Source organism: Lactuca serriola, chromosome 7 (genome assembly GCF_051521515.1).
Source record: "Lactuca serriola cultivar US96UC23 chromosome 7, Lser_US96UC23_V15, whole genome shotgun sequence".
Classification (NCBI taxonomy): Eukaryota; Viridiplantae; Streptophyta; class Magnoliopsida; order Asterales; family Asteraceae; genus Lactuca; species Lactuca serriola.
Genome location: NC_136414.1, coordinates 202,890,395 through 202,962,483, shown reverse-complemented (window position 1 = coordinate 202,962,483; position 72,089 = coordinate 202,890,395). Strand labels below are relative to the sequence as shown.

The 72,089-nt window shown below is 34.5% G+C and overlaps 2 protein-coding genes and 1 long non-coding RNA gene across 3 annotated transcripts; 1 reads left to right on the top strand and 2 right to left on the bottom strand.

Moving 5' to 3' along the window:
- Window positions 1-38,600: 38,600 nt before the first annotated feature.
- On the bottom strand, window positions 38,601-40,647 carry LOC145062766 (uncharacterized). The gene is made up of 3 exons (XR_013687709.1): window positions 40,254-40,647; window positions 39,781-40,177; window positions 38,601-39,124 (listed from the first exon to the last, which is right to left on the bottom strand). It is a non-coding gene; the product is annotated as an uncharacterized LOC145062766 (long non-coding RNA).
- Window positions 40,648-50,680: 10,033 nt separating this feature from the next.
- On the top strand, window positions 50,681-52,101 carry LOC145062800 (sufE-like protein 1, chloroplastic/mitochondrial). Its single transcript, XM_079010393.1, has one exon. The coding sequence runs from the start codon at window positions 50,791-50,793 to the stop codon at window positions 51,922-51,924; it is 1,134 nt and encodes a 377-aa protein (XP_078866519.1). The 5' UTR covers window positions 50,681-50,790; the 3' UTR covers window positions 51,925-52,101.
- A 9,284-nt stretch (window positions 52,102-61,385) lies between these two features.
- DDI1 (ubiquitin family protein) lies at window positions 61,386-65,080 on the bottom strand. Its single transcript, XM_079009898.1, has 14 exons — window positions 64,906-65,080; window positions 64,752-64,784; window positions 64,455-64,594; window positions 64,274-64,382; window positions 64,085-64,201; window positions 63,256-63,321; window positions 63,086-63,148; window positions 62,947-62,991; window positions 62,717-62,778; window positions 62,396-62,489; window positions 62,157-62,319; window positions 62,011-62,075; window positions 61,851-61,901; window positions 61,386-61,748 (listed from the first exon to the last, which is right to left on the bottom strand). Exons 1-14 carry the CDS (start codon window positions 64,969-64,971, stop codon window positions 61,620-61,622), a joined length of 1,203 nt encoding a protein of 400 aa, XP_078866024.1. The 5' UTR covers window positions 64,972-65,080; the 3' UTR covers window positions 61,386-61,619.
- Between the last annotated feature and the right edge of the window lie 7,009 nt (window positions 65,081-72,089).

Genomic DNA, 72,089 nt, shown 5'->3' with positions numbered 1-72,089 from the left:
TAGAAAGTATTGGTGGTAGTAAGTACATTCTTGTAATAATTGATGATTTTTCACCTTTCACCTGGGTTTTCTTTCTTAAATAGAAATCGGAGGCGACTCCAAAGCTCAAAAACTTTATAAAGCAAGTGGAGCTTCAACTGCAAAAGGTGGTTAGAAATGTCCAAAGTGACAACGGGCTAGAATTCAAAAACCAAGAGTTTGAAGAATTTCTTGCTGAAAAGGGAGTGTCTCAAAACTTCTCTACTCCCTATACTCCACAACAAAATGGTGTAGTTGAATGGTGAAACCGTTTGTTGTGTGAAGCCACCCGAACCATGCTCAGCTTCGCTTTTCTAGCTCTGTACTTCTGGGCTGATGCTATTGCAGCTGCCTGCTATACCCAGAACTGATCCTTCCTTAATAAGCTATTTTCCATCACTCCGTATGAAATTTTAAATAATCACAAGCCTAATGTTAAGTTTTTTCATGTTTTCGGTTCCAGGTGCTTCATTTTTAACTCTAAAGAGAATCGAAACAAGTTTGATGTAAAGGCAGACGAAGGGATTTTTCTTGGTTACTCGCTCACTTCAAAGGTATATAGGGTTTTGAATAAACGCTCAAAGAAATCGAGGAAACCTATTATGTCACATTTGATGATAATTACATGAAGAAACTCACATCAAGCGAAGGACCAATGGAAGAAATCTTTCCCAAAACAGGTCAAGTAACGGTTCCAATATCCAATATGTTTGAAGAGTACATGTTGCTCTTTGATGAACCGGAGAATGCCAATCTCTCTGAAGCGAAAGCACCTGATAATAAGGTTGAAAATTTGAAAAAGATAATCGACGAAGCTGCAAAATCCATGGAAAACGAACCTCAAGGTCAAAGCGAACCTCAAAGCTCAAGCGAACCTACACATAGACGCTCCACTTTCCAGGGGGAGGGCTCATCTACATCAAAGCAATCTAATTTTCCTTTCCAGGGGGAGAACCCCTCTCCAAAAATGAACCATGAAAGTCCAATCAAGAGGGAGAATTCTGAACCAGATGTTGAAAGTGTTTCGTCATTCGAGGGGGAGAATTATAATATAAATGACGAAGATACTCAATCAGTATTTGAAGAAGAAATAAATGTTGAATTAGATCCTGCTTACGATCCGAATTATCCTCCACTTACAAAATGGACTCGAGATCATCCGAAAACTCAAGTAATTGGTGAATCACATGAGGGAGTTCTTACATGCTCTCAACTGAAAGTGAAGAAAACTGATTTATTCTCTCAAGTAGAATTCTGCAATGCAAGACGAGCTAAATGAGTTCGAGCGAAACCGAGTATGGAGACTGATTCCCACACCAAAGGATGCATCTGTGGTTGGTTTAAAATGGGTGTTCCGCAACAAGATGGACAAAGAAGGAAATGTAATACACAACAAAGCAAGGCTAGTGGTAAAGGGATATTGTCAGGAATAAGGGATAGACTATGAAGAAACCTTCGCTCCTGTAGCAAGGTTAGAAACTTAGAATCAGTTCGGATCTTTTTGGCATACGCTGCTCACAAGAATTTCGAAGTTTTTCAAATGGATGTCAAGTGTGCGTTCTTGAATGGAGAACTAGAAGAGACTATGTAAGTTGAGCAACCACCTAGATTTGTGAACGAGAAGTATCCTGATCATTGCTATATTCTGGACAAGGCGGTTTACGGACTGAAGCAATCCCCAAGATCCTGGTATGAAACTCTAACTCGCTTCCTAAAAACGTCTAAATTCAAACAAGGTTCGGTTGACCCAACATTCTTTCGCAAGAAAGTGGGTGAACACCTAATGATCTTCCAAATTTATGTCGATGACATCATCTTCAGCTCTACGAATCCAAGCTTAACAGCTGAATTCCGAACATTGATGGAGACTAAGTTTGAGATGAGCTCAATTGGTCCGATTAACTTTTTTCTTGGATTGAACTTAAGACAGGGACCAGAAGGCATATTCATTAATCAGGAGGCTTACACGAAGACTCTACTGGCAAATTTCAGTATGATGGGAGATTCTAAAGTAAGGGTTCCAATGGCATTCGAAACGAAGCTAACACCATCTCTGGAGAAACCAACTATTGATATAACCCTCTATCGTCAAATGAAAGGGTCTCTAATGTATCTAACATCTAGTAGACCAGATTTTATGTTTTCTGTATGTTATTGTGCCAGGTTCCAAGCTAATCCACGAGAACCTCACATCCAAGCTGTGAAAAATATATTCATGTATTTGAAACGAACCTTGTCTCTCGGCCTTTGGTACCCAGCGAAATCTGGGTTTTTTGTTCAAGCATTCTCAGATGCCGATCTTGGAGGATGCGGTCTAGACCGAAAGAGCACAACTGGCGGGTGTCAATTCCTTGATGGAAAACTCATTAGCTAGCAATCCAAGAAACAAATGTGTGTGTCTCTTTCTACGGCCGAAGTTGAATACATCGCTGCAGTGTCTTGCACTTCACAAGTCATATGGATACAAAGTCAACTTAGAGACTATAGCCTAAACATGAAGAAAATTCCCCTCTATTGTAACTCAGAAAGCGCTATTAGGATATGTCACAACCTAGTGCAACACTCCAAAACGAAACATATAGCACTGAGATACAACTTCATCAAGGATCACGTAGAAGATAGTAACGTTGAAATCCACGTTGTTCGATCCACTAATCAATTAGCTGACATTTTCACGAAAGCCTTAGCAGAAGCAAGTTTCAATAAAATACTCCAAGGATTGGGAATGATGGAAGCTGAATCAGTACCAAAAACCACTTTCGCCTCATTAAAATTAGACAAGTGAAATAGAGCGAACGTTCAGTCTATTTTGGTTCCAGATTTTTTGGGAACCGAAATGAACCGAACGCTCGGTCCATTTCTCTTCATCACTTCTAAGGTGAAATTTCGGTTGTATATTTTGTACATCATGTATATCTTTTCTCAATTAATTTTATGTTTTTCATTTCTTTTCATAAAATCCAAAAATATTTTCTTTTCTGTTTTATTTCTTTTCAGAAAAATTCATAAAATCCAAAAATATTTTCTTTTCTGTTTTTATTTCTTTTCATAAAATTCAGAAAATCCAAAAATATTTTTTTGTGTGCTTAGTTTTATTTTTAACTTCTCTGCACTAAAAGGCTCATAGACAACTTCACATGATGGAGTTGGAGTCGGTATAACTCTCTTTCTTTGCACTAGCTACGTGTCCCTAGAAGCATGTTGCAGTATTTCGTCCAAAGCCTAGAAGACTTCAAGTGAAGCCTTACTGATTCGATATATACAAATCGATTCTTCCTAATCAGGCTGATAAAATCACTTAAGTCACGAGCTACCTTACTCTTCTCACATTGAGTCAAGAGTTATGTGTTTGGTCTTTTCGAATAACAAAGGTACTTTCGGTTCTTTAACCACCTCAACACCTTTCTCCATCATATTTCATTTCATGCTTGTAACCCTTGAGACTCTTAGAATTTACCACTGAGGGTTACAGTTACACAACATTTGCGTTAATGATCTTAGTTTCGTTTCACCACGTGCTATGTGAAACCCAAAATCCAACACCTACAATGAATTGATGGTGAACAATCAAACATTCTAGTTTTCACCCAAGTATTAACAAAACCACTTTAGTGGGAGGTACCAAGAAATCTCTTTTTATTTTTTGTGCGATCTTTATGAAATTGTCTTACACCAAGACTTTTCTACCCAAAAGATCCACTTTATTTTTGTTTTTGAGATTTCTACAATATCACCAAGTCACTGAAAAATGTTAAAACCTACTTGTTTTATAGGCTACATTGGTCTCACAAGTACTTCATCCCACTTTCGGTCTTATATCAAGCTCTGTAGTGTGGTTCAAGCGAAAGCCACCCTAATAGCCTTATACTAAAAAGATGCATTTCAATGCTTCTTAATAAGCATGTGATTGTATTTTAATGGGTAACCACACAAACACTTCTAAGTCTCTCTTGACTTTGAAGGAAGAGATTCGTGCCCGGGATCCATTGTTTCGTGTCTTAATTGACATCACTTATTTCCCACAAATAATTTGTATTATTTCTTTTTCTTTGGCACACTCTTGCACGAAGATCTTTATGATTTTCCACAAGTCTTGATCGTGGTATTAATGGCTATTTCTCAGATATACAGTTCGGTTCAATATGTTGTGCTGGTACATTATGTTGGGAGTGAAGGCTATTTAATATGTATGAAGCGAAAGGGTGAGTCAACATTTCAACGGGAATTTAAACCGTTTCAAAATTAAAGAGAAGGTGAAAGGATAAGGTTGAAAAAGGGCGCGCGAATTCGAAATGGCTACCTAAGATCACGCCGCCTGACACACTATTGGGGGAAACAGTTGTCAAATCGCGCTTTTTCAGACATCGCTTCAGAGGATCGAGCAATCATCACTCCGGATTTTTCTCTCTCATGGAAATCGTATAAAAGGATCTTTCACATCGCTTTTACTTCTTTACCACTTCCAAAATCCGCTTGAGCATTCACTGGCGATCACTCTTCTTATTGTTCATCTTCTTCTACAAGCTTCATCAATGGCAGACTCATCATCCATTCAAGATTAAAGCGCACAGTCGTCGCTACTCACTATAAAGCCCAATCGAAACCTCATCATCGAACTCTCTCCTTTTTAGTACGATCATTACATGCTACAGATGGTTGAATGCCTCAAATATTCACCACCTGTGATCGCTTTAACCAAGGTGGAGTCTGTCCCGATGTCTCTTCTTTCTCAAGTCTATTCAACGACGATATACTATAAAGTCAAGGTTAGGATTTTCTTTGAGATTTTCAATCTGAAGTCTTCGATTTCAAAGGCTAGGTTTTGTTCGTTGCTAGGGATTGTCGTCAACGACTCCATGACGAACTCCGATTCGATCACCACGACTCAGCTTTTCACCATGTTTTATGATATGGGGTACAATGACCTTCTTTCTACTGTGACCAAATTCAAGAAGTCATGTCTTCCTCCATAAAGGAATGGTTTATTTACCCTTCTCTTCAAGGGCTTATCAGAAAGGGTTGCAGGGTCAGATAGGGCAAGCAAGTCATTTATGACCATTCTCAATGGTCTTTACTATGGAATCAACATGGACTATGGGTCTATTCTTTGGATTCAACTGGTACAAAGCCTAAATTCGGCTTCTCGACATTACAAAATTTCATGTGGCAGGTTTTGGACCATTATTACTCAATGGGCAATGGAGAAGTTTCACATTCTGATAATGACAGACTCTTCACTGTCCTCAATTGCCATATTTCACACGACGAAAATCATCGTAGCCGACCCAACCAAGTATTCATTTATTAGTTCAATCCCTGAGTCGATGTATCAATGTGTTTCTTGGGAAAGCAAGGTTACCCAAGAATACAAGAAGATCCCTCCTACGGGACCGAGATAGCTAACCCTTGAAATGTACAGATCGTTGGATGCTGCTGATAAGCCAGCGAAACGAGGGAAGAAGGTTGATCAACGAAAGGGCGAGAAGGAAGGACCATCATCTAAAGTTGCTATACCTAAAAAGCGAAAGTCAGAACAAGAAGCTCCTTCCGCTCCTAAGAAGCGAAAGCTTAAGAAGAAGGCGCACAAGCCAAAGGTTCAGTCTTCAAGTGATTCAGAATATGTTCCCTCTGATCATATACCCGAACAAGAGTCAAGTAATAGTGAAGATTCTCAAGATGAGGGTTCGCTCCGAGGAGCTTCACCTCCACCTTCACCGGCTCATCAGGGTAACCGAACCTCACCTCCTTCCTCTCCTACTCACTCTGTTCCTATCACAATTGCTCCATGCCCTCCTACAATCTCCACTCCAACTCCAACTTCTATACCAATACCAACCCCCTTATTCACCGAAATTACCACCACCACCACAACTCCAACTGAACCTCAAGTTCGTGTCAACGAATCTGATACGGGGGTACCTACTTCAGGAACCGAAACCCCCATTACCTCTAAACTGCTTTCTCCACCTAACTCAAACGAATTTGACACCGTTCTCAGCAGAGCGGATGTTGAGTTTGATTCTTTCTTCTATAGCCCCTATAGAGTTCAGAGCGATGATGATGATGATGCCCCTGTAACGAAATGACATTTAAAGGCTCATAAAGAGAAGCTTGAAAAGTTTCTTTCCTCTTCCTCTTCCACTCCAAGCGAGACTTACTCAGAGACTGCTATCAAAGCTATGTTGGCAACTTTTGTCAAGGAACATGACTCCTCTATTTCTAAAGCTGCCAAAGCCGTTGAAGATTCCACCTACTCTTGCCATAAAGCAACCATCGTTGTTGAAGAATCAAAAAAATATTGCAAGAAAGAGACCGAAAACATCGAAAAACTAATTTCTGATGCTAATGTCTTTCTAGATTCTCTTCAGGCGGCTGCTCGAAACAACGTCGAAACTGTTAATGCCTCTGTTGACAATCCCACCAAATCGCTTCAAGCTGAGAAGAAGCACTTTAAAGAAGCACGCCAAAGCATCAAGTCGGACCACACCAAGCTTCAAACATCGATCCATGCCCGTCTTACCAAACTCCAGGTTGATCTTGCCTTGGAAAACAAAGTCATGGATGATCTCGTCTTAAAAACCACAAAGCTTAAGACTTAGGCCTTGAAGCTCAATCAGGGGAACAAGGAAATTGATGACCTCAAGTTTGAGATATCCGTTATCAAAAGTTGTGTTGGTGATGTGCACTCTCTTCTCTCCAATCTCCTGGAAGCACATGATTTGATTCTTACTCTCACCGTTCGAAGGCACTTGTGTAACACCCAAATTTTCAAATAATTTTTCACAGTTTTAAAACATACTTTCATTCATAAAATAATAATAAACATAGTGTATCCACTGTCATCATAGAAAAACATATGTTATAATCATATAAAACAAAAGCTCCATGAGTGTGTACAGATCATGCCGACACCTTTCCGCGATCATCACTATTACCTGAAACACATACACAAAACTCTGTAAGCATAATTGCTTAGTGAGTTCCCCAAAATACTACATAAACACATATCAGCCACTCAAGGTTGTAACTCTGATGACCCTCTAGTCGAATATCTCTGTGGGACCCTCTTAGTCCCATAACTTTGTGGACCCACTGGTCCTAACTCTGTAAACTCTGAATCATGCATATCACATATCACATAGAATCACAACACATAAACAGCATACAAGATACACTGTCACATAGCTTTGATTACCACTCTAGGTAAAGTATAGTGAGAAGACTCACCTCGGGAATCTCAGTAAAATCTCGATATCAGAATACTGCCCTAGTCTCCGCCTAGTCACAATAATAAATTTCATTAAATAAATGTCTCTTCATATTTTGGATATTCTCTCATGCAAATCCCTGGAAGGGTAAAAGACCATTCCACCCCTCTACAGGCCCGAGGCCCATTTATTGACAAACCCTAAAAGTCAACCCAAAATTCAACTGTCCATTTTGACCAGACTCGTCGAGTGCATACGACGACTCGACGAGTCCCATCATCCACACAGACTCTTCCCTTTCTACGCCTCACTCGACTCACTGAGTCACCCCTCAACTCTCCGGGTCACCACTGGAGTCAGACCCCAGGGCAACCCGGTCCAACTCATCGAGTCTAGATATGGACTCGGCGAGTTTCCTCCAAGTACTTGCTCATACAACCTCCTGAGGTCATATCTGCTTAGCCAAATCATAGATCTAACCCTTAAACACTCAAAAGTCACATAAAGGTGCAACCTTTACGTGCATGCAACCCAAAACAAGCCTCAAATGGAGAAATAACACTAGAAATGGCAACCTAGTCTCCAATTGCTTATTTTCTTGCAAAAAGCTAGAAGGTAATGACTCTAGGGACCTCTCATGGTCCAGATCTGATGTCATAATCCCAAAGAGGACCTCATACTCACTAGATCTTTCATAAAATGAGGGTAAAAACCCTAAAATGAAGAAGTCCAAGAAATATAACACAAAACGGAAAGGATTATACCTCCAAAGATGATATCACGAGATGATTAGCTCAGATCCAGTCCCCTTCACACTCTAGATTTGTGCTCCTATCTTCCTTCAAGCAAAACCACACAAAAGATGAAGAAATAGCCTCCTCTTGCCCTCAAACTCACTATCTCGGCTCTCTAGGGTTTCTCTGGAACAAGGTGGCTGCAAATGAAGGCCATAAAGGTCTTTAAATAGGCTCCCAAACCCGAGGATTAGGGTTTTCCTAATCAGCACCGACTCGGCAAGTCGGGTTCCAACTCGTCGAGTCCGTTCACGAAAATGCGCCAATAGATCATACTCTACTCGACGAGTTGAGGCATCAACTCATCGAGTTCCTCAATAAAACAATAAATAAATAATTAAATTAACATACCCGAATTCAGGATGTTACAACTTGGCTAAGAAGCTGAGACCAGCTCTTGACATGTTGAGCCGTATTGAAGGTGTTCTTATGACATCCCCATTTTCACGGCCAGAAAAGACCGATTTAATTTATGCTTTTAAAATAAAATCAAAGAAATCCTTTGATTTAAAAGAGTTGCGTAATTTGTTCCCAAAACAAAATGTGATAAGAATTTATCAAAGCATTTCTTAAAGAAATGTATTTTTCACTATAAAACCTTAGGATGTCATGTTCGATACAGATCAAAAGCATAAACATAATATTATAAGCCTTACAACATCTATTTACATATACTGGCCTATAATTTAAAATCTCTCGTCATTTCAACCAACTTATGCTCTTGCGCCACTACCTATGATACAAAGAAAACTGAGTGGGTCAGGCTTGGGAGCCTAGTAAGCATATAGGGTTTTCAACCCACAATAAGTAAATTTATAATGTTTAAACATCAAACAACTAACCAAATTTTCCCATCCCATTATCTTCTTTATTTTTAAAGATCTTAATAATCATCTATCCTCCATTCATTCATTCCTAAGGATTCTCCTAAGGTGATTACCCGTTCCCATATTCCTCACTTTACGTCCCTAAAGTATCTATTTATAAGGGACCTAGTCTAAGGATTTTTCAATCGGGGGACAACATTGCTTCGGGTTTCCCTAGCAGTTTATGTCAAATATGGCAACCATCGGAGTGACAACATTGCTTCCCTCTGTAATTTATGTCAAATAGGTACGAAGTACATCGCCACCAGGGTTTAAACAACAGGCACTAGTTCCATAGCTACCAATATTCATCTATACAATACTAAATCCATACTCTCAACATACATCAATAAGGCACTAAATCCATAGCTTCCAACGTACATCTATAAGGCACTAAATCTATAGCTGCTAATATAATCCTTTAGGCGCAGTTGCCAGGATATTTAGATTACAACTATTGAACACTTAAATCAAAATACTTGGTAAACACTCCGTTTGAAAATACTTAATGAACACCTAGCTCAAACAATGTGATAACAATGTATATCTAAATCTTGCAAGACCCCTATTATTATTCACATATATATATATATATATATATATATATATATATATATATATATATATAATATTTCTAAAACAATCTATCCCATCCCATCGATCCCCACATATTGACCCTATACAATGATCTTACGAGATCTAGCCTAAGGAATCGATATGCATAACTAACTGACGAAGCTGCTTCGGAAATTCCCTGACAGCAAACGAGGATCAATAAAGACATCAAATGAGTGGAATGGAATAAGTTTCACCATGAACTTTCGTTTGTAAAAGAAAGAACCACAAGACAATTAAGTCAGGGGTAGTTATCTAGATAACAATGCCTAGCCATGGTCCGAATATTGTGAGGTATTTCACCCCCAGACTCACCCTATCCAACATCGAACTTTTCCTAGCAGTGGTCTGAATATCGTGAGGTATTTTACCCCCCGACTCACATATGAGCAATATAACACCAGACATACCTAGTAGTGGTCTATTACTGACACACTTTATTAGGCAGTCTACGAAGTTCCCTCAATTACTTCGTGAAAGAAAACGCTGGCATATGAAGCTCGTCCGATCACTTCATAAAAGAAACGATGACTCCTAAGCTCTTTCAAAATAAAAATTATGGGGAAATACTAATAGAGTACTCCCGTACGCTCCCATAACCGACACACAATAGTGTCAAAAAGACTTGGTACATGATAGTACTTCTGGCACATTATAGTACCCTGGTATGCATAGGACTCGTACCCGAGAACATAATAATACCCCGACACAAGCAACACCTAAGACACAGGGCTTTGAAAAGGACTTCGTACATAAAATGTACTTTTGTACGTAGGAACACCTAAAACAATAAACATCCCTTTTTAAGTCTTAACCCATCACTAGGCAAACCTACAATGCTTATAATCAATTTTCGATATTATCTTTGTTTAGGCAACGCTAACTAGTGTATACTTAACACGGAGTCTTAAGTAATAATATCATATATACACATCTTAACACATATTGAACCATAATTGATTCGCACGTTATATATCATCAAATATATATCTAACACATATTTCGGGCAATAACAAATATTTCACATTCATAGATATTTAATACTTTAATCAATATTTGTATTAAAATCTTGTCCATGAAAGGGAGTATGCACATGATACCTTATCGGATGAACACATAGTGTGACAACCTGAAATTTATTTCGTCATTTTAACCCCTCCTTCCGTTAATAAGCATCGTCTTATTAAACTGTCAGTTAACCTTTTGGATTGGTTAATTAATTTGGGACTTTTATAATGACTTATTAAGGGTTGAAACAAATTAGAAACACCCTCAATATTCCCTTGAAAAGTTTTAGTTTCAACCAAGTCAAAATACGACCATTTAATCGGGTGCGACCAAAAGCCCCGTTTAACGTCAGTATTGGGTAGATTTCCACTGAGCCACAAGCTCAACCCCTATATAAAGGGGAGTGGACTCCATAGAAACCTTTTCACCCTCTCTCTACACTCTCTCTCTACAACTTGTTTTCGAGCCAAAAACGCCCATTCCGAGCCCCAAACTAGTAAGTAATCTATCCTAACTTGTTGTGTAGCTTAGTTAACATGCAAATTCGTGTTTAAGACATCAAATAGGGGCAAATTCATGTGTTTACAGCCCAAGAACACTCTTGGACCGTGAACACCCATAAGTGGGGTTTTGAAGCCCCAAAACCCCTCTAAACTACCCCTAGGGCTTAGATATGACTTGTGGACTTACACCTTCAAGCTTAGAACACCAAAAACTTGCATTTTGGAGAGTAAACATGAGTTTACATCCCAAGAACACTCTTGGACCGTAAACCCCTCTTCATAGGTCGTGAACACCCTTTAAGGTGTTAGAATTGCCCTTAAACACCTCCTATGGCCTAGGAAAATGTCTAGAATCAACCACAATTGAAGTAGGGGCTTTAAACATTAAAGAAACTATGGACATAGGAGTTTACGGCCGTAAACCCCCCAAGAATTGGTCCATGGGCCGTAAACTCCCCTAAATAGGCCAAATGATGCCCTAACTCCCCTATATGGCTTGGAAAAATGCATAGAAATTTATTCTCTACCATTTAAGACCTTAATACACCATAGGAATGAACCTATAAGAGCTTACGGCTGTAAACTCCTTGTTTAGGGCCATAAACTCCTCAAATGGTCCATTTAGAGCCTTAAACCCCTTCATATGCCTTATATTTGGACCTAGCCTAATTCTATGAGAGATATAAGACCTTGAAGCATCCTAGAACACACCACCCATGAGTTTACAGCTGTAAAATCATGGGGATATGGTCTTAGGGCCGTAAACTCTATAAAGAGTTTACTCTTGAAGAGTAAACTCCCTAACTAGGCCATACACTCCCTTAGATGTTACCCGGGACACCCCTAGCACTTAACCAAAGTGTTTTCCGCACTTTAGGATGCGTATACATGTTTAATTAGTATTATATTTATTAATTGTATGTAAACATATGTCATCAAATGTTAATAGGTCACTAAGTGTGTTCAAGTCTTTACTTGACACCGAGCACCCAACCGGCACTTTCGTTCGATCCACTTACAACAGGTGAGTTCATACCCCTGAATTAACCTTTTAAATGTTTTTACATGCTTTTATGGGGGGGGATACAAGTTAAAACTTGCTAGTTATCATATCAATCATATTTGATTGATAAACCGCATGCACAAGGATTTATTACACTGTTAGCTGCTTTACCAAGTATGATATTATAAATGGTTTTCCAAAACGTTTTTACTTGTTTAAATCTTTTCTCAAATTATCTCTCGTGTTGTATGTTTTATTTCGAAACCAGTTACAGCAGTATTTTAAACAAAGGTTTTCTCTACCTATATTGTTTTATCAAAATTACATTCAAAACTTGTTTATGAAAGGTTTTCAAAGGATTTCCAAAGGTCTTCAAGCTTATTTTACAAAAGGGTAACAAGTCACAATTTTCTTAAGTGTAAAGGTTTTCCAAAGTTTTCGTTAAAGTTTTCATCTATGGTTCTATACTTCTGCTTCGTTAAATACTTATACTTCATTAAACGCTTCTACTTCGTTAAATGCTTCTACGTTGTTAAATGCATGCCTGTACTTGTATAGTTATATAAATAATGTTTAAAGGACTTAAGAAGGCCAGTTCGCCCTATTTCCTTTTCCTCGTTGGGATGTGGTCTGGTGGGTATCGGATATCCATCCGAAGGTCGTTTAAACATTAATTATATATCATGTATACATGTATAGACATAAAGGTTTACATCGGCCAGTTCATGCTCCCTTGGGTAGCAAGGGCATCCTCCCACTCGTCACTCATAGATCAGAGACACTAGTAACTATTATAGGAATAGTTAGGAAGCTCTATTCACTCTTTCTAGTACGAGAATTCCACAGGAGTCAGTTCACACGCAAGTCTATACCATTTCTCCAGTGCCTCTAATAGAAATTCAGAATCCGAGATGCATCTTCAAGACACGGATCTCCCCGTTGTCGAGTTGGTAACCAGATTCTCCTGTAGGGAGAGCAGGCATTGTGTGTATAGATCTATACGGGACTGACACTCCTGCACCCTGACTGCTAGCTACAGTCCACGACCTACCAAGCCAAGGGGTGACAAATGTCACATTTATTCCGACGCTTGCAGGGCGTCAAGTACTCTAGTGTCAATTAGTATGGTTACGAGTATCTCCATGTTTACCTTATAATTTATGGCCTTAAGGTAACGAGAATTAACACTGTATTTCTGAAACAACACTCTTAGGATCACTCTTTGATTTAGACCTTGCTAGCTGTTGTTGGATTGGTGTCTAAGTCCATAACTATTTTGGTATGTACTTGACCCGATGGTGCATGGTCCTTTTGGGTTGCCTTCACCAAAGCAACTTGATAGGATGAATTATGGAGAGAATGGATTAATTATGATTTATTAATATATTATGAGAATAATATATTAAAGGAGAAATCATATTGTTTAATTAATATTAGTCAAGAATTAATAAGAATTAAGTTTGTGACTAAAAGACATTAATTAAACTTAAGGGACTAGAACTGTCAATTGTATGATAGTTGAATATTGAGCTAATGGACTCCATATTAAAGGGGTGGACGAATTCTATGGGGAAACCCATTAGAAATCGTCCTAGGTCCTTAAAGGAAGGAGTCCATGTGTTGCTTAGGGCTTAAGCATCCAAATTAGGGTTTCCTTGTTAGATAACCCTAATAGCCTCACTATTTAAAGATCCCTAGAGCACCAAAAACGTGGGCAAGTAATTCCTTAGGGTTTCCACACGTTTTTAAGAGCCTCCTTCTCTTCTCTTCTTCATCCTCTTGCTCTTGGTGTTTGTGAACTATTAGCGGAGTGACATTTGTGACTCTAAGCTTTCTAAAGTCATTACAAGGAGGATTTGAGATTGTTATTGCTACATAACAATCAAGGTAATATATTAAACCCACTATTATGTTAATATTGATTATCATATGCTAGATCTAAGGTTTAGAGACTTGGATGAATTGCATGTACAATAGAGAATCCAAGCATTAGGGTTTGTATGAGCACATAGGATGTTCTTATGGCTAAAACCCATCAATGGTATCAGAGCCTTGATTGGTTTCTATTGTATTGATGCCTTGTATGTTTGTTCAAGTTTCAAAATCGAAATTTTGGCTTCCTGCCTGATGAACTCAGCGAGTAGGCCTCAACTCGGCGAGTACAGTGTGGTACTCGGCGAGTTCGAGCATCAGATGGAGCTATTTTCGGGTTTTTCTTGCTATTTTACTCATGGATACTTGACTTATCTGATTTAAGTCATTAAAATCCGATTTTATACATATTTATGAGTATATCCTTGATTAAACAAAAGATAATTACCAATTGATTGGATAATAACTTCCTTATATGATAAAGTTTGATTATTTGTATTAATTGGGTAACTTACTTTGCAAGAAATTGAAATTAGGTCAAATATAGATAATGATAAAATAAATTGTTTAATTTATATTATTTGTTATTTGATCCTTGTGTTATGAAAAGTTTCAATTTTTCCCCTTTAGGTTTTATAGTTTAAATTTGAACTCAAAAGTTTTGTTTTGAAATTTAAATAGTTGAAACCCTAATGTTTTGAAAAAGGTTTCAAAACTTGCCCTCAAGTTTTGGAATTTAAATTTTGATTAAAAGGTTTGATTTTGAAATATTTAAATTCTAAACTCTAATGTTTTGAAATGTTTCAAAACTTGCCCTCAAGTTTTGGAATTTAAAAGTTGATTAAAAGTTTAATTTAGGAATGTTAAATTCTAAAACCCTAGTATTGTTTTGAAAAGTTCAAATCACACCCTTATGGTTTTATTATTTAATTAAAGTGTATAATTAAAACAGATTTAGTAAATCCATAAAGTTTTGGTGTACAATTTAATTAAATTAAAAGTATAATTATTAAGTTAGACCACCTACTATTTTAAAAGTGTAAAATACACCCTATACTATATATAACATTAAAAGTCTAACATTATATATATATATATATATATATATATATATATATATATATGTATAAGTAAAAGTCAGTCTTACCGTTAGTAGGCCTCATTCACGAAGCTGGTCTATAAGGGGTGTTTAAGGAAATTGCCTATAAAATGGCGATTGAATGGGTATCCACTCTTACCCACCGCACTCTTGACTAGTGGAGGGTCGTTATCCGAACGGGTAGGATAGGACAGAAACCTTCCATTATAAGTATAATGAAGTATAAAAGTAACTAAATGTTTTCATAAAATTCTCAATCTTAGTTACTTTAGGAAAAAGTGAATTGATGCAATTCCATGAAATTACACTTTGTGCCCTTGCGAAGACATTAGTGGAGCGTGTGTGGTTAACCGGCACACTAAATGGTTCTAAGCAAAGGTAGCAAAGGGTGATTCAATGTTTGTCATAGTTCGGTGGAGCGTGTGTGGTAAACCCGTGTGTGCCCACGTTCTAGGAATGAAATCACACATCGATAGGTTGATAATGTGGGGTGCGTCATTCCCGGATAAGTTGGCTGTGAACTGGGTTCTGCAGTCACTTCCCGAATCATATAATGAGTTCAAAAGAAAGTATTATATGATTGATCATGACGAAAACCTAATTGACCTAACTTACATGCTCATTGCTGCTGAATCAGAAATGATTTGGCAAAGCAATAGAGCATATTTGTTGGGAAAATCAACCAACCATGCTTCCGAGGACGTTCTAGGAGAACCGACCTGCGTTTGCTGCCAAGAGAAAGGGCGTTGGATACAAGTCTGTCCTAAGAGCCTGAAGAGTCCAGAAGATGGGAAAGTCTAAGAGTATGGTTGTGCTTCAGGTAAAATCCACTATCTAACTCCATTAAGTTCCTATTCGTTGATTCTTAATACATGATGTGATAAGATTGCATTTGAATGTTTTGCAGGATCAGTGAAAAGACAGGAAGCTTGATGGAAAAGCAAGATAAATCTAATCACAAAGAAATGGATCTCGATCGCATGGATTTGAAGATTAGATTTTGAGCTTAGGAAGTTATGATAGAGTTGTTAGGAATTTTTCTTTTTGGCTACATAGTTTTTCAGTTGATTTTGCATTGTATTGTAAGGACAAATGTTTTCCGCTGCTTTTATGAATAAAATAAATTTTAGTTTGACTCATTTATTTATTTACTTAATTTCCTTGCAATGAAATCATTATGAAAAATTGATGTTCGTATATTTCTACAATGAGTGGATGTGATTCTTAATTATGATAATTGTGGAAATGTCAAGAATTTACCAAATAGGGAGAGTTTCTCATCGCCCAAGTTTCAATTGGACAGAAACTTGGAATCATGCAACTTGGTTTCACGATGAATGAGAAATTCCATATTTTGAAATTAGACTAATTCGTTGACAAAGTGTCAAGTGAAGGACTAGGAGATCGAGTACACAAAGTTGTGTGTTGATCAAGTCCACCACGATAGTAACAAAGATATTCGTCATGATTTACTAAAGGTTTAGTAAATATGATTATACTTATAAGATTAAGTGTAATTCTGAATAGATTGAAAGAGTTTAAATCAATAGCAGAACGAATAAGAAGAATCAAATAGGCAGAAAGATAAAAGTTTCTCTATTCTAAGAAGAAAGGAGAGTACCCTTTATGTTTTATGATAGGTCTTAATGATTAAGAACCATATCTCAATTGATCCTCTAAATGAATCTTTGTGCAATTGTATGTCTAAGAAAGAGGAATCGGGAATTGAAGAAATGGTTAAATCAAGAAGTCAATCATACTTCGTTCCAAAAACAAGTCTTAGAGTTAAGATTATGACATTGAGTGACAAGTCTCAAGAAGGTTTATAACATTCATCAAGTGTAGAATTTGGAAAAAGGATATTCTTATTTTCGTACATTTGAAATTGGAAACTTGTGATGTCTTGGATAAGAAAAAGACCAACTAGGACCAATTTTATGAAATGTTTTGTCTTGATAAAAACTACACTAACTCTTGAATATTTGTTTGTCAAGAAATGTTCATTGACAAAAGAATCTCATATGTCAAGGAGTCAGTGGGAGTCTTAATGGTCTTGAAAAGTTTCAAGAACTAATGAAGAATAAACCTTATTGATCATCACAAGCACACGAGTTGAGGTTTACAACCTATCGTGTTGACACTATCTTGTTTCTGTGTCGTTCCAATTGAGTTAATTATGCATGTGAGCTCTATGAGTTCTCATTTGAACGCATAAAAGGCAAGCACCTTGATCAATGAAAATTACATTGATAGGAAAGGGTGAACTACTTGACTACTTGGAAGACATGGTGGGCAGCCGTGTTACGATAAGGCAAGAAATCAAGATTGAGAAAGTTCGGTCCATATGAGTTTGAATTTGTCGTAAACTTTGGTTTTGACAAATTCACATGAATAGGAACACATACACCATTAAAATCTAAGTGTCATAAGATTCCTCCTTCATGAAAATGACTGTGAGGAAATACTTTCACTAAAAGAGATTTTAAGAAGATAGTGATTGTGATAATTGGATTCTCGAATTCGATTATGGTTACGATATCCCTTTCCATGATTCGAATTATGAGATTTGGCAATTAGTCTTAATTGTTTAGACACATATATGAGCTATCTTAAGGAAAGGTGTATAAGCTTAGATAAAGGATTATCAAAGCATTAGGTATTAGAAACATGAACTTAATAAATTCAATAAGTATTGTTTTCTGGAAGTTAAGTTGGTTTCTGAATACATGTCAAAGCTAGTGGGAGCATAAGTGTTATGTTTATAATAATCATCATGATAGTGGGAGCATAAATGTTATGATTGTATAATTATTAAGGCAAGTATTGCAAGTTAGCAATATTAATTATAGAAAACAAGAGTCATACTTTGCAAAGTAGTAAGGATGTAAAGTTGTTTTGCTATAATTAAGGGAGAGAATATTATGCTTCATTTCAAAACTAAAGGCTTAGGTTGTGGAATGTTAATATTTTTATTCAAAGATACATAGTGTGTTCTTAAATTTCGATTATGATTACGACATTCCTCTTCATAGTTCGAAATGTTAGAACGTAGCACATAAAATATCATGGCAGAAGATTGATAAAGTATCAAATCTTTATGTAAGACATTATGCATCGTGTCCCATACGCTTCAGGTATAGGATCGATTGTAAATGCTATAATATTTGACCATTCTGAAATTCTCCAAATGTCTAGCGCATTTAGAGGGAAAATGACAAGAATCGGTTTTGACTAAGATAATTAAACAACTATCAAAGGACAATCCAAAGTTCGCCGAGGATTGGTCGCTTGTGAGTAGTTGGAAGTATAGTATTGGATAGACCATATCGACATTATTATGAATAGATAAGATTCTATTAAGAATGAGTTTTCATATGGTAAGTATGGAAAGGTTCCCATATTGGGAGTTAGATATTGAGAATCTATGTCTAGATTAGAAACTTTTATGCAAAAGGATGTTCAAAGGAATGTACCTTGAGTGAGAGACATCACATCTATGGAATTGTCTTGTAACAATCTCCGATAGAGGACTTTGTAATTTCATTGGCAATAGTCCTTGTGACTTTAGTGCAGTGATATTACGAAAGGATCATTGCATAAAATGTTAGAATCTAGCATATTCTATAAGTGGCAAGAATTTGATATTCTTTCACTTGTAGAAAGGATTAGGAGTTGTGAAATGAGTATGATTGGTAATGTGCTCATTTGATCTATTTCACAAAGTAAGAACCATAGGTAAACATTATGTGCATGCTAAGAGCATGGGACAAGTGTGGTAATAATTCAAGTAAGAAGTTGATTACCCGAAACGACAAATAATGAGTAATCAATATGGTGATAAATAAAAGGTGTTTTATTTATACTCAAAGATTTGAGGCCATATGGGATTAGTATTATCCTTGTGTTTCACCTTGAATGTTTTGACTTCCTGAATAATTTAATTGGTTAAGAATAGTCAAATTATTCGAACGAGCCACAGTCGTTCATATGTTGGAAGTAAGTATGAATGAAGACTGTCGTGAATTGGTGTGTGGATTGTCTAAAGAGCATTAGACATAAGCAAATGTTTGCTGCAACGTTCATGAGTGCTTATGAATATGATTTGAGCATTGGATTAAACCCACGCTCACTTGGATCACTTCATGAATTTCATCACGAGTGATTGGTGAGACGATAACATCTTATATTCTTGAAACCGAGATGTGTGAGTTGTATCTTACGAGTCGGTTGCACATTGATAATATGTAAACGCACCAGTAACTTGGTGTTATAAAAGATATTGTTGTGTGTGATTTGGCGAGTGAGTGCAAGCGAGCATTGAGTCAGAGTTTATCCATTCCTTTTATCCAAAGTAGGATAAAAGCGATATTTGTGGGCCCCTCGATAATTTAGTGATGGAACCTAAGCGCTTGGCCAAGCCGGGACTAATTTGATGTGTTCAAATTGTAGTCTGTTGTCAGTCGTCATAAATCTGAATTCGGGAAACAGCACATAGACAGAGAGAATGATTTAGATCCATGTCTCAGTCTATACGATATCTAGAATGGAGGAATATATGATCCCTTATCTAAAGGACACGCGTATATGATAAGATCAGAGTTGACAGCGGCTTTGGAAAGCTACGATTGCAGATCAGGATCTGAAGTCATACGCAGAATAGTTATTGGACTTATCCAAGTGGGAGACTGTTGGATTGGTGTCTTAGTCCATAACTATTTTGGTATGTACTTGACCCGATGGTGCATGGTCCTTTTGGGTTGCCTTCACCAAAGCAACTTGATAGGATGAATTATGGAGAGAAAGGATTAATTATGATTTATTAATATATTATGAGAATAATATATTAAAGGAGAAATCATATTGTTTAATTAATATTAGTCAAGAATTAATAAGAATTAAGTTTGTGACTAAAAGACATTAATTAAACTTAAGGGACTAGAACTGTCAATTGTATGATAGTTGAATATTGAGCTAATGGACTCCATATTAAAGGGGTGGACGAATTCTATGGGGAAACCCATTAGAAATCATCCTAGGTCCTTAAAGGAAGGAGTCCATGTGTTGCTTAGGGCTTAAGCATCCAAATTAAGGTTTCCTTATTAGATAACCCTAATAGCCTCACTATTTAAAGATCCCAAGAGCACCAAAAACGTGGGCAAGTAATTCCTTAGGGTTTCCACACGTTTTTAAGAGCCTCCTTCTCTTCTCTTCTTCATCCTCTTGCTCTTGGTGTTTGTGAACCATTAGATGAGTGACATTTGTGACTCTAAGCTTTCTACAGTCATTATAAGGAGGATTTGAGATTGTTATTGCTACATAACAATCAAGGTAATATCTTAAACCTACTATTATGTCAATATTGATTATCATATGCTAGATCTAGGGTTTAGAGACTTGGATGAATTGCATGTACAATAGAGAAACCTAGATCCAAGCATTAGGGTTTGTATGAGCACATAGGATGTTCTTATGGCTAAAACCCATCAGCTGTATCGTTCATTTGATACTGTCTGGGGTCTGTGTTTCTTTGTTTTAGACCTTGCTAGCCGTATCGTACATTTGATACCGTCTGGGGTCTGTGTTTCCTTTTGTTTGACTGAGCCAGGCGTATCATTCAGTTGATACTCTCCTGGAGTCTACGATTTCTTTGCCTTAGTCAGCAGTATTTTCTGCTGAGGCATATGTTATTTTCCCTTAGTACTTTTACTAGTGATATTCTCCTACTTTCTTTAAAATCAAATACTGTATTTTGGTAATGATAGTATTTCAGGGAAAATTACCCTTTAAAACATAACTATGTCGAGTCTTGGTAGAAGACTTCTTTTATTTAAAAAATATAGGATTTTCTGGAAATGACTCTAATACACCGTTGATTCTAAACTACTACTTTCATAAAGTTATTTTGAATAAAAGGCTTACTTACATAAATGACACTAAATACTTATGAACTCACCAGCATTTATAAAAATGCTGATACTCGCTTTCAAAATAACTTGTATTCTCAGGTCAGCAATAGACAGGTACATCCCAGGAGCTTTTGTGGAGACAGCCTAGTACCAAGTTGCACCTATATTATTACTTGTATTACTTTGATGTCTCTCTATGAAATGTAACTTATGTAAAACTATTACTATTAATGCAATGGTTGTTGTACTTTGATTACTATACTGCATATGTTGTGATACTTGACATGACGTCATCCACCCCAAAACGTTTCCGCCGTTCCGGTTTTGGGGTGTGACACATAGTTCAAAAATACATAATTCGTACTCCCGGATCTAAAATTTACCTCCTTACCTAATCCATATTTTCGGATCGGGTATGACTGATCTATCTTAATAAACAAACAAACAATATGTATATATATATATATATATATATACACACACACACACACACAACACATATTTTATAAAATACTTCATATCTATGTGTAAGATGAAAGTGACTATACACTCACATGATAAGACGATGATCAGACAACACTACGGCTCTTAAAGTAATATCCTTCGATGAAACCAGGATGTTTTCTCAGAAAACCGAACTTCTCGTGGGGCAGAGCTTCGGCTTGAAAAATCTTTCTCTCGGGATCTTTGGGGATTCGGGACTTGCTTCGGGTTTCGGGATGATACCGGGGCTTCGGGCGTACTTTAAGACGGCTAGAGAGGGTATAAGGAGTGAGAGAGTGAAGGAATTAGCAACCTAAATCGGCTGCCCTTCGATTTCTATTTATAGGGCTGAAATCCTGAATTCACATCGTGAACTCGGTCTTGCATAGGTCATGGCGTTCGTCATCAGTCCACTTGCTATGGAATGTGTTCATCACCTGTTCACGTCATGAACACCGTGTTCACGTCGTGAACTCTGACAGTGGTGGTAGTTTGTGCCCTAAACTTCAGAAATTCATATCTCTCGCATACGAGCTCCGTTTTCGACGTTCTTTATATCCACACTTAGGTGAGATTATGCTCTACAACTTTCATTTTGACTCCATTAGCTAATTTTGACTTTAATTTTATTAGATTATTTTTAGTAGGCCGGGACAGGAAAACTCCGTTATTAATTCATAACTCCTTTATCTTACCTCCATTTTTGTCTGTCTTTTTACCATTGAACTACTATCGACGAGATCTTCGATTCTCATTTAGATTGTCTCGGCTAGAAATCTCTCGATCTTATATTCGAACTTTGGGCTGCATATTGCTAAGCTGAAACTTAGAAAAATCATAACTTCCTCATACGAAGTCAGATTTAGACGTTCTTTTTATGCACACTCTCGGTTTAACGTATTTTACGACTTTTGTTTAGATCGCTAAGGCTAAAAATTGATCTATCGTAAATTCACTATCTACGTCATGCAGTGTCGTACCGGATCTGTCGCGAAACTTCGACAGATCATAACTTCTTCGTTATAACTCGGATTTCGGCATTCTTTATATATCTGGAATCCTTGTCACGACCACTACAACTTGTTAAGATTATTTATTCTAAATAATCTTCTATCAAAAATTCATTTTTGATGCTTATCGTCTCTAAATTGACTAGCTCTGATCTACGGGCGTTACAGTTCCAGAGATTGTTGTCCCTCCAAAACAAGGGGGAGAAGCAGGTCAGGGTCAACCACAACAACCTCCAAAACAAATTTTTTCACAACCGAAAGTCACCACTGAACCGAAGGTTAATGAAGCTTCGGGTTCTAGTGTGAAGGACAAAGGCAAAAAGATAATTGGTGATAGTGATGAAGAAGAAACCAAAGAAGATGCTCTCAAAAGAAAGCAAAATGACCGAGAGCGTGATGTAAAGCTTCGCATCGCAAGAGAAGAAGAAGAGAGGCAAAGAAAATGAAAAGAAGCTCGTGACACATTGGAACGTAGAAAAACTCTATTTCATTTGTGGTCGTTGGAGAAACTCTTAAAAGAAGCAATCAAGTCTCCTAGCACTCATTGGCTCGAACCGGTCATCTCGTTTGATCGTGAAAATTCGAAAGACTCTCAGTTCGACATGCCTATCACCTGAAAGGCGTTCATATTTCATTGCTTTGAGCCAATCGTTGCTATCCCCTCTCCTGACCCGAAGGTTGACCGAGAATTAATTGGATACTATCTCGCATTCTCTCAACCACAATACTTGACCTGGAGCGCACAAAAGATCACATCGGTCAAGGTATTGAAACTAACTTCAGTATGGAGTTTTATAAATGTGAAGTTCAAGGTGACCCGACGCTTTGACAGCTCGGTTCAGATGATCTCTCTTGCTGATCTGCCGAACTTAAACCCACATGACTGGATCCTCCTGAACAACATTTTGTTGACTGATCAAGAGCAGTATGAGCCTATCATCAATCACATCAAATGAATGTTGGTGTGTTATATTCTTGAAGTTTCCAAGATGGATCAAGAGATCGCTTCTACCTTAAGGAAGAAGCCTACAATCAAACCAATTGGGAAGGCAGGCGACGTCAACAAGATGTGAATCGGTAAGATCGACGCAAAGTATCACACAATCATGTTCACCAGAGCCGAAGGCCAAAAGTGCTTATTCGCTCTTGATGATAAACACTTGTTCTCCATTACTTGTATGGAGCACATTCTTGACATCATTCACATGTGTAGTCAAAAAGTGAAGCTAATAAGAAGATTTTTTCGGATATGCTTCGGTGGTATATTGACTTCCGTCAAACTCTTCTCACCATCATACCGAAGATATTCAAGACTGTGAAGAAATCCACTCTCACTCAACCGAAATGATCTCGCACCTCAATTGACGCAAAGGAGGAGATTGTATTCGATCCCCTATATAGATCCAGACGAGAAGACGCAAAGATGCTCTTATCATCTGTACTGCCTTTTGCATCTTCCTTGAAGGTTCTAGCAGACGAAGACGGAAGACATTGATCTAGTTATCTTTGTCTCTATCCTCTTTCTAAAGATAGATAAGCAAGGTTTTTCTCACTACTGGCTAGCAACTATCTCGAAATGGATAAGTAAGCTCCCCCATTTTTGAAAGAGTATGGGTGAAAGGCCCGCTTTCACCTACGACTTTATCATCAGAGGTTTAAAGAGGTAGTGATTCTAGGACTAGAGGGAAGTTCAAGTCGACCAATGTGATAGGAGAAAAACTAACTTCTCTGGTGTCCGTCAAAGGATTCGGTGGTAGGGGATGACTTGTAATTAATCTAGTTGTTCGGGTTAAAGGGAAGGGACATTGATGCTTTTATGGCTTTCAGCACTAATAAACGGTTTTATTGCATAAAATAGAAACGATATTTTGTTTGTTTTTACTTGATATATTAGGTTATAGCACATGTCATTTTACAATTTTATATTTTTGGTTCAAGCTTTAAATTATATTACTTGTTCAAACATTTCTTTTACAAATTCGCCCAAAAGTAATTTTTTTTTACTAAATAACATTTTTGTTATTTAAGACTTGTTTAAATATTTTTGAACATTTTATAAAAAAAATTACAACATTTTCAAACTTTTCGTACATTTGTTTTTACACTTTCTACGTTCTGTTTATGCAACATTTTTACTTTCTTTTTATAATGTTTTTAGTAATATTTTAAATTTTTTTCAACATTTTTAAAACGTGTTACAATAAACACTAAAAATATATCGAAAATAATAAAACCAACAACATAAAATAGATTGAAACACATAAAACCAACTTTGTTATTCGATCTATTTTCAGATTGATTAAGGAAAGAAAATTACATAGATTGAATAACGAAGTGTTGGGGTGCAAACCCAATCCCACGTAGGTAAAAAATTTGGTTGCTAACTTAATTACAAGGATGGAATAACTTTTAGACCTTGTGGGATACATACCACGAAGCAAATCGTGGTCTAGCTGGCCACGAGAAAGTCTCGTGCACACCACCCCGACGTTTCGTGGTCGGGCGTGGTCGTGCTCATCCATGCTCCCGACGACGAAATCAAATGAAGAAGGTGATTGGTTGTTGGTTTTTTTGGCAGCTTTCGACGCTACAGGTATCTTGAGAGCAAGATTGTCTACTGTAAGACACACAAAAGGGCAAGGATCCATACTGTATTGTGAAAATTATTTTTGCCTTTCTCCGGTGATTCAACAGAAGTCGACGAAGAGGGTTTAAGAAGCGGATGAAGAGAAGATTAAATCAACAACTGCAAGTTTGATCCTTGTATTATGTGTTAGTTGTCTACTTTTGTACTTAATTTTCATTTCAACTTTATTCTTAGCCCCTTACCTTTTTATGTTTTTTATTGTTGGACTTCATACTAGTACACTTTTTTGTTTGTTACTTAATCTTTTCGTTTTATGTTGTTTTTAACAGTTCAATGAATCCTATTTACGAAATAATAATTAAATTATGTATTGTTTATGTTTAATCATTGTAATTTATTAATAATATTTGTAGTTATATTATGTAGTTTAGTTTTTTTTGTTGTTGGTTACACATGTTTTTATTGAATTGTATGTTAAAAAATGTAATTTTATGTATTTTTGAATTAAAAAATATAATTTTATTGTATTTTTGAATTAAAATAAAAATAAAAATAACGATATGGAGTGGTGTGTTAGTGGTAGGTATCTCATATTAGTGGTAGTGAAACGTGGTGCTGATGTGGCACCCACCACATACCATATATGTGGTGGGTATAACGGATGGCCTTATAATAAACTATAAATTTTTTCGTTATCGTATAATAAAAATTATGGTTCCTGCAGGCTGCATTGATGACCCTTACGTCATATAAATTATGGATCAAAACAAAACATTATTACTAATAACATTAAAACTACTAATATGTAAGCATTTAGTAAGGTACTATTACTTGTATTGCTTTACTAAATGCACCCTATAATCGGGTGTGTATGACTGTAATGTAATATTTTTATGAATTTAATGAGGTAAACTCATTTTATCCAATTTACTATTTTAATCAATTTTTAATAAATTCAAAGTTATAAATTACTAAATAGTTTAAAGCCATTTTATGCCACAAATTGTTCAAATAAACAATTCCTATTTTGTGCGTTCATAAGGTTTGAGGGAGTGGTGTGGTATTTAACCGTGGTTTCGCCACCGTGGCAGGGGAACACCGCTCCTTGGGTGCGGTTTGAGTGCGGTCTTGGCCGCAGTGTGGCTAATTATGACCATCTTTTTTTATTGGTTGTGGAGGTTTTGACCGTTTGAACGGTCATTTTTTCAAAATTAAATTTTTTTTATTAAACCTCATTTACATTTCCTTATATTTTATTATCTTTTTTCTCAGAACCTCTCTATGTCTTCTTCCAAAAAGTCTATCAACGAAAAAATATCCACTAGAAACACCATAACCCCAAGACCTTTGTATGATCAACTGATTTATTCGTCTCCGTATTATCACTATGGTGGTATGTTTCCGTATTATTCACAACAAATCTCACAACCACAATGACCAACACAACCATTTTCACAAACACAACCACAACTCGACCCATATTTTAATCTGTTTGATTTTTGTCTCAATCTGAGTTTGTTCAACAAACACAATCACAACCAGAACACCCATTTCTGATTCCAAACATAGATTCGTTCAAGAAACTCAACCAACTCGAACACCAAGTAAAAGAAAAGAGAAGACAACGACTAAAGGATGGGAACCCCTAGAAGTGTTAGTATTGGCACAATCATGGATCGATATTTTAGAAGATGCGACAATTGGAACAGATCAAAAACTTGACCGTGCGGAGGCAGAATATCTTGGTGTAGCTAACGTCATGGCAGAAACATCATGGCTACATAATCTTCTTCTAGAGCTCAGATGTCCCACTAATAGAGCAACTTTAGTTTATTGTGACAATTTTAGTGCAGTTTACATGTCTTCCAACCCGGTTCAACATCAACGGACCAAACACATAGAGATCGACATACATTTCGTTCGTGAAAAAGGTTGCTCTTGGCCACATACGAGTTCGTCATGTCCCATCCTCAACTCACTGCAGATATTTTCACCAAGGGGCTCCCATGAACTCTTTTTCTTGACTTTTGTTCCAGTTTAAAGGTTCGTCCTACACCTCCCGAAAAAACTGTGGGAGGATGTTAGTATATATTTATATTCTGAGCCCACTATCAAGGCCGGTCCTAAGAAATTAAATATACTCAAAGGTCCAGGACGAACAAAAAAAATGTCCCTTATCATTATTATATGTTGTTATTTTTAAATAAAAATATATAATAAAAAAACTGAGTCATGTGCAGTTGTCCACTTTGCGCCCTCATACCCACTATGTATGTATGTAGCCCGTGTATATGTTGGTATAGGCCTATTTTATTGGTATATATATATATATATATATATATATATATATATATATATATATGCTTGTATTCTTCCGATTTGATCAATGAGAATATTACCTATTATTCTATTCATTATTACATTTTTTGTGTGTGGCAAGGAACCACAATTTGGTGATGTGGCAACTATATAGCAGTGTGGCAAAATAATAAAATATGACATCACTCCTTCCAACCTAATAAAACTAATTATCTCGAAAGGCTATATGTGGATAATGATATTACATCTATAACTCTAAATAGAGTGAAGTTTATAGTACGTCATGAATATAAATACAAAACTATGAAATTTGAATACATTCACTCTAAACTATTGATGATTAGTCGACAGAAATCATTCTCATAAGGGATTTCTTCCCGATTTCAATTAGCACAATTGTATATCTTTCTGATTTCAATTAATACTATTGGGTTCTATCTTGACAATTGTATTAGTTGATTGTGCAAATATACATAAACTTGAAGGTGGTATGAGGCTTGCAAATATACATAACATAACACTATTAGGATATGACGCTTGGCTTCATATGCCAGTATGCCACTTTGATTACACCACAAACCAAGGCAAATAAACGTCCTCGGATATTATTATTGTCTTGCAACTTATGAGGAAAAAAAATCAATAAGTACAATAATACTGTCAACTCGTGGCATCGAGAATCAAGACCATAATTTGAACAAAAAGTGTGTTTGATCAATATAAATTAATTATTTAATTATTTATAGTTTTTGATTTATTAAAATTAGTTGATATATTAATTTATTTACATATGATATTTTGAAAGTTTATAAATGATAAAGATAATACTACATTAAACATAGATTTATAAAAAGAATATGATAGTCAACTGATATTAAAAAAAAAATGATTTGGGCAAAATATGATATTTTCAACTTTATAAAGGATAATATGATATTTAGAAATTAAGTTGGGTAAATATGATATTTTAATGTTTAATAAGATAATATATAAAATTAATATATACCGAGCTGAGCTATATAGGAAGTAACCGAAACATGCTTATTTTCAAGTAACCGAAACATGCTTCATTTAACAATGAAAATTTAAGTCTCATATATGTTTTTGTATAATACATAAAGAGTTAATAAAAGTTAACATCAACAAATAAATTATGATAGACAATTATATTATGAAAATTGTTTGATGGGGTTTTAGAAGAAAAACAAAAATAAATAATTTATCGTAATTAGTTTTTATATATAAAACAGGGGGATTTTGTGAATATAAGGTATACAAAGGGGGTTCAAAATCTGATTTCAGAAAGCAAAACAATGCATCATTTGTTTTTATAAACTGATCTGAACCAACAGAAATGATATTTTTTCTTAAATGGTTGTACTTTTCTATATAAACTTAGAAAGAGAAAATATAAATTTATCAAGCCTTCATCACCCAAGACTACATGAAAAAAGCAGCAGCTTATCTACTAAATAAAAACATCAAGCTGATTCAGGAAACCCTAGAGACTAATTACGATCTAACAGATGATAAAAGCAGCAAGAATACATTACCATAAGAATCGAGAGAAGTGGCGACAATGTTGGAAGCAGAGCCAAAAGACATAGCCAAACTCAGAGCAAAAGAGAAATCTCCTTCTCCAACCAACAGTATCTGGTGATTCGAAGAATAATGCTTCACCCATTTCTCTTCCTCGATTTCTCCCTTCATCGACAGTTGACGTACATTCCTTGCTGCATCTTCCGCCATTGTTAAAGATGTTTCACAGGAAAAGTAGAGAGAGAAACGCGTACTTAGATTGTAATTGTAGTGTATGAACTCATGTTATATAATGAAAAGAGGACAAATTGTCGCAGAAGTATTTCCATATTCATCCTTAAATTCTGAAAAGCATACGAGGGTGTGGACGGCGAATTTTTTACTTAGAAGGGTAAATATAGGGAAACGATTATTTATCATGATTAATGTTTCGCCATACCTCTTTAGGCTTAGTTCCACTTAGAACCCTTCAAGTTTGGGAAATTATCAACTTGTTATTTGAATTCATATATATTTAAACATTTCATATATTTCAAAGTTCAAATTAAATTGAATTAATATGTGTTAAGGTATCTGCTTAAGAGTTATTCAACAAATTATCGTAAATTGATGTAGTCTATCGTTATAAAATCATCTATTTTGGATTTTTTTTTAAAAATGACACAAACGTTGCAAAATTTCATTTGTAGATTTGTTTTTTTCAAACAAAAGCATTGATAACTCTTTGTGAGGTATTAATATCACCATCTTCCATATAACCATCAATAATTCCATCGTAAAGAAACCACTCATTTGATCTTGTGGATTGTGTTTGCTATTTGTGATGACTAATATTATCATCTCGATCCCTCATGCAATCGTGACAAATTTCATATTAAAGGATCTCGTTAAGATCAAATGACTGCACTTGCTAATCGCAAAGATAAACTAACATATATTTAAGAGAATTCAGATGATAATTAAGGGTTTATAATTAACTAAATTGGTTGGCAATTTTCTAGCAACTAAAAACTACTTGTAACATCCTATTGTGGATAGTTTTGTGATTTAAGGCCCGTGGGCCTTAATCCGAATATGAGAAGGTTTTGAGGCTTTGAAAGAGAAAGGCTTAGGCCCTTTTGGGATGTGGGTAAGGTACATTGTGTGATAAAAAAGGTCGGTTTGTGCTTTAGAGCCCAAATGTATTGTTAAAGGCGTCGGTTCGGGCTTTTCATGAATTTTGGATCTGAGTTCAAGTGGGCTTCAGGAGGGATAAAGTTGATAGAAGTGTAGGGCTTCTCGTTATTTTTTCGTGGATATAAGGATCGTCGGAAACAGATTTATAAAGAAGAAGTTATGGCCTTCAGAAGTTTTGTGGTTTCAGGCTTAGCCGAGTACGTTGGGCGTACTAGTGAAGAAGGAAGTACGATGGGCGTACTAACCAGGGGTGGTCGCGAATGTTCTTCGGAGTACGCTGGGCGTACGCTAATCAGACCTGAACCCTATTTTAGGGTCTTGGACCATATTTAACCTCCTTATCTCATAACCTAACCCTAATATCTTCAGCCTCCATCCCTCTAAACCCTAGAAATCGACCCTAAGCCTCCATTTGAGTGATTCTTAAGCATTTTGGTGATTTAGTGAGTTTTTGGTGCATATTGTGGAAGAAGGAGTTCCTTGAGGAAGCGTTGTTTGGCTTGGAGCTTGTGGATCCAAGACCTAATCAGGTTGATCTAGCTCCAGAAAGCATAAAGTTTGAATCTTAGTGGCTTTCTCATGTGGATCTAATGAGGTGATGACTTGTTATGTTTGGCTTTTGAAGAAGAAGGAGCTTTGAAAGAGAATAGCTTGAGCATCTAGCTTTTGGATCTATGTTCTTCTCTTGTTGGTGCATCTTCCAGAGGTATCAAGTTTGAAACTTGCTTATTGTTGTGCTAGTTTTTGTTTTTGGTCCATTTTAGGGTTTTTGGTCCCAAAGCTTGAAGCTTTATGAGTTGTTGAACTCCAGAGCCTAATATATGTCCCTTTAAGTGTTTCTAGTGAGAGGATTCATAAAAATGAGGCCTTGGACGTTGGAACCACCTCATGCATAAGATATGAGCATTTTTCGGAGTAAAGAGTAAGAGTTTTTGTGTTCGGGACTTGATCTGCCATGCAAAGGCTTAAAGTCACAAGCTTTATTGTGTATGAGCTTTTATGGAGACCAGATCTAAGAGTATAGCTATGGTTTTAACAGATTAAGACCAAGGGAGTGGAGATGACAATCATGTACATACGCTGAGCGTAATTCCAGTACGCCCCGCGTACTTACCAAGTGTCCCCGATGGCCAATCTGAATTCGTGAGTATGCTGAGCGTACCAAGGGAGATACGCACTGTGTAACCTCTGTGGACTTTTGGGCTAAGTCTCATTTTGGGCCTGGAGTTTGGACCGGTTGTAGTAGAGTTTTGTACCGGAGAGTGTGTGTGTGTGTGTGTGTGTGTGCTTTGGGCTCTTGAGTGGGCTTGCCATTTAGATTTGAGAATTTGGGCCTCGGGAGAGTCCATTTATTATGAGGCCTTGGTGGGCCCAATGGGTTTAGATTATTGATGGCCTAGTTAGTGGGCTATCTTTTTACCTAATGAGTGAGAGTTTGGATTTAGTTCCTAATTGGGTGAATTGTGGTTTTGGCTCAGAGATAGAAGCTGGTGCGCAGCAACAACATTTTTAGGGGTTGTTCATCATCCGAGGTGAGTCTTCTCACTATACTTTACCTAGAGTGGTAATATGTGTGTGACCGGAGGGTCTTATGTGTTTATATTGAGTACTATGATATCCTGCATTATGTCTATGTGATTTATGTTGTGTATTATTCTGTGCTCACAGAGTTAGGACCGGAGGGTCCACCAGAGTTGTGGGACTGAATGGTCCCACTAAGACACATTGAACGGAGGGTCATACAGAGTTATAGCCTCGAGTGGCTAAAGAGTTGTATGTGGTATTTTGGGGAACTCACTAAGCTTCGTGCTTACCGTGTTATGTGATATGTGTTTCAGGTTTTCTCAAGATCGTGGGAAGGCACCGATTTGATTGTACACACCAGAGTAGGAGTTATGTTTTGAGGATCCTGGAGTACGAATCAAACAATTATGGAGTTGTGTTTTGTAAATTAAATCAATGAGATTTTTGTGAAACGTGTTACGAGAATTATATGATTTTACAATGAAAAATTTGTTTGAAAATTTACGGTGTTACACTACTAAACTGGATACAGGTGAACATATGATTTTTAATATATTTGTGTCTTTCTCTAATGATTCAACTACTTCAACGGGATCCAATCAACCTTCTTCCGCTGGAGTTGAGTCATCTAGTAGGCATGTATATCGTCGTTTTTCATATTTCAACCCTGATCCCGAGCGGACAATATATATGAAGGTGTTAGAAAAAAAAATTGTTAGGAAAATGGATGTGTAACCTATAGGGATCCTACTTGTCCACATTTATGTAGAAAGCATCCATATATCCATATAGTTCACCTTTATGTGTACGACCATTTGTTCCTCTATCAACTACGTAGCTAGCTATAAAAGATGTTATAAAGGATGACAACACAACATCTTTCCACTTATTCTTGTTAAATTGTTTGACGATTTTTTGTAATATTGTCGTTTGTAAGTGTGGATATTGTTGTTTGATAGTTTTTGATAGAAACATTATCGTTAGGCACTTTTGAGAAAACTCTTGTTTGTTAAATTCAAAATATTCATGTTGAATGGTTTACAATAACGATAATGAACTTAAACATAAGTTATACTTAAAGTAGGGTAAGCATAACTCACTTACAGCGGAGTTTGGCTAGGAGTCGGCCTCTGCGGGGGCAGAACTTCTGAGCCGAAAGCTCTTCTTCTCGGAGCCTTCTAGCGCTTCAGGAGTCGCCTCTAGCACTTGGAAAGTACTAGGGAATGGGAGGGGTTAAGAAGGATGTTTGAGAGAGAAACAATGGTAAAGGTGTGAAGAAATGAGGTGATCCTCGCACCTATTTATAGGTTGAGGCTTCGGACTACGTTGGGCATAACCTCGAAGTACGATGCATGTACTCAATACGCTGCATGTACGAGGCTCTACGTTGCATGTACGAGGGGCAGGTGTCGGCATCCGAAGCGAAGCCATAGGGAGAAAGCGAAGGTCAGGATCGCGCCACGTGTCAGCCTCGCATCCTCTCATAATTTAATTAACTTCTAAATTCCGTAACTTTTGCATACGAGCTCCGTTTTCGACATTCTTTACATCCATGCATAGGTGGCGACGTGATCTACAACTTTTGTTTAGAATCCGTCGGCTAATTTTGATCTTATTTTTAAAGTTATATTTTAACAGGCTTAGACAGTTAAAGTACATTAAAAATTCATAATTTTGCCATCTGATGTCCGTTTTTACTGTGTTTATATCGTTGAACTCCTATTAATGGGATATCCAATTCTCGTTTAGATTTTTTCAGCCAAAAATCGACCGATCTAAAATTTGATTTCTGAGTTGTATACTGCTACGCTGAATCTTAGAAAAAAATCATAACTTCCTCTAATAAAGTCAGATTTAGACGTTCTCTATTTGCACGCTCTCGGTTTAACGACTACTATACTTTCATTTAGAACTCTTAGGCTAAAATGTAATTTAGCAAAAATTCACTTTTTACGATACGCAAAGTCGTGCTAGTTAATTTAATCGCGTAATTTCGAAGTAACATAACTTCTTCATACGAAGTCGGATTTTAGCGTTCTTTATACGTACGGAATCCTTGTCACATACATTATAAATATTTTTAAGATTATTTGTCCTAAATAATCTTCTATCAAAAAATTATTTTTGATGCTTATTATCTCTAAATTAACTAGCCCGAATTTACGGGCGTTACAATGCATCCGGACAACTAAATATACATGAACAAAACTACCCCATTCATGAATTGGAGTTGGCAATGGTTGTTTTTGTGCTAAAGATATGGAGACATTGTCTTTATAGCACAAAGTGTAAACTTTTCACCAATCAGAAGAGTCTCTAATATCTTTTTGATCAGAAGGAGTTGAAAATGAGACAAAGGCTATAGCTAGAATTGCTCAAGGATTATGACTACGAAATACTTTACCACCCTGGTAAAGCGAATGTTGTGGAAGATGTTTTGAGTAGAAAAATAAACCTGCAGAGGAAAAGCCCAAGAGCGTTAAGAATTGAAATTGTCTTGACGATTGTGGAAAGTATCAGAAAGGCTCAAACTGATGCCTTAAAAGGAGATAATCGAAAAGAAGAACGTCTGGGCAAGACGTTAATGTTTGGAACGAACAACCAAGGGTTGAAGGTATTCCAGAACAGAATTTAGGTACCCAAGATGGGTGGGATAAAAGAGTTTCTAATGGAAGAGTATCATAAAACTATGTGCCATATTCATCGTGGTAGCACCAAAATGTATATGGATTTGAAACCATATTACTGATGGCCAATGATGAAACTCGATGTCGCTAAGTATGTGGTCGAGTGTGTGACATGCGCAAGAGTTAAGACTCAATATCATAAACCATGTGGGAAGGTGCCCATAGGTAAATGGGAGGACATTAGCATGGATTTCGTAACCAAACTGCCTAAAACGAAGGGATGCCATGATATGATTTGGGTGATTATGGACTGATTTACAAAGATTGCACGTTTCATAGAAGCCAACAAGAAATGGTCTATGGAAAATCTCGCTAAAGTATATGTGAAACAGATAGTGAGAGCTCATGGTGTTCCCTTGACGACTGTGTCATACCGAAACAGTCGCTTTACTTCTAGATTTTGAAAGAGATTACACGAAGAGATGGGTACAAAACTGTGTTTGAGTACCGCCTACCATCCACAGACAGATGGTCAAAGTGAAAGAACAATTCAAACAATAGAGGATATGTTGCGATCTTGTACTTTGGAGTTTATAGGTAACTAGGATGAGCATCTTATCGCACGTCGTACGGATAGAAATGTTGCACGCCATATTGTTGGCTTGAAGCCGGAGAGAAACAATTTATAGGGCATTGGATTGTCCATCAGACCGCTGAGAAATTAAAAGTAATCAAAGAAAGAATGATAGCAAATCGGAACCGTCAAAAGAGCTATGCAAATAAGAAGTGACAACCAATTACTTTTGGAGTCGGAGACCACCACTTGCTTAAGCTCTCTCCATGGAAGGGACTTATGGGCGGCATGGGAATCTGAGTCCAAGGTTTATTGGACCGTTCAAAGTGCTTCAAAGAATTAGAAACCAAGCGTACAAACAGGAATTACCACTGAACTGGAAGGTATTCATAACACATTTCATGTTTTTTACTTGAGGAAGTTCTTAGGAGATGTTCCCGATATGATTCCACTTTCGGAATTAAGAATCAATGAAAAGAAAGAGTTATTAAAGAGCTTGAAGCAATTGTTGACCGTAAGACGAATAAATTACGACGTAAGATGGTTGACTTACTACTTGTGTGTTGGAAACATACGTCAGGGCAGAACCTTACCTGGGAGACAAAAAGCGACATGAGGAGTCACTATCCACATATGTTTGTTGATACATGATTCTGCGACAGAAGCAGCCTAAAGGGGAGATAATTGTAGCACCCACTTTTCTCGCTACGCATTAGTTAAAAAAATATGTATTTTCGAAGGTCGACGATTGTAATCTTTTATGAATAAGTGACTGATAATTATTCAAGTATATGTGTTTATATATTATGTACGTGGAAATTGGACAAATATTATGTGTATATATTATTTGTGTAAAAACTTATTTGAAAACTTAATAAATATGGATAAAGAAATGATAACAATTAAAATATTATTTAAGATAAATTATAAAGTAATAGAGATTGTGATCGCAAGCCTGTGCATATAAATAACGCTTAAATCTGACTGCGTATGAGGAAGTAATGATTTTTTGAAGTTTCACGATGAGTCTGACACAACTATGTGTGTCATAAAAAGAGAAAAAAAATTGGTCACTTTTTTGCCAAAACAATCTAAACGAGAATCGAATTATACATAAATACAAATATGTCGATATAAAGACAGTCGAGAACGGAGTTCGTATGAATAAGTTATGATTTTCACACGAATTTTAACAGTATAATATCTATAAAAATATCAAACTAAAATATCATGAGAATTAATTGTTGGAATCTAAAGGAAAGTACTAATACTCGAAAATACCTATGTGTGGATATAAAGAAAGTCGGAAACAGAGCTTGTATGCGAAAGTTATGATTTTTCGAAGATTGCTAAAAATAGGCGATGGTATGACACCACTTAGAGGATGCCACGTGGTAGGCATAGTGACCAATCCTCGGAGGCAACGTGGCACCACAAAATGATGATATATGGCACCAAGATTTCTTGACACGTGGTACAAAAATAGACCAAGTCTTATATGTGAAGCAGCTTCACCCAACTGCAAACACGATGGGCATGACACGCCTAGAAGGGATGCGACGCACCTTCGTGTAACCTATATTTTGGACAAATTTGGCTCATTTTTTCTCACACTTTCATACATATTTCACTCAAGCCTTTCCCCACTTTGAGTCCGAATTTTCCCTAGTATTTGGAGTGTTTTAGAGGAGCTTTGAGTCATAAGAGAGCCTAATAATATAAGCTTTCGGGCCGGAGTTTTGCCTGTGAACTTTTCGGGCTTTTGTCAAAAAACCTCTGTAATTTAAATTGCACTTGCTATGCTTTAAGTGTAACTTATATTTATATACATTTTAATTATTAAAAACTTATAAATAAGATTTATTAGTGACTCCAAATCATAATGTCGATTAATCTCCTTACAAAAGTGATGTCTAGGCTAGATTTAGTGAGGTGTTTAAAGTGAATTTTCGAATCAATATACTTTGCATATCAAACGGGTCCTACCTCCAATATGATCTTACATGGTTATTCCTTATTATTCATTGGGATTAGTGAGGAATCTAAACTATCGTTATTATAATCGCAAGAAATATAAAACAAAGAGTAAGACTTAGTGATATTTATATCTAGTTCTTTTGAAAGGAAAAGCTAAAAGGTGTTAGGCGAAGCAATGACCAAACCGTAAGACATCCAATTTTAACAAGTGAGTGCATAATTACTTTCATTTTATACATAGACACAAGTATTCTAAATGCTTAAATGTTATGTGTGATATTTATCCGTATTTTCAATAAATGTGTTAGATATACTAGCATGACAAGATTTTTGCCTAATTGATATGTTGGGTTATATTATTTTAGGTAGTGAAAGGCTGTGTGAAATAATATTGTGAGGCTGTGACCATGGTACTATTGTACCACTGTGACCAGTCATCTAATAGGATATAGATGACGACCACGGACTATTCTAGACAGTCGAATGGAACATTGCCAGACTTGAAATATGTAGGTGTTAATGAACTGTGTGTTCATTCGTGTACTCCATCCCCCCATGGATGCCTTACTGACAAGTATTTCTAAGGAATCCTTGAAGCATTATTGCATACTCATTGCTTACAATGATCCTTTAGGATAAGTCTCTTGAGATCATCAATTTAGGATCAGGGAGTGAGAATAACGATCATGGGTAATCAGGTTACTTGTTTGGTGTGAAATATATATCTAAAAGAATTTAGTTATATTATTGTGGGTTGAAAACCCTATGTACTCACCAGGATCCTCAGCCTGACCCACTCAGTTTCTTTGTATCACCGGTAGCGATACGAAGACACAAAGATAATGATTTTAAAACTGTTGAGAGATTTGAGGAGTTTTAGGCCATTAGTGTAATAAACTGTTGTAAGGCTTGTAATGACTAGCTTATGTTTATGTTATTGTATCAATGTTGACATCCAAAGTTTTTAATATTAATGTAAAATGTTTCTTCAAAAATGTTTCATATATATTATGGGACTAATTTTACACTAATAAAAGAATATTTTGTTTTAAATAAGCATGAAGAAAATGTCTTTTCGGGCCGTAAAATTAAGGATGTCACACCATCATCCCCTCATTTAGATGGGTTTGTACACTTTTTCTATTATCCACAAGTTCTATTTATGTTTATATATAATCATGTCACAAACATATTTTACCAAATGTATATGATACACACTATATTATCTCATGTAAAATTCATTTTTATTTTATAACACAAATGTAACTATTTCAAGTATTACGTTACCACTTCCATATAAATGCACTTGAATTTGATCATCTATTACTTTCCATGTTCCAATAATAGATTTGTAACAAGTGCCAGTTTATAATAATTACTAGGTTATAACCCGTGGAATCCACGAGTGAGAGTAAACAACACACAACACAAAAATCATTTCATAATCAACACATTATGTTAAATGCACAAAATAAAAACTTACATTTTTTATTCATTTAATATATCATCATAACTCATTTTGCAAACTAAACCCATACAAATTAACTTTTAGTGAGAGATCAAACGACAACCAATTAAAAAGGATTAAAATTTTATTTTCAAATCATTTGTGTTTAAGAGATTGATAACTATGATAATTAGACATCGAGTGAATTGAATTTTTGTTTGTTTAGCTCATTTGGTTGTTACGATAACAACCACTTAATATACCTCATAATTTTGTAGCCTTTTGTGTTTATCAACATAAGCAATAGCTGAAATGAAAACATCTAATATCTACAATCAATTTTTCTTGGTTTTCATAGTATTAAGAGAGCGATCCATAGTACAACCTATCATGTGGTTGTGCTTTTTTTTATTAACAACCAATATTGACCGTATGGTATAGGATACATATCTTAAAGACATACAAATGTTATCTTATATGTAAAGTTATACAAATGCAAGAAATAACAACATACTTGTATTTATTGGTTTATTTTAGCATCATACTTCCATTTATTACCATTACAACATTATAGTTTCTATTGTTTTAGTAAATCATATAACTTGCATGTTCTAACCCACCATAGGCCTGCATTTGAGTCAAACTCACCAATTTTCAATTTCAAAAATTAACATCTTTATGTAATATATATTCAAGAAAATATTAAATTAACATTAAATTGCATCAGATAAAATAAATATTTTCCATTTTAAAATGGGTAAAGCTGGCTATAAAAGTCGAGTTCCAAAAAAAACAATTTTGACATCAGAGTCAACTTTGTTATTGGTTTACCTCAATGTCGTTCTAGAAATTTGTTATATAGTGATCGAAACCCACCATATATTTATCTTATGAAACTCCTACCAGAACATGATCATATATCATCTCAGACTCCGGTTATTAACTCCTATCTTCAAAATCACTTTTACCCTGTTACGGAAATTTTGTGAGACCACACTGTGATTCAAGTTAATAAAGAAAATCAAAGGAAATTTAAGAAATAAGGGAATATCAAGATGTTGGAATGCGAGTCATTTTGAGATTTTTCAATAAATTAATTAAAGTCAAAATGAGTAAAGATTTTATATCGCTATGAAAATTTATTTCGTACTTTACATGAACTTTATTTTGTCTAGTATCAAACTAATTATGCATCTTGTAAAAAATGAGATAATAAAAAACATAAGTAGGTTGGCATATGGATTTTTTAAGTGATTATTGCTGCTTGAAATATCACATTTATATAATAACTTATACTATCTGTGATAGTTAGGTAATTTTAATTTAACTTAATAATCAATTTTATTATAGCAATTCCTTACCATGTCATCAAAAGATTAAAACTTTAAACAGAAAATAATTCAATAATCATAATTATAATCTTTGGTTTACCTGACACATAGAAAAAAAAATTCTTATAACAAATAATAATATAATAATTTAAGTAAACATACTTTAAATCAAAATAATCAGTCTACACACACCTCTAAAGTCCAAAACACATCTTATATATAATGCAAACCCATTATGATAATCACAATGAAATTAAAAAAATCTTCAAAATTAAGATGAGACAAGAAATATACCATTTGAGATGTTGTTGGTGACAGATTATAACTGTGATAAGGTGAAGTTCTTCCAATGAGGCTTGAAATAGTTCATATCTATCATTGGAGATGGTGGAATCAGTTATGGTTTCTCAAGCTAAAATTGAAACAATAAACACAAAAAAAAAAAAAAAATTTTAAGGTATTCTCTGCTACTCTAAAAACATAAAAACAAAATAAAAACTCATCATATTATTGTATATAAATCTGAAACAAAAAATTTTATCAGCAAAGCCCCTTCTATTAGAATTTAAACCATATATACCATCAATAAACAAAGGTTTACAAATATCATCATTTTTCTTTGAGGTAAACCGCTCATGGTTTTAGTTTGAATATCAAACTTCAAACCCGCATGATTACTTGAATGCTTTCCCTGTAAAACACTATCAATAACTTCAATTTTTAAAGGATAAACTTGAAAAATACTTGAAAATAGGATAAAATTTAACCTTGAGAAGTACTCGTGATGAAATGCTGGTGAAAATCAATGGTTGCAATCAAATCAAGGAGAAAGTTGAAAAATACTTTACATGATAGGATTACACCAGTAAATGCTTCTAAAATAGGTAGTAATGAATATCAGTTATTACAATCAAATCAAGGAGGACAAATTTCTCTTTCATATAAAACAAATATATGGGTGTTTCTTATTGTATTAATAAGTTGCTTTGTTACTTACCAGGTCCTTTTCAGTGAGAAGGTAAAAAGAAAGAATCATTCTAAAAGATACTCCGATCATCCCCTAGTTGAACATGATCAATTGTAATTGAAAATACATGAGAAAACGATTGAAGTCCAAAAACTTTGAAAATAAAACGAACCAAACTTATCAACGCACATCAAGAAAGAGATTCTCACACCACCTAAAGAATAAATATATATATATTGACTAAAACAAACATAAAACTAAAAACGTTGAGGAACCCTGAAACTAAAAAACCCAGTTGGTTTTGTTACTACTAAAGAGATTATCGATTAATTCAATGGAAGATTCAATAAATCAATAAAAAAGAGATTTTAGGGGACGTTTCTAATAATATAATGTAGATCGGTTGTCGTAGAAGAAGAACAACAACAAATTACCGTTGTGTTAGATGGTGGTGAAAAAAGTCGACGACGAAAATGGTTGTGGTGAATGGGCTAGAATTGGGAGGGAGAGAGAGAAAGAGAAAGGGGAGTTGATTAGGGTGGCGGCCATATTAGGGTTTTAGTAAGAGAGAGGAGTTAAGAGAATACCATCGCTGATTATACGGCTGATTTTTTGGATTCAACATGGAAAGTTTTAAAATTTAAACAATTATTGATTGTATTGAATTATGTCAAAGAAGAAGAGGTTTAGGAATGAGCGGGAAAATGAAAACTTGATGCATAGAAGAAGGCCACGTGGCATAATATAGGTGTAGAAATTGGACATATGGCATCCTAAGGAGTCTTTTATTAGAAGAGATATTAGAAGAGATATGTACTCACTTTAGTAGTGAGGTTCGCTTACTACAATACTGTATCAAGTTGGTGGCTCTTATTGGCTCTTTCCTAACGCATATGCGTAAGGCTTTGGTACTAAATTTCATGTATGGGTTAAAACCCTACCTTCCATATTTATCATCGTTTATATAAATTTTAGTGTCATTTATATCTAGGTATTATTTTCAAGGTTCCTTGGGACATGAAATCATATTTCCAATAACAACGTTGGATTTGACGTCTCCATTAAATCGCATCATGATAAAATATAGACTATATTTCTAATATCAAGTCCTCGCAACATACAATCCCCCAATGAAATAGGATCGGATGAGGAATCCATTTTCGTTGAGGAGTGTGAGGACAAATATGAGCCTTTCATCTACAAAAATGAATGGTTGTGCTTTTTTTTTCAGATTTTTTAATATTTTTAATTGTGGACACGATGACATTTTTTTGAATAACCCCAACTTTGTGTGGTTTTCCACTTAAGGGAAATAGTTTCAAAGGCATATTGGTCAAAGTTTTTTTCTAATTATATGGACGAACATTGAAGTTGATGTTTCCCCATTTTTGTCTAAGTTCATGGAGAATTATCATGGTAAATAATGAATCCTTCATGTAAACCTTTGTGTGATATTGTAATCGTTTCTAATTTCTCATGTTCAAGCTTCTTTTTGGTTTAATTTCAATTTATGGCAACATGTAAACTTCTGTTTCTAATTTCTACTATTTTTAGTTTCGGTTTGGTTCGATCTGGGCTATTTGTTGATGTTTATTGTTCGGTTTTTCTTTGATTTGTTGTTGTTAGGTAACTTTACAAGTTATAATGAGTATAATCTGTAATCATATGCAATTTGTTATGGTAAACCTTAAATATAGTTACGATTTGTGATTTTTGAAGCTCTAATTTCATCTTCTTGTCAAGTTGAGCTTCAATATATATGAGATTGAATACTAAGATCAATTCTTTTTAGTTTTTTAGTTTTGAAAAGACTTATGGATGAAGTATTTAGATAAAGGAATCAAAGTGAAACTTAATACAATAATTCTTACAAGGTGTTCAACCTAATGTCTCAAAGAAAAAACATCTTGAAAATTTTGAATTCATAAATATTTTGTGGTTGTTTTCATTTGTTTATATATGTAATAAGCATTTGTGTACTTCCCTGTGACAATGATCATTGGTTTTTCCTTAAATTAACTTGTTAGATAAAATGATAGATATATTCAAAACGTAAAATACCAACAATATCCATTTAATGATTTTGGGTTTAATGAGTGATTTCTTTATGTGTATATGTTTGCATTTTCTTCTTCTTTGTGTTTGCTAGCTTTTCTAGGCTAAAATATTCATTATGACATATAGTTTAAGTTGGGGGAATTACAGTCAACTAGTGTTATTATGAAATCTTTGGGGTCTCTGGTTCTTGTTGTTTCCTATACTTTTTTAACTTAGTATGTGCTTGTGGTTTTTTTTTTATCTTGGGTGTTGGATTGATGTGTTGGTAGGATGTTTTGTATCTTCTCACTAGTCTCATATTGATTTTATGGTGCTTTAAGGAGTATTGAGAAGTTCATAATTTTAATTCAAATATCATGTTATGTTCATTCGAAAGTATACTGGTCATCGATGTTCAAATGTTCAAATATCAACATTCATCATATTGTTTCTTGAGATGATCATGTTGATGTTTAACTTTCAAAATCCTTGAATCTCATAATGGTAGTTGTTTCCAGTTGTCATGGTTGTTGTTCTGATGGTCAAAAGCTACATCTTGTGACGAGGCATACTTTTCAGGTCCTAGTGGTTAGTTGTTTTTTGCAGTTGGCATGTAGGGGTTGGCTTTTCATTTTATAAAACTATTGTTGTTCTAAATAACCCTTAAAGAATCATTCAACTATACTAGGATGGATGCTTGTGCTTTTCGTTATCTGAAATCAGAGGCGGATGCTTTAAGGGGACATGGGAGGCCATGGCCCCCTGGTTTTTGGCTTCCTAATACATGTATATCAATAGCGGTATGTTTGATTTTTTATTAAGCTTTCTTGGCCCCCTCAAGTAAAATAGCTAATCAACTACAAAAAAAATCAGAATAATCAATCACGTAAGAGTAATATTAGAAAAAATATACACCCAAAAATTAATACCAATCCTAAAAATTAGGATATCAGTTGATCAGGAAACTATACATATATAAGAAACCAAAATTGAATTTTGTAATCTAAATTATTAACCCAATCTTTGAAAAATATACAAAACCCTAGATTAAAAGATCATCACTTCCAGAAAATTTGAAAATACTAGAAGAAAATTCTGGCCATCAGAATGCTTAAAGTATGCCAGAATTTTCATCGGAAACAAAGAATACCGACCCCATAGTGTGATCATCACCTGTCTCCTCTCCGTCTGCGTTCCCGTCTCTCCATTTTAGTCTTTAATGTTCGCTTAAGTGCAATCTTCAAAGTAGGGGTGAGCGCGGTGCGGTGTGGTTATTGGCAAAAACCTCACCACTAACCGCAAATGCGGTTAATCCATTTTCAAAACCGCTTGGTGCAGTTATTTTGACAGTGCGGTTTTGTTTTTTTGCATTTCGGTTATTAACCGTATGGATTTGTTGCGGTTATTATGTATGGTTTTTAACCGTACTTTAGAGTTCAAACACTTTCAAGAGTTTAAATATATTACTTGTAGTAATAAAAAACCATAAGTTATAAGACAACTGGCTTAAATTACAAACAACTAATATCTTAAAAACGTTAAATCAGTAGTAATTAACAATAAATATATTAAAATTGTCAAATTTCACCATTTTCCAAAGTTAAACATAAGAAAAAACAAACACTTTTGTATTTTAGAATTTTATCATTCTTTCATCCATAAAACTTGTCTTATTTTTAGTATTTAGTATATTAATAATAAAAAATTGTATATAATATATGCGGTGCGGTGCGGGTTTTTTTTGCGGTTTTTGAAAACTAATAACCGCACCATACCGCAAATTTGCGGTTTTTGAAAAACAAAAAACCTCACCGTCGGTTTTTATTGCAGTTTCGGTTACTCGGTTGCGGTTAATGCGGTTTTTGCGGTTAATTTTAATTGCGGTGCGGTTTTTGCTCACCCCTACTTCAAAGTACAGTCTTCAACTGCTACCAGCAAGGCAGCAATGTCCGTCGCCAGATTTGAGGATTTTGTAGGCTTTATCTTTTTTCTTTTGGTAAGATATAATGTGTAAATGGTTTTGAAAGATAAAGGATTCAGTGTCTACACCAAATCATCAATAATAATGATGGTATGGAAACTAAAAGCTATTCATCTATTAAAATATTAAAAGGATGAAGCATATATGAATAAATTAATCTTATTTAATACTTAATGTTTTATTTATTTACAATATTCTTTTAAACATAAAATTTCTAGTAAATGATTTGATATTTAAACTATTCCATTTAATAGTTTATTCGTATATTTTTGCAAAGCTTTAATTACACTTTCAAAATTTCTATAAAATAGTAATTTGGGGTTATGTGGCATTTCATGATAATGACATTTTCAAATGAAAAAGTGAGTATTTGGTTCGCTTCTGAAGAACTAAATATTTTATATTATTTTTTTATAATTCTATGTATTATATCACTTAAACAAAATACACTTATCCTTTCTAAATTCTAATAAATGAAAGTTTTTTTGCCACTTGTCAATCTCTAATGAGTTGTGACACTTATCATTTTTTGATATTTTTTAAATAAATAATATTCACATGTTAATTTATGGTGTTTTTCAATTTTTAAAATTAAAAATCCACATAATATGTATACTTATATATGTAAACTATCAGATGTAATAAATATTATATTAAATTGCAATTAATATGTTTCTTATTTAAAAATTTCATTCATTATTTTAAAATTTTTTCTTATAAAATACTTATTATTACATTTTAATATTTTATTTTTTAATCAACCCATGTAATACACGAGTTTTACACCTAATACGATTATATTACGAAGTTGAAGTTGTGATTCCGACCCCTCCAATTTTGATGTTTGTGTTCCGCCCCAGTCTGAAATCTCTTTGCTAATAATTTTAGGCCACTGTAGTAAATGGTAGAAATATCAAACTAGTAAAATATATTCATTTATATGATGAAAAACTTAAAAATAATCCAAAATTTTATGAATTATGATCCATAACTTAGAATGATATAAGACTTATTATTTTTTGTGTTTTCTAGGATTTTAAGTTGAAAATAGATCTTTTGTTTAAAAAATAACGATGTTGACTGTGTGTTATTTCATATGAGGCTTATGGAGTAGAGCATATAACGTTGATGTTGATATAGAACCCGAGTCTGATTGTCAAGACGTACAATTAACTAAGATAAGGAAGAAAGATGTTTCTAAGATGATGTTATCTAATTTTAATTTCTGCAAATCTACATTTGTGAAAATTTTGAAGGATTATGATAATTTGACAAGCTACAAACCGAAAATGATTTATGGTGAAGCACATTTGCATGAAGATCTAGTTAAGGTCCAAAGAAATAGACTTCTATGATTTTTTTTCTATTATGAACTTGGTTAATAAACATTTTTTATTTCAATATCTTCCTTACTTTTTGTTGTTAATTTCCTTTTTTTTTATTGTTTGCATGTTAAGTGGTTAAGAAAAAATTATACTTAGATACACTTATCTAGTTTTTGTGAGCTTGGCTAAGGTATATCTTTTTATTTTTAGTAATGTATTTTTCTAATATGAAACATAGTAGTTGTACAAAATATACTTAATAATTCATGTCATATTTTTATGTTATGGATCACATATTTTGGATCTTGTTCTTATGTATCATCTGAATTGTGGATCATGTTAACTAGGTTGAAAATTTTGTCATTAATAACATAATTGTCCATTTTAAGATAATAGTCATGATCTAAAAGTTCATTGATTCCTATTATCTTTCTTGGATCAAAAAAATCTTCATGGATCACTTGTCTTGATCATGATTTTGTGAATCATGTCATGAACCAAAACATTATTTGTAGGATATGATCTAAATATGATATGATCGATAACTTAAAAAGATGACATGAATCATACTTGCTTGATCCAAAACATATTTTTATGGGGGGTTGTCCTTTCAAATGTTTCAAACTATAAAATTAAGATAATCCATAAGAAAAATATTCAAACATTTTTGATCTAATGTGACAAAAAAATGTTATAAAAATAAATAATTATTGTGATTCAACATGATATGATACAAAGTTGTTGTGATTCAAAACATTACGATGCTATAGTTTTAAATCTTCAAATATGTGATGAGCTAAAACTCTATAATGATCTATTTCAAATAGCTTATGCTCCAAAAAATATCATCCAAAAGTTTTATGATCACAACGTTTTATGATCCAATGTTACAAATGATGTGATAAACAAATAAATTATTTTATCTAATCTCAAACAATATAACAAATTAATTATATGACTAAAAAATATTATGATCCAAAACTACAATGTTGCAATTCCAACAATAATATGATTCAAACATGTGATAAACTAAGAAACTTTGGGTCAAAAAAACATTATGGATCACTTATCTAGATCATGATTTTGTGAATCATGTCATGATCTAAAAAATAATTTTAAGATATCATATCCATGACTTAAAAAGATGACATGAATCATACTTGTTTGATCCAAAACATTTTTTATGGGGGATTGTCCTTTCAAATGTTCAAAACTATGACATTTAAATTATCCATAAGAATAATATTCAAACATTTATAATCCAATTTTACAAATAATGAGATAAAAATAAATCATTATTATGATCCAACCTGCTATGATACAAAATTGTTGTGATCAAAAACATTACAATGCTTCGGTTTTAAATCTATAAATATATGATGATCTTAAACTCTATAATGATCCAATTTGAACAGTTTACGCTCCAAGAAAATTATCATCCAAACATTTTATGATCCAATTCTACAAATGAGGTGATAAAAAATAAATGATTTTATCTAATCTCAAACAATATAATAAATCAATTATGTGGTTCAAAAATTTTATGATTCCTAGATATTATGCTCTAGAATTATACAATGTTTGTAGTTCCAACAACAAAACGATTCAAACATGTGATAAGCTAAGAAACTTTGAACCTTAAACATACCTAACTTATGCTTGAAAAAAAAAGTTGTCTTAAAACTCTGAGAAACCTTGCACTTATAATGTTATTTGATGAATATTATGCATCTTAATGGTGGGATGTTAAGCCCACCAAGCAAATTACACCCTTTGATTGCTAAATAAACGTAATATAATGGTAAAAAGGGGTATCGATCCTCGGGGAAATGGTTGTATTCAATCACCAATGCAATTCAATAGAACTAGTGAATTTAAACTAATTAACTACAATTAAACTAAAAGGGGGGTTTTGATTACTTGAAAACTAAAATATTTGAATAACTAAAAACCTTGCAATTAAGCAAGTTGATGAGATGCTCAAAGGTTGGAAATAATTGGTTAACTAAGGCAATTCAACACAATGAACATTTGTGTGTTTATCATTAGGATCTAATACAAAGCTTATCTTTCATCTCAAATTGGTTATAGCAATCATGAAGCATGATATGCCAAGATTCCTCATAGGTAGTATGGAGGTTGGGGAAGCCCACAACACACCTTCTTATTTAAGATCAAGGGTCAACTGAAGCAATTAATCCCAAGAAATCAATTAGCCTTAAGAATGAAGGAATCCCCAATTCCTAGAGGATGTCAAATGCTTACACATCCATAAAGGAGATATGATTCATAAGCTAGAGATGATTTCTACCATCATAAAGCCTCTGTTCTAGATAAATTCAATGATCCAATGCAAAATCAATGAAATAAATCAACTATTGCTCAATGAAATACTAAGCTCATGATCAAAGCATCAAATAAGCATAAGAATTGCAAACTAGAATCATAAACATGGAATAAATTGATAATCAACATAAATCCTTCAAAACCCACAAACATTCATTGGTTTTCAGCCAAAGTCAACCAAATAAGAGTATTAGCCACTCATGGCAACAAAGTAACAAGAACAATAATCTAATTGCATAAAGAAACTACCTAAGATTTGGAAATATGAAAGGAAATGGTTTCTAGCTCCCAAAATCGCCTCTTGCAGGTCTCCAATGGAGGAAAAACGTGAATGAGCCTCTAGATCTGATCCCCAAGGGTTATGGTGTGCCACATGACCAAAATGCCCAAACTGGGCAGTTGCGCGGGTACCCGCGCGACGAAAATTCCACCCGCACAAATGTTGTTGTAATGCTATTGGTCCACCAAGCCACTCCACCCTTCCACTACCAAAGATTCCTTTGGTCCCCCTCCTTGTCCATGTAATTTGAAATGCACCAATCATCATTTAGCCACCAAATGGATGCTCCAAGCCCAAAATTAAAATTTTATGATCCATCTTCACAAACCCAAATAATCCAAGCCAATAACTTTCAAAGCCCAATTCTTCCTCTTTGATTCCGCCAAGCCCAATAATGCCTCGGAAGCCCACTAAGCTCGTCTCCAATCAACCCGCAACCGCAACAAGCACCGAAAAACCTACAAAATATCTCATGCAACATAACAAGCACCCGGTATGATCCATACTAAAGAAAAATAAATAAATTACAATGCATTAATGATAAAAAGATCTAAAATTCCAAAATAAATTAATAAAAATAAGGAAATAAAATAAGCTATCACTTAAAAACCTTGTCAATGTTGGTGTCCCCACCAGTAATAGCATCCGACTTTAATCCATAGTGACGATAAGAAGAGCAGCCTTTAGAGCCAAAATTGCTATGAATTTTGGACATTTCATCACAATTAACCTGCCAAAAATAATATAAATTCATTTTTAATCCCTCATAGTAAACAGTAGAAATCCAATATTAGGAACTGAGTTTATAGTAGATATTGAGATACCAAAGTCACCAATGATGGCAGATGCCACTAAGACGAACCCATGAAAAATCATATTCACTCGATCATGATTTATTGCATTTGATCTTAAAAGAACCAACCATAGAACTAAAAAGGAGGACACCACAAACAAAGATATACATACATCTAGAAACCACCAGATATAAATTTTAGAACATAAGAGCATGACTACAGAGCATGTTCAATCATCAATCCATCAATAAGATCACAAATAACACTGTGAAACTTGTATATTTGCACCCCCACTGGAAAAAAATACACCCAAAAGAAACCCACTAAACACCAAATTGAGTTGAGAAATATGAACACAACTATAAAAATTTTGAACCCTCTTAGGACTTTATAAAAAAAATTCTCAAAATAATGGGACTTTTCTGCATAAAACTCATTCTTAAAATGTCATAGATGATGATTTTTTTTTTAATCACGACAATGTTGAAGCAATGAATGATTGTGCTCAATAAATTATCAATTACAAAACTAGCTTTCTTATTTTTGATGTATCATTGATTTTTGATGTATAAGAGATGATCACCTATGAATCATCTTCCATGGTTGAAACTCACAACTGTTTTCTACAATTATTTAAGGAATAGAAGAAAGTCCTTGTTGAATTCTTAGTTCAAGCTCACATAGGAGTTTTGTAACATATAAGGTGATTAGAATTTGGATAAGAAAGCCTTAAACAAGTAAAGTGGATGTTGACAAACATTCATTCTTGAGTTTATTTTGAATTGAATTTCGGTTTGTTTTTATTTGGATTTTGGTATGTATGCAAGTTATTACATTTTGTACGTTTATAACCATTTTAGCAATTTTCTTCGGATATTTATCAAACGATACATTTATCCGACACAAAAATAGAACATAAATGTAATTTGGTCATTTTTAACAATCAACACAACCATTGAGAGACATAATCAATCAACATGGTTTTAATCATAACTTTTGATTTGGTTAGACATCTGACTCAATCAGATCTAACTCAATCAACAACTATTATGTTGTCTTTAAACTTGAGTATGATCCTCAACTCATATAAATTGATACTTTGAACCGAACTTACAATTTTAAATAAAGCACGAAAAAAATCATATCCACAATAACATGTAAACCTAAATACCAACATTATGACAATTTTAAATTTAGATTGAACTTATGATTTTGAGTAAAGCATATATATCATATTTGTAATTTACTTTTTACTTTTATTCTAGAAGGGTTTTCTTAGGTCCTCTACAGTACCGACAACGAGCCTCGTTGTTGTCCATGTGGCACCCACCCGGGTGTTATGTGGTGAGGATGACGAACGATAGCCGTCAACGATCTTTTCTTTCTTAGCTTTTTTTCTTTTCTTTCATATTTTTTTCTCTTCTTCACCGTGGAGGGTACTAAGGTGGTTTGTGATGGCCGGCCTAAAAGCTCTCTATGACAATTGATGTCAATTGTTCTGTCATGATTTTAGGGTTTTTGACCTTCAAATTTAAATTTGGTTATCGGATTTGGATCAACTCTAGAAGGCTATTATGCACTATGCTGACGTTTCAAGTCTGAACCATACAAAATCAACTTTCTATCCCTGTGCTACACCTTACTCTCTAGTCAGCATGTCTTTCTCCTCATCTTTCCGTCTGTTCTTCCCCAAATTCCCCACTTCTTCCCCAATTTTCAAATCCCTAATTCCTCCTACTTTCCTACTTTCACCACCGAAGAATCTTGTACCTATCAAAACGATAACAATCCAATCGATACCCACAAGATTATCTCCCCCGAATTCGACGTCACCGTCTTCATCGGACCAAAACACCCTCCAACCCATAGAAGAACTCCCCAAAAAGCTGCAAGAAATCGTCAATCTCTTCCAATCCGTACAGGATCCAAGAGCCAAATACGAGCAGTTATTATTCTATGGCAAAAAGCTTCAGCCCCTTGAAGACCAATTCAAGACTAACGAAAACAAGGTCATAGGTTGCGTTTCTCAGGTCTGGTTACGAGCCTATTTCGATTCCAGCAATAAAAATGTGATTTTTGAAGCTGATTCCGATTCCGTACTCACTAAGGGTTTAGCAGCTTTACTGGTTCAAGGTCTGTCTGGTCACCCAGTTCAAGAAATTTTAAGGGTTTCCCCCGATTTCGTTGTTCATTTGGGTTTGCAACAGAGTTTGACACCTTCTAGAAACAATGGGTTTTTGAATATGTTGAAGTTAATGCAAAAAAAGGCCTTGACTTTATATGTAGAAGCTGAGAAAGGGATTGAATCATCAACCCAAATTCAAACCCCCATCAAAGAACTGGAATCTGATTCAAAAATTGAGAAGCCTGTTGAGAATTCGAATATTGATGAATCAAAATCCGATGGTGATTCAAAAAGTGAGAACCCTAACGGTGTTTTGGGAAGTAGAGGACAGAGGATATCAGAGATTTTAAAGAGGGAGCTTAAACCGATCGAATTGGAGGTCAAAGATGTATCATATCAGCATGCTGGACATGCAGGGGTGAGGGGTAGTAATGGGGAGACACATTTTAATTTGAAAGTGGTTTCAAAGGAGTTCGAAGGGAAGAGTATGGTTAAAAGGCATCGACTTATATATTCTTTATTGGAAGAAGAGTTACAGAGTGGATTACATGCTTTATCTATCGAAGCCAAGACACCTAATTAAGATGGTGAAGTGCATTCTTGAAATGAGGTTATACTTTTTGTTTTCCCTTTGAATTGATGTTCTTGCTATGAAACTCACACACCTTTTTGCACAAGATGTTTGAAATACATAATAACAATCTTCATTGCTGTAAGTGGGATAAGACTTGCATTATGTTCGGTTTTGTAGTTTTGTTTATATGCAATGTGAATAAATGTAGATATAATAATGAATCTTATCTAATCAAAACGATAAACCTATCATATGAAGAAGACTAAAAAATGATACAGTTCGACATGACATCTCATATGTCAATTATACGAGTTTAACTTTGGGAAAATGTTTCTAAATAGTAATAAGTTTGACAATTTTAAAGTTTAACAACTCAAATTTTTGTTTTTGTTCTATTTATGAGAAATCAAATTGTTGTAACATGCTATGAAGGCTTATGATGACATGACAGTGAGATGGCAACATATTTGAAATTTGAAATAAATAATAAATAAGTTTCAGTTTTGTTCTATCCACAGTATGCACTGTTCATGCCAGTAAACATGTTATGAAACTCGTATTTAATTGCATTGGAATTATCTCTGATTATAAATTGTTCTTGTTATTATCGAAGGCATCATTCACAAAAAAAAAGAAAAAGGAGTAAATATCATCCTTATTTTGCAAATAACGACTTCCCATATGAACAATGTCTTCTTCCTCTTGGAAATATCGTGTTCATTCATGCTAGCATCATACACAACACCTTGTAATCCGGATTCAGTTGAATCTTTGCCTTATCAGCAAAAGTATTAGTCAAATATCTTCCATGTTCTCACCATGATTAGCATTGTGTCTATGGGTAAACGTAAGGATGTAATCAAGCCAAGTCAAGTCGCTGTGGTGCACCAAATAAATAAAAAACATGAAACTCAAGTCAAGCTCAAATGAGCCTTAATTTTGAATTTGAGCTTATTGAACCGAAACACTTTAAGTCCGTAGTGTATTAAAATTGCAATAGAAATACAAATACATTTAAAGTTTATTCCAATAAAAATAGCAATTGAAATAGGACAAAAGTTGTCTTTGTGCCATAACTCAGGTTGCTTGATAGAAAACACATGTTTATTGTCAGCTAAGAACATGTCAAGGACATATATGTCCTTTACTTTTATGTGCATTGTCACATTGAGACCCACCTTCTTGTCATCATCAATGATCTTCCCAACTTTCGTCGTAAAATGAACCCCATAATCAATAATCAACATCACATAGTTGGTTGATTGAGATCGGGTTATGCTTGAGGCCCTTTACATACAATATTCTAGAGAACTTCAGATCCATAACCTTAAGTCTTGCATTTGTTATAATCACCAAATGTTACTACAAACTAGGCCTGGTAATGTAGCGGGTTTTGACCCTGATCCGATCCAAACCCTTAATAATTATACGGGTTTGAAGCATAGTTTTTGATCCGTTTACCCGTTAACGACCCGTACCCGCTAACCCTTTTATTAAAAGGGTCGGGTATGGATCATCACCGATCCGCTCCATCTATAACCCGCCCGATATAAATTTTATAATTATACATTTATATTTTATACTGCCTAAATTTTACTTTAAATTCCGATCGAAAGTCCAAAGAGAAAAGGCCAAAGACTAAACAATTTATACATAGGACTTGAGGACTCAACTTCTTGACTTTCAGCATTCTCACAAGATTCATGATGTCATTTTATTTATATTTCATCATGTAAACACCAATTTCATTTATAAATCAATAAATTCACTTATCAACTAAAAGAAAGTTTGTAATTTTTATTCTCTATCAATGCAATCGAGGGTCAAAAACCAATTGGAAGTAACTACAATAATGATTTTAATGTCAATCGAAAGTCTTCGAGTATATAATGTGTTTTCTAAATCAACATTTTTTTATTTAACAAATGTGATTTTATGATTTAGGTAAAATGTGTTTGATTATTCAAAAAGACATATGGGTTATGGGACGGGTTTGGATATCTGCTGATTCGGTGGATAAGGGTATGGGTTTAATTATTCAAAACCTTGCGGGTTATGGAGCGGGTTTGGATCGGGTTTTGGAATTTATTAAAAGGGTTTGGATCATGGCCGATTCGCTCCAAACCCGCCCCATTGCCAGGTCTACTACAAACCTGTGTCATTATCATGTGTTTGGAACAACTACTCTCTAAATATCATATATTCTCTTGCCCCGGTGACACAATCAGAAAGAAGATTAAATACCTTTAGGAACCCATTTAGGAATGCGTTTGATTGAGACGGAAGGAGAATGTGAGAAAACATAATAACTTTCATTAGGTAAACAATTTAGAGGGTTTTCTTTTTTTGTCCATTTTTTTTTATTAATTACTTTGACATTTTCAGAAAGTCTATCTCCTTGTTCATGTGGACAGTTAGCGTCTTAGCGGTCATCCTAATGCAATCTTTCACTACAACTTGGGATACTATCATTGTTAGTTGCGGTTGAGTCGTCTACTTCACTAGCTAATACCTCAATCACCTTCTTGCTTTTGGAGATTGGTGTGTGTTTTTATGTGTGTGTGTGTGTGTGTGTGTATATATATATATATATATATATATATATATATATATATATATATATATTAGTTGCTCAAGTTTTAAATTTATAAAACTGATTTTATTGTAACCAGACTAATAAACACACTAGGCAGTGTATCTAATCGTGCAATCGTATAGTTGTGGTAAGGCCAAGTGTCGAACACAAGGGGAATGGTGAATTAATTTTGAGTTTTTGATTATAGGTTACACTAAACACTGAAAAACAGTAAGAGGGGTTTTATGGAATTAAATCTCAAATAAACAACTAAACATCAAATATCGATAAACTGACTGAAGACAAGTCTCTTTAGGTACTTTGGTTTAAACTGGATTTCATCTCAAAATATTGGCTAACGACTAAGTGCAATGATTATTTATTCATTACACAATGATTCCTAATATGACTAGCATCATGATCAAACTACTAATCCTTTGATTTTAACACAATTATTAATTCAGTGATAAAATGAACAAACAATTATGCAAATCAGTGTTCAGTTCGTATTAAGCAAGATTTGATCTTTATTAATCCTAATGATCATAGGAATTAAATCATGCATAGAATGATCATCTACTCATGTATACACATTAAAGTTCATCACCTTATTTCCTAACCCTTGGTTTTGATCTAACTCTAGTCATAATTACCAATGATCATGGACAACTATGATTCAAATTAATACAGTCAGAATGATCATCTAAACTCTATTAATTTAACAATAGGGAATAAAGTAACAATCTTTAACACATATGGATCTTGCAATCAAACTTGACAAATAAATTAAATAAGAATAAACAATTCAAATAACAATTAATCCATAATCTCGAAATTCATCAAATCATAAACACAGAATAAAGGGTTTTAACAACCAAACCAGAAAGTAAACACATATGGAATCACAATGGAATGCTAATCATGATCAGAACAACAAACCAAATGATTTTTGGCATGGATCCGCTCTCTAATCCTTCAGATCTTCGCTCTTGTCAACTTAATAGCCTTACGGCCACCTTCTAGACCCTTAAAACGGCAGAAGAAGTGTTTCTTGTCGACCAAGGATGGATAAAAGTCGTAATCTCCCATTAGGTTCACCAAAAATTGCATTATATAGGTTTTCTACCGACTTACGTACTTTAGGCGTACATGGACTTATGAGGGGCATAATTCATAAAATTTGCGTAGACCCGTTGCCACCTAGCATACAGGGTTAGGCGTACTCCCCATTATGCAGTATGCTGGGCGTACTCCCCATTATGCTGGGTGTGATTGGCTTCCTCATCCATTCTCTTCCCTTTTGCAATCCAACTCCAATTTCTAGCATTTTCACTTCCTTTCCGCTCTAGCAACAAATTATACCTGTAAAATATAATTAATGCATTATAAATACCTTTTAGTTCTAAATAGCATCAAAACATAGTATAACATAATAAGAAAACGCCATAAATATATGTATAAAATAGACGTTATCAGAGATCAAGAGAGAGGATCTCACTTTACTTCTTTTTTTCATATCTTTAATATTGTCTTTTCTTTGAGCCTTTTTCTATTCATAGTCTCTTAACTTTCCAAACATGCTTTGAAGATCCATGGTCTTAATCTTCTCACTATTCTTGAGGATATCCACATGATGTTCCCAGCTCTCGTCGATAGAGTCATGAAATTTGAGAACAAGGACAGAGTTGGGTTTGGCTATCTTAAACTTTCTCATGTCATTTATTAGACAGTTAAAACGATTAAAAGTATGAGTTAGAGATTCATTCTTGAGAGCAAAGAAATACTCATACCTCTTATTCAAACTATGATTTTTGATTGGCATAAACTTCCTCAGTTCCTTTGTATGATATTTTTAATGTTTTTATTATCTATTTGGTTATGTTGCAGTTTTCAACTATAATTGACTTCATAAAAGCAAGGCATTAGATATGGCAGCACATTCTCTAACATCCAAATTCACTTTCTTTTTATCATCTTCTGTTCATTGATGTATTTGGTTATGCATGGATTTGGCTTAAGCATTTCATTCAACCATTGTGCTTATGGGAATGTATATACCTTCTGTTAATGTTCCATTCATGATGTAATCCATAGTTTCTAGAACCATCATGGTTTGCTTAACCATATAGAGAAGTTATTGTCATCGAAGGGTGGACATGTATTAGAGGCATGAGATTTGAAGCTTGAATAAGTTGTATTTGTTGAACTTGAGAAAGATATTGATTGAATGAGGAACATAATGATTTGGAAGATTCTAAATTATATTATATACAACTTGTTGGTCTCGTACGAAATGATTCAATCAATGTAACACACAATGAATACTTCGAAAATTAAAGTATATTAATCAATTGTTTCAAATTTATAAAGAATGAATCAAATAACTTATTATAATTTGACACACTCTAACAAAACACCTTACAAAGAAAAAAAATAGTCAAAGGAAGACATACAAAAAATAAAATCAAGTACTTAAATAGGTTCTGATGATACGGGAAATCTCTAAAAATTAGAGTCTTCCACTGTGACATCCCCAAAATCATGGCCAGAAAAGACCGGTTTCATTTATGTTTTTAAAATAATTTCAGAGTAAATTCATTGATTAAAAGAGTTGCGGAATTTATCCCCAAAACAAAACATGATAAAATAAAGTTTATCAAAGCATTTCTTAAAGAAATGTATTTTTATTATATATCAAAACTCGGGATGTCATGTTCCGATACAGACACAAAAGCATAAACAATAAAACATAGACCTTACACAGTTTTATACAACTACTGGTCTATAAACAAAAACATCTTCACAGGTTCTCCAACTTATGCCATCGCGCCACTACCTGTAATACAAAGAAACTGAGTGGGTCAGGCCTGGGAGCCTAGTGAGCATATAGGATTTTCAACCCATTCCCGTTATCCTCACTTTACGTCCCTATGACAACAACTATTACAAGGGACCTAATCTAGGATTTTTCATCAGGACGGACACTACCGCAGAGGGGTTTCCTCAACAATGAATGTCCTAAGGCAACCATGAGGGGGATAGAATACAGCGAATGAACACCCAAGTTCACCAACACCTACAGCTTATAAGCCTGCTAGCATTCCACAGAACTGTCTAGAAAAGTTTGTGGTTGTCATCCATATTCTGCTGAATGACTAGATCACAATCACATCGAGGCCTCTCATTATTTTTATTTCATCACACATCACTATCTACCCATGTTCTACCCAACATATATGTAGATAAAATATAAATATATATATACAACATAAAACATGTATAAAACATTCAACCGATACTCATTTCAAATAACACATAACATATAAACACATAGCACGTATTTTATGGAAATACTTTGTATTTATATGTTAGAAGAAAGTAAATACACACTCACTTGATCAGAAGATGATCGGACAACACTACGGCTCTAAGAGTAGTATTTCTTCGGTGAAACTGGGAGATCTTCACAAAAACCGGGATTTACGCGGACATAGTTTCGGCTCGGAAATTTTAATTCTCGGGATCTTCGGGGCTTCGGGACTTGCTTCGGGTCTCGGGATTAATACCGGGGCTTCAGGGGTAAAGCTTGCACTTAAAACGAGGTAAAACGAGTGAGAGAGAAAGAAATGAACAACCAAATTCGGTTGGGGGTCAAGTTCTATTTATAGGGCTGAACCCTCGTGTTACGTTGGGCGTAATTCGCAAGTACGTGGGCGTAATGCCTCTTTCATGCGTATGCTGGGCGTACCAAGCCTTACGTTGGGCGTAGTTCGGATAAGACTGCTACGTGACAAGCTTTGGGTGGTGCTACGCGGCTCTCTCTCGTACCACACAAGGACGAAGTATGTTGGGTGTACTCAAAGGTTACCCGGGGCGTACCCTTCGAATCAGATGGGTTGAGTCACGGATTCGGGTAATATCCAAATAAATAATTTTATTTATATATTTTAATTATTTAAAAACTTCATAAAATCATATCTTCCTCATACGAGCTCCGTTTTCGACGTTCTTTATATCCACGCGTAGGTGAGACTAAGCTCTACAACTTTCGTTTAGACTCTGTCGGCTAATTTTGACTTTATTTTTATTATATTATTTTTAGTAGGCCGAGACAGGAAAACTCCGTTAGAAATTCATAACTTCTTCATCCGACGTCCGTTTTCGTCTGTCTTTTCATTGTTGGACTACTATCGACGAGATATTCGATTCTCGTTTAGATTGTTTCGGCCAAATATCACTAGATCTCTATTTCGATATTTGGGTTGCATACTGCTAAGTCGAAACTTCGAAAAATCATAACTTCCTCATACGAAGTCAGATTTAGACGTTCTTCTTATGCACGCTCTCGGTTTAACTTATTCTACAACTTCCGTTTAGATCACTAAGGCTAAATATCGCTCTATCGTAAATTCACTATTTACGTCACGCAGTGTCGTGCCGGTTCTGTCGCAAAACTTCGACAGGTCATAATTTCTTCGTTATAACTCGAATTTCGGCATTCTTTATATATTCGGAAACTTTTCCACGACCACTACCACATCATTCATAGATATCGGGTTTATCTAACATTTCATTTTGATGTTTATTTTTATCATTAATTCATTTAAGTCACACAATTAAGCACAAAATACATCTTTATTATTTCAAAATGGGTTACAAAGGTTAACCTAGACTATTACATTGTCATTAATATCAAGCCCAGAAACACGGGTGTTACATCCACAATATAAGGAAACTAATCATTATCCATATTAGGATATATCCCATTCACTAAGATATTGTGATTCATCCTTTGAAAACACATAATCGATCAACTGCATGTCTTCAAACAATTATGGCTAATAGCACCAACTCGCCAAGCTAATTGATCCATGGTTGGTAAAGTAGATGGTTGATGAAGTGTTTTGACTCATTAAATCATTGGGTTTGACTCTAACAATAAGTATTTATGCAAAGCTGTCTTGTCCTCCAAGAATACATTGAATCATGGTTGGGAACGATTTTATGTTATTTTATTTTATTTTCTTTTAAGCTGTTATTAGGTAGTTTCCTTTTCGTTAATTAGTTTCCTTTCTTTTTGTAATAGCTTGTAAGGCTATAAATAGCCCCTTTAAAACAATGTAATTGAAATGAATAGTTAATTGAAGTTGAATTTTGAAAGTTTGTTCTTACTTTCTTGAATTATTGCATATAATTCAAATTGTCGTCATTGTTTGGGACGTGTTTCTCATTCATGACTCGATTTCAAGGCAATAGGTCTTGGCTTGTCATTACATATCATTTAATGGGTGATTTCCTGATCTTGATAAGAATTCAAGTTAATAGGTCTTAACTTGTTTCACCCGATATTCAATCCATAGGTCTATTATGTTGACTATCAAATTTATCCTTTTTGGTTATTCTCTTATCATTCTTGTTCTTATTTTTCGTTGCGTTTATAAAATCAAAAAGCTCAAAAAGAAATCACCCCCCCCCCCCCGCGCGCGCGTATTCGTATCATCTAACATATGTTGAAGTGGATGTTAGGATATTTATGAAGGTGGATAAGGTTAAAAAGATAGTGAAACGGAGGAAGTGGAATTGGAAGCTTAGGAAGCGGAGGTGTCATTTTTGAAATTTGGAGGAAGAAGTCTATAGTGTGGAAGAGGTTTTGGTGCATGTCCATAAAGTGGTGAGAGTACTATACATGTGTTTTTGAATATAGGAAGTTGTATATGTTTTTTGCAATAAGGGGAGGGTTTTTGTTGACAATAGTATATAAGAGTGTTGGTAGGTCTTATGAAGGTAAGGTGATGGTAATGTGATGGGAATATTTTTAGAGACAAAAGTATGTAGAAGTTGAATAATTTTTTAGAAATAAGTTGTGTGTAGATGGAATTATTGTTGTCGATAATAGAATGTGAGAATTGTGTATTTAGAAGATGGAAATTTTTGTGCGGATAATAGGTTGGAAAAGTTTAGTTTAGGTAGTTTTGAGATTAATATAATTTCTTATGTAATATATTGTCAAAAGGTCTCTTATTTTAATATAAAAGCTTTTGATGTTAACCATTTATCCATCTTGTATGTCATATTTTCAAATGTGGTCATTTTGATAATTGGTAATACAAATATGAAATTATATAGTATTGTTGAGTTATGTAGGTTTTTTGTTCAAATATAATTATCCTTTTTTGCCTATGTACTTTATTTGGTCTAAAAAATTGAAATAATAGCAATGTACCTAATTGGTGTGAAAAAATAATTAGCAATACCAATGTACTTTATCATGAACATAAATAATAGCAATGTACTTTATTTGGTGTGAAAATTCAAAGAAATTTGTATCGGTCAATTTTTGAAATTATCAATTCAAATTTCAATAAAGGTAGATGTTGGTGATAAAAAATGATGGACACGAACACGATCCGGAATGTTATGTGGACAGACACATGTTATGCCACATTGGACCAAAATGCCATATCATCTTATACTTTTATCGAGACAAATAACATTAGAGCAAGCCAATGTGGGACTAGCCCATTTGGTAGACTTTGCTTCTTAGATTTGAGGTCTCGAGTTCTAACCCATACACTTGACAATTTCATGATAATAACTTCTAATAATGTTGTTCAAAAAAAAAACATTAGAGCAATAGTAGAAAAAAAATAATCAAATACTAAAAATGTATTTGATTTACGCAATATTTACTCTAAAGTCTTGGACTATTTTTATAGGGTTGGAGATCACTCCACATTTCCTCTTGCCATCAATGTGGGACAAAATATTCATATTTCATTATAGCAAATACGAACATTTGATCAATGTGTTGATTTGACGTTCTAGTTTTCTTTACGAAAGAATTAACTGCAAATGCACTCACTCTCCTCCTTTGGCCGAATTTCATTAGGAAACATTCACAAGAAAGATATCAGCATCAGAGCAGCTGATAGCTATGCACCTAAATTTAATGTCTATAAAACTCAAACTGTTGTCAAGCATGGCCATTGACCAGCAAAATCAATGTATGTTATAAAGTACAGATTTCAAAGTAGGAAAAACAAGGATTTAATGTTACAAAGTACACATCTCAAAAGAAAATTTGTAATCTCATAATTAGCTTGGAATTTTGGAACAACTGATATGATGTTTAGCCTCCAAAAAGATAACCAGCTGCTTGTTCTTCATTTCCATTGAATAGCTTCAGAGCTTGTATGACTGAACTTCTATCAAACCCCAACTCAACAAGCTTCACAATTTTGGCTTCAAATTCAGCTCCCTGAAACCCACAACATACATTTTTAAAAAATATATATTAGAAGACATACATTAAATCATTAACAATTGTATTAAAAAAAAAAAAAAAAAAAAAGTAACTCACATGTGCTGGCCCGCTGCTGGCAGGTCCTGCAGGTTGTGATCCGGATGCATCCTGAAAATTTATATTTTTTATAGAATCGTGACATCATTTTTTTTCTAATACTTTTTTAACATTATTTATCCAGACATCACTTAATAGAATAAAAGCAAAAAGGTCTTACTCCAGAGCTAGAGGCTTCCTTCAATTGTCTCTCCTCATCCAAGTAGCGATTCGGGATGTCCTTTTCTGTAAATTAATTGACATAAAAGGTTAAAAATGTCATTTTTCACAGGCCACAACACGAATATGAATGAAAAAGTTTGTAACCTTGCAAAAAGGGCACAGAGACTTCGCCTCCACCAACTCTCAAGACATTGTCTTTTAAATCAATAATGCATTGATGCTTACGCAGCATATCCAATCCAAACAGGAATTCCATGTTGGGAGAATCCAACACCAAAAAGGAACAAGGATAGAAGATATTCCCAATCTACATTTTAAAATTACATTTTTAAAAAAAAATAGCAAAAAATGTGAAATGAATTTAAAGCAAGAATTAATATTACTTTAATTGGTGCCACATGAATCCGACCAAGGATCTCTGACTGACCAACTCCTTGAGCAATGCCCTTGTAACGGTTGTCTAAAAGCCTAAGCAATCTGAAAAAGACCATTTTACCCTTACGCTCCAGAAAATAAATTTCATCGATTTTAACATGAAAGGATAAGGAAAAAGAAAGAGAAAAGGATAAATAGGTAAAAGGTTAATGTCTTAATACAATAAGCCATGTTTTATTGAAGTCGGTCCATTCCAGATTAAAAGTCAAAAAGAAAAACTGAAATTAAGAGTATGATGCCCTAATTAATAATGGGAAAAGAATGCATACCCCAAACGCTCAGCACAGCTTTTTGATATTATAGTTGACTGTGCTCCACTATCAACAAAAGCCTGAAATTTAATAAGCAATTACTACTCAATGATACATATGTTCCAAAGAGTTTAACAACACAGGAATCAAATTATAAAAAATGATATAGCAGTTGGTTGGTATTTGGTATTTGGTATTTGGCATTTGGTAATGTAAAACATGTCAACATAATATTTTATAATCATTACCTTCATGGGAATGCCATTAACTTCCATGTCAACATATAACATAACCTGAGAAATAATTCAAATAAGTGTTAAGACTTGCAATGAACTAGATTTAATTGTATAAAGGTGGTGTGCTTAAAACTTAAAATACATAACATACCACTTTTGCAAAAGCTTCAGGGTTGTGTTCTAGTGCAGCAGCCCAATTCTCATCAATACCTTTCTGTAAAATAATTCAGAATGAGTTTATGAGCAATTACCAAATATTATATAATATTTTCACAGAGTGAGAAAAATTAAAAAATGATAAATAGATCCACATCCACACACCTGGCGGATTGCAGCTTCAATTTTCTTTTGTGCCTCCACATCAAAAGGGTCTGCATAAAGTAGCTCCTGTGTTTTGATTTTTTATTTTTGATTTTGAAACAAACAAAATAACCATGAACAGTGTTAATAGATACAAAATTACACAAGATATCTGCAAAAGTCTTCCTAAAGCAAACTACCATTAATGCAGGTAATAGCCTAAGAGAACACAAATATGGAGCACCAGTACAGGAGAATTCCTAAAACAAATCATAGAGCAACTTGACCCCTATTTCTTACAAGTTATAGGAATTTCATCCAGATGCTAATTAGGTAAATTTTCCAAAGTAAAATGTCTTATGGAGAAACAACTTGAAAGTACAATGCTATAAGTGGATTGAATTTTCAATGCATACCTGTTGAAGCACACGTCTTCACAATCAATTTGTTAACTTTAGGGTTAAACGCCAAAGGGCTAAATGTAAGAAATGCAAAAAAAAAAAAAAAATTGCTTATTATAGCTTCTCACTCTTGTTTCTTTATATTACACCATTGTACTTTCAATTGTTTTTCATATTATGAAATTGTGCTTTGAAAGAAAATTGTTTTGTATTTGAATGACATTGCTATAATTGGGTAGATTTTTCTAGGTTCACTAAATATAGGCTCAAATGTCTAATTGATATATATGAAAGAATGATGGCAAGCTTATAGAAATGGAAGGAAGAGACAAACAAAAGAAAATTTCATAAAAGGTTAAGAGCTTAATGCAAAAAAGCATCCTTTTCCTGACTTTCTCTATTAAGTCATTTTTGCATTAAGACAAAAAGAAACAGTATAAGCGACTTACCATCTCTTCCTCCTGTTGCCTACGTAACTCAGATCTCTGACGATGTCTCATCCTTAAAATGTCCTGCAACTTATTCAGGTCATTCCCAAGAACAGCTTGAGCCAACTCAGGATCACTCTGTTATTCACATCAAGGATCAGGAACACCACAACAGAAATGCAAGTGTGAGCAGACAATTACAATTTTTACCTGAAACAATTGGGCCATCAAATTCGAATTATTCCTCACTTGCTGCTGGAATGCAGCTGCATCTGCAGCAGATCCATCGGGATTTAACCTAACTTCATTGCTAGAACCCCTGAATTTGATGATATATCTATAAGAAACCATCATCACTGGATGTCTAAATCAAATCTAATTAAAAGCATACCTTGCGGAAGAAGAAGAAGAAGGACTGGAAACCATCATCACTAAATCACCATCTGTAACACCCAAACGACTCAGTGTCTCGGAATTCCCCATCTCTTTTCCATTGTACAGCAACTGTTGTTGCTGAAGTGGTACTTGAGACTACAAATGAAACGATGTATGTGTGAAATTTCTAGTGAAGTATCTAATTTAACCCTTGACAAGTACAAACTTAGAGATCAAATATCAGATTAAACCCTCGTTTGGCAACGATGAGTTTGGATAAAGGTAATTACTATGAGTAAATTCAAAATCTCACCTCAATTTCAAGCAGGGCTTTCAAATTTTCCACCTGTTGACACAATAAAGTTGTAATTTTTGAGATGGGGCCATAATCAAACAATTAAAACAACCGAACAGAAAGTTTTCTAGGGTTTTGAGAGGAAGTATGTAAAGAAAGAAAGAAATTTTACGGATTCGTCGCGATCCACTTCCAAAGTAATAATTTGTTCATCGGCCGTCATTACAGTGATCTTCATATCTTCAGCGATTTGATTGAAACTTCTCTACGAGGATTTGCTAATTTACTGTGGTTTCTTGTTGAAGGTTGTTCTTGTTGACCTCAACAAAACCCGGGATCACCAAGGGTTTTAAAGTGATCACCATTTATCTTTACAGCCAATAATTATCCTTAATAAATATTACAAATAGGATAATCACACAAAAAAAATGTATTATTATAAAATAAAATTAACACTAATTTATTGAATTAAAAAATGTAATGTATTATTATAACATAAAATTAAGACTAAATTATTGAATTGGTACATGTGTTTTATACGATTATTTTGAAAGGAAAATGACAAAATAATCTAATTCTATTATTAACTTTTTAAAATTTAAACAAAAGATTATACTAAAATAGTTATGTTTTTTTTTACCGATAACTCTTTGGAAAAAATTTGTCATCTATGAAAATCTTTGAAACAACATCGTTTTAAGATTTTTTTTTCTTTTGTAGATAAAATATATGTAAAAATCTAACTCATGCAAAATAATAATAATAATAATAATAATAATAATAATAATAATAATGGTCACTAAACTAGATTTGAAAAAAATAAAAAATGTAAGTGTCTATCTACTAAAATTCAAGTTTTACCTACAAAATCGAGTTTATACATGAAAGCTAAAATGAATTTGAAGTTTTATGTTATAAATATTTAAAGACCATTTCGATGGCAGACCTGAAACAGGTCTAAATGTACCATATATAACTAAACGTATCATATATAATTGTCAGTTACGGAGAACGTTGGAGCACATCAAATCATAATAGATTAACATGTGTCTCTGTTTTGAAGGCATAAGATATTATCGTCTTAGTATTACTCTTACAAAATTTATATTGACTAATTCTTTAAACATGAATTCCTTCAATACAAAATCGACATTGCTTACACATGGATGTTAGTCACATCACTATGTTATAACTGTCAATGAATAATCTACCAATACCTTACATTCGTCTTACTACATTACTTTCTTACTACATTACTTTCTTCCTTAAAGTATGAGTGACTATGAATATTTTGAATACAATAGTATGCATGGAAACGTAAACATGTAAAATTAAACATAAAATATGAATTTAATCAATAGTAATTGTTTACGGTAAACCTGCATTTAATAATCATTACATCATTTTAAATTTCATATTGTATTTGTTCTTCATGTCAAATCAATTAATCTTACTAAAGCTCTTTATAGCCACTTTTTTCTGCATATAAGTAGACATTTTCGTTATAATTTTGACGTTTGTATATCTTCTACTCTAGGCAGAGATGGTCCAATGTCTTTCACATACGTCTTATGAAGTGGAAACACTTACACAACCATTTATAATTAAATGTTCCTTTCTTTCTTGTTAGTAACGATGTAGGACTACTTCCCACCCACATGCAATGTTCATTTCTTTCTTAATTAATTCAAAACATTCATCCTCTTCTTTCCCTTATTTCTTTATTTTGTGTATTACTTTTATTACCTTTTTAATTAATTAATTACGTAAATGAGTAAGTCTTCACATTTATTCTCAAATAAAAAACAACTTAGTTTTTGTTTTAGTTTCATATTTTAATCGGTATTTTACTTTTGAATTGTTTTGAATATTTATAATTTATATTTATTTTAGCATACTACTTACGTTAAAAACAAATTGTTTTTTCTTACAAAATGCTAACGTTTGATCCACATATTCTTTTAAAGATATCGTCCACAAACTGCATACATTTTACCTCTTAAGAACAAAAAAACACATTCTATTGCATATTTAATATTATACAACTTAGTGTGAGAGTCTTGCTTTAATAGGCCAACAACTTCATGTTACCCAAGTTCCTTGTATGTGTCACTTTTAAATGATTTTTTAACGTCTAGTATGTACATCACAGCTTCACCTGCTACTTCATATTCAAACTCAATTGTTGAAGTTAACTATGATATCAAACTTAATACTTTTTCAAGATGTCTTTATTTTGTTTCATGAGAACACGAGCGTTCACTATAAACTAAAAATGTTTCTATCAATTTAAAAATTATCATGTAATTCTTCACATTTATCATTTTCGCAAGAATCAAGACTATTCCCAAATACTTGAGATTGTTCTTGATTACTTTTGTTTTTGGGTTTTTAGAATAATTATGATATGATATATCAATATTATTTTATAATCCTTTTATATATATACTAGCCATTTACCCGCGCAAAGCGGCGGGTGACAAATAGTTTGTTTCGACAATTAATTTCTTTTCGATGGAGAATGATTATTTTCAAATCAATCATTAGTTTGTTTTAGGAAACATGTCATATTAAAAACAAAGAAAATTCATGAAATGACCAAATTATAGGGTGTTGAGTATTTATTTGGATGAAAAAAGATTTGGTCAAAACCTTGGAAGAGAAGATTTATAGGAGTTTGTTTAAATTTTAATATTATTTTATTAGTGATTAGTTGTACAATTAGCTTAATGATTTGGACGTCTTAAAAAAATATTATTATTTTATTAAATCTATTTTTAAAAATAGTGGGATTTACTTTATAAGATAGTAAATATATATATATATATATATATATATATATATATATATATATATATATAGGATCAAATGAGAACACCAAAAAGGTTGAGAACGTGAGAACAAAGTATATTCATTTGTGATCCATGTATTCATTTGTGGAAAAATGATAAATTTTTACGCCTTTAATTTCAATTGAATAGAAAAAACATATTCATGTTGATTGTGCATAAAAATTTATCATTTCTCCACAAATAAATAAATAGAATCACAAATGAATATACTTGTTCTCGCGTTCTCAACCTTTTAGGTGTTCTCATTTGATCATTTCTCTCTCTCTCTCTCTCTCTCTCTATATATATATATATATATATATATATATATATATATATATATATATATAATAAGAGGATCAAATGAGAACACCTAAAAGGTCGAGAACACGATAAGAGTTCTGGACCAATCATTTTATAAGGGTATATTAATAGCTTTATATAAATATTAATTAATGATTTCTTAAAATCTAGGGATAATGATTTTAATTACCTAACAAAATTAATATTTCTTTTTAGTTAATGAAATATATATATATATATATATATATATATATATATATATATATATATATATATATATATATATATATATATATGTTTTTTTATGATTTTTCCCAAAAAATATTTATGACCGTTTCAATAAAATTATCTAAAAAAATTAATATTTCCTTTTATTTAAAATCTGAAAAGAAAAATATTATTTTCTACTATTTCACGTTTTTGTTTTTCAAAAAAAAAAAAGAATAGAAATCCAATCTCAAATCAATACACTTCCAATCAAAAATGAAAACACATCAAATTACAAATAATTCAATGCATTTTTCATAAATTGAAAATAAAAAATAGTGTAAAAATTATCATTTTTTCATAAAATGAATACCTCTAATCATAAATAAAGACACTCATTCGCATTAATACACTACTGTTCATAAATAAATACAATCATTCACACGCGAATACATTGCAATTCACAAATGAATATACTGTTATTTATAAATTAATACACATTCTATCATAAATGAATACACGTGCTATTCATAAATAAATACAACTATTCACACATAACTACAATGTTATTCATAAATGAATACACGTGCTATTCATAAGTAAATACAACCATTGACGCACCCCCTTCAAGAAATTATTACCCAAAAATTCAAAAATTAGGATTTTTTTCTTTCTTTGCCTCTGTTCTTCATAAATTTTTCCAGTTGGTCCTCCCATTGCAACCATTCTACCTCCTGAACACTCAAGCAAAGATTAATACAAAGAAATCCAATTATATATCATCCAGTAAACCAAATCACTAAATATACACTCCAATTGGCTAACACAACCTTGCACTCTTTCTTATGCTTGGACTATTTCTTCGCCCAATTTTACACACAAGCACCATTTAAATTCACAATCAATTTGGTACAATCAAAATCATGTCCTTCACATCTAAAAATTGATATGGCCAGATTTTCTTTGATCTTCAAGAACAAATAAAAGTACATCGAAATATAAACCGAATTCGTTTAACTCTTCCCTTGGCTTCTTCCTTCATTGTCCAGACAAATCATGTAGCACCTGGTTCCTGCTACGTACTCCTTGTGATTAATATTTTAATTTAGTGCATTTTTGCCTTGGACTCGGCAAGTTGAAGGACCAACTTGCCGAGTAGGAGCGGGATAAGACGCGGGGTTTGAACTTTGGACTCGGCGAGTAGACCTTGTTTGGACAAAAACCCTAATCCGGGTGTTTGCACCCTATTTAAACGCTCTAAATTGGCCTCCTTTGTCCCTAACACTTCCAGATAGTTGTAGAAAGAAACCCTAGCCCCCATATTGTTCTTGAGATTTATTTTGGCTTTGTGGAGAAAGTTTGGAGCTTAGGGGAAGGAAGAGGAGGTTGAAGTGTGCAAGGAGGGGAGGTAGATCCGGAATCTACACTGTGAGAAGCTTCCATTCAGGTAGAAAAGTTCTTACCTGGATCACTAGTTCATTAGATCCCCTTTTTGTCCCAAATTAGTGATTTTCAAGCCCTAAAACCTCAAACTCCATGTATTTATGCTCTAAGTTCTGAAAGGACTTCAGATTGGGATCTTATGGACATCTTAGAAGTGTAGAGTCTATGTGGTTGGAGTTATTGAGGTCCCTATTGAGTGTATGACCTCTTAAAGAGCTTGGATTTGCCTTCTTGAGCTTATAGGGCCATGCATGCACGTAAAGTTTGCAACTTTACGTGATAAGCATGCCCTAGGAACATAGATCTATGGTTTAGAAGCGTTGCATGTCTCAGATTTGGTCTGTATGAGAAGTGGGTCGAAGGGACTCGGCGAGTTCTATGAAGATGGTCTTAGACTCGGCGAGTTGGATGAACAACTCGGCGAGTCCTATGAAGATTGTCTAGAACTCGACGAGTTGTTCTTCAAACTCGGCGAGTCATATGAACTTTCACTGAGTAAGAGGGGTTTAAGTGTTGAAGGTCCAACCCTTCGTATCTGCACGTGGAATTAGCAATTCAACGTGTAGCAATAGTCCCAGAACCCCAAATCCTCTTAAGGGATGCTCTGGTGAGGATTTGGAAGCGAGTAGGAGATCTGCTCGTGGGACTCGGCGAGTTGTTCTTGGACTCGACGAGTCGGATCACGAGTTGGTTCTATAGTCCCGAGTAGTAAGTTAAGGGTGACTCAGTGAGTGGGAAGAGGGACTTGGCGAGTAGGACCGGGTTGGTAGGAGAAGGACTCAGCGAGTCTGTGCCACGACTCGGCGAGTCCAGTCAACTGGAAGTTGACTTTAACCAAGGAGTTGACCTTGGACCAGGGATGGGTCAGTCAATTGACCTAAGGGTATTTATGAGTGGCTAATCTATGTTTATGGATTTGTAGCCGGAGGATTACCGGTGCAGCAGCCAGACGTCTAGCAGTCAGACTTTCGGTAGCTACTTTTCGAGGTGAGTTTCCTTCCAGTAGTAACGGGTCTAAGGCACCAAGGTCGGCCCGTATAGACGATATGTTAGCGTCGGAGTGTGGGCAGAGCCCGTATCTCATGGTTGAGTTTGATTATGATATATGCCAATATGATAGAATTGTTTATACTCGTTGTCTGTGTGACACTTGTATGTTATGGTTTAGCAGCTGAGTGTGGGCGAGGCCCGTATCTCTCAGATAGTGGAGTGTGGGCGAGACCTGTATCTCTCAGATAGCAGAGTGTGGGCGAGGCCCGTATCTCTCAGATAGCGGAGTGTGGGCGAGGCCCGTATCTCCCAGCTAGCGGAGTGTGGGCGAGGCCCGTATATTCATGAGTGTGGGCGAGGCCCGTATCTCCTAGTTGTTCATTGTATGTTTGTATGGTATGAGGTATTATGGGGGAACTCACTAAGCTTCGTGCTTACGGTTTGAAGTTTTGTTTTCATGTACCTCTTCTTTAAGGGGGAAGGAGCTGGCGCGGTAGCAGCACATCATACACGCATCTCGTTTTCCACACCATGAGTCATTCTGGGATTTTGTACTCTGATAGTTGATTGTTTTCATGTTTCGGTTTTTAGACACAATGTATGTTATGAAATGGTTGGATCAGACAGTGTTTTAACTAAAATCGTTTTCTGAGTATTGATTTAAAAAGAAAAATTTTTGGACGTAAAATTTAGGTCGTTACAAGTTGGTATCAGAGCCCTGGTTTAAGGGATTCGGACACACCCTCGGGGGTGTCTGAACTCAAATCGAGGGATTAGAAGATTTTGAAAAAGGAAATGTTTTCTAAAAGTTAAGAAAGAGTTTTTTTGAAAGAACGAAGTGTGTGATGTGCGCAACCGGTCGAGCTCAAGTAAGTATTCCCCAAAGTACCCATACAAGTTTATGTTTCGTTTATCAGTTTCAGTAGAACAACATGCTAGAATAGGACTAAGGATCTAGGAGTGATGCCTTAAGTGCCTACTTTATGTGCTTCAGATTATGAGAGTTGCATGCTAGTATTGAGTAGACAGTAGTAGGATAGCCTGTTTAGGTTATGCCTGGTAGTATGAGCTTAGCATTGTATGCTAGTTCAGCTTCTCATTATGAGGATAAACTTGCTTGAGTAGTTCCCATGCGTCCGAATGATGCTTGCTATGTGCTCTGTGGGACTCTGAGTGAGGAGAGTTAGTCATTAGGTGAATACGTCACATTACACGTGATCCAGGTTGGATAAACTTAGAGTGCTGGAATTGGCCCTATTGCGCAGCTCTCGTTCGAGTCTAACCGTTGTAGGGACGAGTCTGTTACTCGAAGGATTATCTGAGCCTCATCGCACGTGATGGTATTCAGGTGATGGCTAATTGACATTACAAGGAGGCCTTCAACAGCTGAGGACCGGGCAGGGTGGAGTCAGAGATTCCCTAGGGCAAACCTAGGACGAGTATAGCAGTGATTAGCAGTAGAGAAAGGGATATGGTGGAGTCGAGGCAGACCTTGAAGAAGGTACGGATAGATGTGGAAAGTAGTATGGGCCCGTACTACTGAAATCAGAGGATCCGTACCCGAACTAAGGAAGGTTGAGAC

Coding starts and splice junctions, on each gene's coding strand:
- LOC145062800 (XM_079010393.1), top strand. CDS start 50,791: ATGCACTATGCTGACGTTTCAAGTCTGAACCATACAAAATCAACTTTC.
- DDI1 (XM_079009898.1), bottom strand. CDS start 64,971: ATGAAGATCACTGTAATGACGGCCGATGAACAAATTATTACTTTGGAA. Junction 64,785..64,905: donor AAGTGGATCGCGACGAATCC/GTAAAATTTCTT, acceptor TTGTGTCAACAG/GTGGAAAATTTGAAAGCCCT. Junction 63,149..63,255: donor TTGAAGCTGCAATCCGCCAG/GTGTGTGGATGT, acceptor ATTATTTTACAG/AAAGGTATTGATGAGAATTG.